Here is a 72,089-nt window from a genome sequence, read left to right on the forward strand (position 1 = left end):
CAGATGCCCATTTTTGTGCCCTGAATTCCTAAGACTCCAATATAAAATGCCGGTGCGTTTCAATTAGAACTTTAGTTCTACTTTGGCACTTTGACATTTTTTCTGTTCTCTCTTCGAGAAGAAAGGGAGCTTAATATATTAATCAGATTAGTTAAGTGATTAAATTGTTAATCTGCAAGCGAGTCAAATCTCAAACAAGGTGGCAAGTCTTGGAGGGCATTGACCTTGAAGATGCTTATGATATATATATCTTAAGTTCAAGTGAGCATTACTTGCGTTCTATGTAAAAGAATCTTCTAGTAGGGAGTAGCTAGATTTCCGAGGCACACGTGAAATCGTCGAGACAGATCACTCTTATATTTCTATGCACTGACCTTATGCGCTCACCACGTTTCTGATTTGGAAGAAGAAAACTGCAAAAACCACTTGCTATTAGAAGATGAGATGGTGATTATAATGTTTAGACGATTCATGAAGGGGCTCGTAGCCTCCAAAATGCCTCAAAATTTCCTTATAATTACCTAGTTTGGCGGCTAATCACAACCGAAAAGTACTATATGTCTCAGTTCAGCTTTGCGCTCACATTGGAATTTCTGAAAATGTGAAGTATGGGGCCATGGTATTTCAAAAGCGTCCGGCAAAAAAAGGCAGCAGTTTCAGAGAACTTGCTCGGCGTCCAACTAGTGAGCTCCATACTATGTTAAGACCACAGGTACATAGACACAGTAGAGTTTTTCACTTTTGAGATAGCATGTCATGTATGTGCACGTATACACAATTCCTTCAAAAAAATCATGTCGCACTTGCAACCATGTGAAAGGCCGTATCAGATGCCTGAAGATTCTTCACATGGTCGCAATCCTATCTGATCAGTAAAGAATTCAAGTGAAAACCTTGACATCAGCTGTGTGTGCCGAATTTTCGTTTGTTCAGTAATCAGGTGGGCTGGTAGCATGGCAATCGAACAACATCCGGTAGGGTTGCACTAGTTTCAGTGATAAAAATAGCGGCACCAACAAGGAAATAAACCTATTCAGCCCCCTGCACATGATGCCTTGGATCATGAATACTTAAAGGCTTACAGCACCAGTGAAGATGCTTGAGTCACTGTTTGGTAGGAAACCAAGCTGCCAGTTTATAGCAAAATTGGGTAACATTACTCGAACAAAGGGCTGACGATTTCGGCACCTTTGTTCTCCATTTCTCAGGGAACAGCAAGCGAATCCATGATACTTGAGCACTAAAAAAGTCAGTATTTTGTATTTTCTAGTGGGTATCTCACCTGAGAGGCATGGACCTATTTTGTCTCACAAGTCAAAATTTCAAAACTTCGTTCTATTACATAACATCCCAGCATGACATCATCAAGCGCTTCTGATAATTATGCTTTGCAGATTCTGATGAATGATCCTTCCAAAATGGGTCACCCGTATCACAGTATGCTATTTCAGAAAATATCGTTGGTAGCACGTCAAGCAGAATTCTCCAGGTTCTCTCCAGCCACATTTGACACGGATATAATCATGTTGCCGCTGCTTCTACCTGTGTCTCTGGCACTGGGATCCTGTGGAAGCAAGCAAGAAACTCCGTGTTCCCTTCTGCGCCCTTTAATGGAGATTCAATCCAGCCCTTATTGCAGAATCCAAACTCTTCCACGCCTGAAATTATTCTATCCAGTACCTGGAATGAATAAACCAGCATAGGGTCCCAGTCACCACTCAGTGGGAAAATAAAATTTGAAGTAAAAGTAGGAAACAAAACAAACACCACAAACATGTGATGGCTTTTTATTGTTGGAATGTATACAGAAATATATGGCTAGATTTCCAGAAGTAAATAGGCAACCTATTGCAAGGAACCACATATCCATAGACAGCCATGGATAATGAAAAATAATGAGAAATGGCAAACATCAATGAAAAGCTTAGTGATATTACCACAGGAATAAGATTGAAAGCAAAACAGTGAACCATTACCTCCTTATGAACCAGAGGATCTCGAACAATCCCACCACCTCCAACCTGAGGAGGATCAAATAAGATTTATTTGAGTGACTTGTTTATCTCTATTACTGTATGCTTAACAAGTAGGCTAAACTCCAACTAAGCAAAATCACTCTTCCCATCCAATCTCACCTGTGACCTACGAGCTTCAAATTGAGGCTTGATAAGTGTTATCAATATAGAGTCCGTCTTCATTACTTTAATCACAGCAGGCATAACCTAGATATCACAGATGACAAAACTGAATGCTGGGAAGCATGTATGATTGCCATTACTTCTGAAACATGCCTGGTGAAGATTGAATGAAATGAAAAACTGCAGACTTGAATAGTTGCATCACATATTCACATAGGGGTGAATGCATTCAGATTTCTTACTGCATGTTTTTAAGTCTCTTGCTTCAGTGAAGCTGATCCCATGTCTAAGAACTGTTGGAAGTTGGTGGTGGTCATCTGTGCAGTTGTTCGGTTGCTTTACAGTATATAACAAAGGCAGTTTCACAAGAACTTAGTTTTTGAAGCCCATTAACCATTTAAATCACACTAACTATACCAAGAGAGCGTTACCACACAAAAAAGGGAATTTTGTGGCACAGAAGAGCCAAATAAGGAACAGACAAGAAAAGACAAACAAACTAGTGCACTCATCCAATAACTAAGGGAAAATGCATAATTCACTTTGTTAACAACTTAATATATTGTGACATATGATACAAGCTTTGATAAAAAATGTTAACAAGGTGGATATGTTTGTGGCAGCTAAACATGTATCATAATAAAAGAGGACACTACATCATACCAAGAGAATGGAGATAAATGATAGGTCCAGCGTCACCAAGTCAACCGGTTGTGGCAGTTGAGAAAGATGTCTTAAATTTGTACGTTCGATCACCGAAACACGTTCATGTGTACGGATTTTTTCAGCCACCTGAAATAAAGTAGAGCACATAGAGATTTAAACTTACACTTCTGCAGTCGATTAGCAACTACCTGCAACTAACAGATAAGAGAGGTAGAAGCTAGATACTATCAAGGAAGTAATGAAACCTGTCCATAGCCAACATCTACACCGTAAACATATGATGCCCCATGCTGAAGTAAACAATCAGTAAAACCGCCTGTGGATAATCCTGAATCAAGGGCTATCTTTCCATCACAATCAACAGCAAATTCTTTGATAGCTGCCTCAAGCTTATGTCCTGCTCTGTATTTCATTTTTTCAAAAAAGAAAATGTATGACTATAAGCTTCAAAAATAGTGGTTTTGTTTCTTAAATCGCACAATAAATTTTTAAGTCAATTAATTAGAGCATCACCTACATACATATTTTGGGATTTCAGCCTTGATTTCGATGACTGACTTGTCAGATACTTGTGTTCCAGATTTACTTACAACTCTTCCATCCACATGGACTTTACCTACAGAAACATTAAGTTTTAATAAAGAAAGGATAGTTTATGAAGTATGGCCAATTATGAAAGGCTCAAAATCGTAAATGTCTAAATAATTTTGGAAACTGCCTATACATATCAAATGGGGCAGTAGCATGAGAAATACAAACAAGCATGCGACTTATCATGGTAGGAAGTCATGCGAATTTGCAGAAGATAACAAAGTAATCTAAGCACTATCCCCCATATAAACATATTTGCAGGTGACAGAAAAAAAAATAATGCCAAAAAAGGATTTTTAAGAAACCTAAGTAATTATTAGCTCTAGTACTAAGTAGCAAGCAGAACCAGCAGCATTGCAAGAGCACAAGTGATAAGGGGTTAATTGCTATATATTTTTCTTATTCTATTCATGACCTTGCAGTCAACTTACTGGATTTGGGTAGAATATAAAGAATATAAGATACCGTTTCTTTTTTAGGCAGTATCACACTGATAAACAAAATTTAGATGGGGTTCTTGGCGACATATTAAGCAACTTATGACAGGGTTTAGGTATGGAACAGCATGGTGGACAATACTGATTTGTGTGTAATGAAACACATAGGTTGGACACAGGACTTCAGATAATTATTATATTTGAGCATAGACAAAAAAATTGTTATATCGGAATATAGATAGATAAATGACAACAGTAAACTCGCAGTGCCACAAGTATGCCATGAATCTTTCTTTGAAAAGTGCCGTAAATATAGCTTTCTTTGAAAAGTACACCCTTGCTTTGGATGCTGACTAATCCAATTTCTTCAATCTATGACTGGGAGCTGCAGCCATTATCGTAAAGACAAATTATTTCCTAAATTCAAATAATCATCACAGGATCACCGCATGCAGTAACTTTTAGCTTAGGCGGCTAGCTTTCTGGAGCAAAGGTTCTTAAATGTAAAGTACCTAACCAATCTATGCAAAGTATGTAGGTTATGAAGACCCAAACATATGGAAGATGGAACTATCACAAGAACGAACTAACCTTGAAGAATCCATGACTGGATGTATGTTCTGCTATATTGTTGAAACCTTTCAAGGCACACTTCATCCAATCGCCTTTTTCTATGTGAGAAGATAAAAGTGAGACACAATATTAGTGGAACAAAATATCTCAAGATAGCAAAGAAATGCTCATCCTATGAGCACTCTTTTTTTACCTATCTTTTAACTGACGTCATGTCATTTTGTCAACAAAAAGGAATAGCCAAAATTTAATTAAGAAACAAATAATCAAGTTGGTTCAAATAACAATATAACAAAAAGGTAGCAAAAACCATCCAGGAGCTGACATTCACATGTCCTCTCATACTAAATAAACATCTTCAAGTTTAGCATATATCTGTCACTACAATTACAAGCTTGTTCATGTTCCAAGTACACTGCCACCACAACTATCCTAGAGGGAAACACAGATATTGACCATAAATGAGGTAGATACCATACATACTTCCAATGCTATTACAATCATAATGGTATATGTGCTATGTGACAAAAGAATTCAGGATATCTTTATCACCCAATGACCTAACTTACTAATTCCCACTCTATTTGCGAATCAGGAATTTCCTAGGTCACCACATCAATCAACTTAATTTTACTGGCTTAATCCATTCAGCAGTACCCACAAAGTAAGAGGCACTTTTTTGCAAGCATACAAATCAGAAAAGAGCAAGCAAAGATAGAGTAGGATTGAGAACTCTCACTTCTTGGGGAGCTGATTGTTTTGGGCTCTCACCGCCGCAAACGCCCGGGATGGAGGACAGCAGCTTGGCCGGATTCCAACCAGCCTAACTATGAAAGCAAACAACAAATAGACCGAATTAATCCTATCTCTTCTGAAAAGAAACAAATAGCAAGGGACCAAACAACGCAATCACCCCAGTTCGTCAGGCCTATTTCTAAATCCCATGGATTCAGTATAAATTAGAACTGAATCCTAGAAATTTCTAAAGCAATCCCCCTTCTTGAAACCGGAAAGCCCAATAATTTCATGGACACATACAAATCAAGGAAAGAGAAGGGGGAAAAGACTACTTTCAGGGTGGAAGTGTGAGAAAAAAGACCACTTTTTTAGAGAGAGGGGGGGGGGGGGGGGGAGGGGGTTGGGAGTATTTCCTTTAGCAACCTATACAAGCTAGTCCATTCCAATTTCTCAACATCTCCGCTACCGCTAGCTACGGGGACAAGGCCTCACTGTTCCCCTCCACATTGGAGGTTCGGTCTCGCGGTTCATGGAACATCAAGAAGAACTGAAGAAGAGAGGGGAAAGAGAGACTAGAGGAGCTCTTACACTTACAGTGGAACCGGAGCCTGGACGCCATCATCGCCTCCCTCCCTCGTTGTTGCTCCTGCTCTGCTTCCCTGGGAGGAAGAGATAAACCCTATCTGCGATATCGCTCAAAATAAGAAATCGCTCGGTTACCAATCCTGACAAGTAGGACCCGCGTGTCAGTTGCCACGCTGGCCAGCCGGAGCGCCACGTATGCGCTGCCTTCCAGATGGACCAGATCTTGATTCTGCAAGCAGAGGTATTCCAAGATGTTGGCTGGAAGGACTAAGAATCATCGAATATTTCACAAGATGGATCAGAATCTGGGACTGATGAGTGGATTGCTGCCTCTGTTTCTCCATTTCAATAGGTACGCTAGCAGGAATGCTGAAGTTCGACGCAGCCATGACCCATGGATACAGTAGCAGCAATGAACAGAGCAAGGTAAACACACGCATCTCCACAGACAGTTTTGTGTGCAATATGATGTTGCAGCTGGCAAAAAGCTTCGACGGGCTGTTGAATTCTCTAAATTGCATCAACGAGCCTGCTTCTTGACAATTTACATAACAGATTAACAAGATGATAGCAGCTCGTTTCACAAACCAGAACCCCATATTTTCGCAGACTGAGCTATGAACAAAGACAAACAATTCTGCTGTCTGATGCTCTGAATTGTGGCCACTGGATTAAAATGAACCGTAAGTGGTCATTCCAGAAATAAATCTATCTACCAACATAATTTACATGTGACCGGCAAAAAGAAAAGAAAGGGAACTTCATATGCTGAAAATAGTACAGGGCTGGAGCTAACACACACTCCAATGTTCGCAATGGTTCTCGCAGTACAAAGGGCACACAACATCTGAACAATGAACCCCACTGCAGTTCAGAGTTCAAGCATCTCATGTTTCAAACAAGTCGTTCTTGTAGAAGAGAGTCCAATCAGAATCATCGGATGAGACGAGCTCGAATCCTTCCGCTCTCATGGACTCAGCAACCGGAATGGGGTTCGGAGAAGCCTTGCTGTCATTATTCAGTTCATCACCGATGCAACTGAACTCAACAGATCCGAAACCACATGCTGCCGGGTGGTCGCCACCCCCCTGTAGGCAAGAACCGCTGCTTGCCTCATACATGGTGCCAGGTAAAGCCTCTTCATTGTGTGAAAGCAGCGGTGCATCCTCATCGTCAGACAACCATTTGCAGCAATCCAAGTCACCGATATCAAACATTCTGCTAACAAGCCCTTCTCGCCAAGAGATCCGAGTCTCTGCCATGACCGGTTTCTGAAAACTAGACTCCTTCCCCTTCAATTCTACGCCATGAGGAGACCTCTTAAAAGAGGTCAAGTCTATGGATTCCAGAGGGGTCGGAGCTCCTGCGAATTGGAAACTGAGCTCAGGCAATGGTGCAGGCAGAGCGTAATTTCCACGGTAATCATCATCCCCAGGCTTTGGGGACAAACTCATCATCTCAAGACATTCCACCACTGGATCCATCATCTTCATTGGACGACTGCCTGTCCTTGTCAACCCTGAGCGTGTGCCATTACTGACACTTTCAGGCCATGACTCACCAGAAATTGGCGTCGGATCCGCTGCCGAGCCATAACGGTAGCTGCTGCCCAGTCCCTGTTGGGCACACAAAGATCGTAGTCTAGAGGACTCCGATGCCCTCTTGACAATAAGTGAGAAGGGACTAATGCTATCACCACTGCTCGGCGTCTTCTGCACCGGAAGAAATCCCGATGACGGCGTCGTCCCGGACATCTCTGATGCCGGTGTGCCAAAGTCCAGCAGACCGCCTAGCAGCGGCGAGCCTAATAGCCCCGTGCAGTCCGGGGAGAACCGCCAAAACGCGTCCTCCAAGGAGCATCTCTGCACGAAGATATCGTCCTCGAGCAAGTCCACTCCGCCTTCCTCGCGCGGAGACACCAGCCAGTTCACGGACGCCACCTCGTTTCCGCATTTCGTCGAACACGTCCCGGCCGCCTGCTCCGACGGCGAGGACAGCCAGTGCATGGACGCCCTGGACGGCTCGGCGTCGTCGAGGTCCTCGCTCGCCATTCCCTCTCCGGCGATGGCCAGGATGCCCCTCGGCCGGCACTTGCGCCGGTCCCCGACGCCCAGCAGGACGTGGTGCCCGGCCGCGAAGCATGCCGGCGTCGCGGACCCGCACGCCGCCACCTCCGGCGAGATCGACGCGTGGACCGGTGGCGTCGCGCCTGACGCAGACTCCGGCGTGGCCCCCGAGTCTGCCTTCTTCTCCGGCGTCAGGGCCTCGAACTGCTCCTTCCCCCTCGCAGGCCACTGCTGCTTGCCGGTCGGCTCCTGCCTCCTGATCTGCCCACCGATCGGCTCCGGCCCCCTCCTCCTCGGTTCTTGGCCGGGGCATCGCTGGGCCCTGGTTCTTGATTCCTGATCCGGGAGCCGGTCCCGCCTCCTGGCCCCCGGCCGGGGCTTGGGGTCGGGGGGCGTGGGGGTCCTCGGGGTGGACGCGGACCTCGACCTGGACCCCGAGGTGGCGGTGGAAAGGAGGAAGCGGAAGCACCCGGGGCGCGCGTCGCCGGAGTTGAGGTCGGAGAGGGGGCTGCGGCGGCGGCTGGAGCCTGCTACGTTCTTGGGCTTGGGCGCCGTCGCGGGGGAAGGGGACCTGGACGGGGAGGGCTTCCTGGGCCTGGATGCGGAGGCTGTCTTGGATGACGGCCTGGCCATGGGTGCGGCGGTGGAGGAGGGCATGGTGGTGAGGGGAGAAGGGGTTGTGGAGGGTAGCCGTTGGGGGAAGGGGTTTGAAAGAGGGTAGTAAACCGGTGGTGGTATTGAGATCTGTGCGTGCGTCAAACATATGGGCCATTCAAAGGGCTGATCTTCTGTAACGGCAATTACGCTCACAGCAACGGAATCACGGGAGACCTAGATCATTCGAACGGGGTGTGTTTGATTGTCAGAATTTACATTAATTTTATTCGGTGAATATCTTATTAAGTGAATATGTATAATATGTATCTGTTTATATAAATAGATTTATTTGTCAGAATCACAAAATCATTTTTATATGAGCAACTATTGTATGCACTCAGACAATATTGGATTCGGTCAATAAAATAGAAATTTAACTTAAGCTGTCTAAACATATGTAACCATCATTTTTTTTCAACAAAAAAATATAACTCTGTTTAGACTATTTCCTCTCAATCTTCATATACATTTATACCATCAAGACTCCGTGATGGAACAACCATACACACCCATGGAGAATTGGACATATCAAATTATTATTATTATTAGCACTATCTAAGTGTCGTAGACACAGGCTATGGAAAATCTGGGATTGGGAAAATTTGCAGCGGCAGGTAAGGATTTATCCCATCAATAGAGCATTGTCCCCCATTTTCCTTCAATGACTTATTCATGGAAAATCTAGCTTCTCTCGTGAAAATAGTACAAACATAGAAATTAGCAGGCTCAGACTCTCACGGTAATGAAAGATGACCAGCACACCAACAAACATCATCAAAATTTTACAAGGGTCCTCCTTTTCCTTTTTAATAAGAGTATTTCACTTCTCTGTCTTACAGCCAAAACTGCGAAAAGGACAAAAGTGAAATTACAAAATGGCCGCAATCGTACTAGTCACAAACCAGTATTCTGCTAGTTTCAAAGTACACACAGCACATGCAAACTTGTATGGTCCATAAATTAGAAAGCAACCTACGAGGAGACTTCTAAAAGGCAGTCTCTCACCATACCTATCAACATGAGAAACAGTAATCGATGTGTCTCGTCTCCCCATTTGCGTGATTCGAATTCAAGGTTCAGGTTCGCTAGCGGATACACTGGGTGATGTTTGCGGCTTCCCTCTGCCCATGGTGAATCCACGTGTGCCATCTGGCATGCGCGGCCCTGTAGGCTGTTTGTTAGCCGCTGTGAGTGCCTGTGGCTGCGGTTGTGCCTGCTGCTCCTGCTGCTGCTCAATCTTCATTGGGTGGCCAGATGGTGTGGTTACAACCGGAATGGCGCCACTACGGCTGTTACCGTGGTGGTTGCTGTTTTGGTGCTGCTGCTGATGGTGGTTGTTGTGATGTTGATTGTTGTTATGGTGGTGATAACCACGCCCTCGGCCTCTGCCACCACGGCCACGGCCTCTGCCATGTCCTCGTCCCATATCTCCAGTGCCATCCTCAGTCTGTACAAAATCAAACTATGTGACAAATGAGCTCCCTTTAGCAAACTTGGGAGGTACACAACTGGACACTTTTAAATTAAATCGATCATGAACTTTCTAATGAAAATCCACAAATAAGTGAAACCTTGTGCAAGGAAATATTGCTGATACCACACCCAAGCCTAGGTTATCGAGAGTAAAAGGAAGTAGTACCACGTGTTCTCCATGTGCATCTGACAATTGAGATGTTTCTTCTAGATGTTTATCATTTGGTTGGTAAGAAGTGGAGACATTCTCCTCATCACCATATCCATCAGCTTCTGGCCCACCCTTTTTCCCTCTTCCTCCCTTTGTCTATACCGCAAAGAGCAGTCAATAACAAATTAGAAGTAGAAACAATTGGTGCAAACATTTTTTAAAAAAAATTATCATGGACATGATTGTTCTGCAATACAAACAAATTTAAAATAGCATATCATACACAAAAATTTGATTGATTTCAATTTTAAATAGTAGTTCACAAATGCTTCCTAATAGATCAGAATTCAAACAGATACTTCCTACTCTGTTCATCCATTTGTGTGTTTTAGTGTCGGGATTTATTTTTTCACATGTTAGTACTAAGTTAAGCTTATAGCAAAGTTCAAATACATCAATCTAATAAATTATATTGATGCCAGAATTTCATAGATGCATTGCTTAATACAATGCCACAGGAGAGGCTTATCCAACATAAAGTGGAGCAATGGTTGTGGTCATGCTTAACATTGCCATGAATTCCGTTCTATTAAAAATGAATGACTAAAAATAGATAAATTCAAGAATAAATCAATGCCGATCTTCCTAGAGCATGTCGTGCTAAAAAAAATTCAAATTCCTAGAATTAAAAAATCTATTTCATGGATAGTACAGGTCAGAAGTTCAGTTTGAAGCACTTCAAATTTGTTCATGGTGGAACCCCTTGAGCTCCCTCATTTCCTACTAAAGTCTCTCAAGCCCTTACTACATTTCACTTCCTATCGTATGATGCTTAGCTTGACATAGATAATTCTGTCACTTAGGGACTGTTTGTTTCAGCTGTGGATTCTGAAAAGTAGGTTTTGAATTCTGGATTGTGGAAAGTTGAGGGTTGTTTGGCAACCTAAATTCTAGTGGGTTGGATTGCTACTTTGTGCATGTCAAAAGTCTGAAATACCCTCAAAAGCTGGATTACCACGTCACCTCCGGGCCCACAAGTCGGTGACCTGGTACAGGGGAGAGCCCGGCCGTGGCTCGCACGACCTCGCCACGGTGAGCGGCGCTCCGGCTTGCTCGGGCGGTGGCCTAGGCGGCTACAGGGGACCCTAACGGTCCTCCTAGGTGCTTGCGCCGGGGCACGAGGTGTTCGGTGCGGCTTGGCGACGTGCTGGCGGCGGTAGTGGCCATGGCGCCCGGTGCGGTGGTTGGCCGGCGGCAGAAAAGGAAAAAGGGGCACGGCTCGAGCATTTGTGGGGTAAAGGGTGCTCACCGAGTTTCCGGTTGAGGAAGAGGGGGTTCGAGGAGTCCCGGCCATGGTGATGTGCTTTGGCGGAAATGGCGCAACGGTGGCGGCAGTTCTCCAGCGATGGATTCCTGAGATTGACCGAGGGGATAGGTTTTAGGGGTGAGGGAGATGGTGTAGGCGCGAAGGATTGGCTGAAGCCGGTGAAGATGACACGCTCGGTCTTCGTTGAGGCAGCGGTGGCTGCCCATTCTTGCTTGGCTTGGTCTAGTCAGCGGTGGGCTGGAGCGTGCCGGCGTTGGTGAAGAACAGAGCGCGGAGCTCGGCGGGTTCGCGGTGGAAGGACCTCGCCAACGGCGATTCCGGCGGTAGCTTGACCAACAATTCTGGAGGCACGTCAGCGGGGATGCGTCTCCGGCGGAGAGAGACGAGTCGGGGAGAGAGACGAGGAAAAAACGGTTCGCTGTTGAGATTGCAATGGCACTGGTGAGTAAATACATCAAAAATTCATGCCCACGTTGGTTTGCTCAGATTCCACAATCTGTAAAAGCTGCTCTCCACCGGATTGTGAGATTGTGACAATCTAGCAAGCGGATTGTGGAATCCGGACCCCAAAAGCTATATCCCATTATTGACTTTCCCCATATTACGAGATAAATGCAACTAACTGGTAGTTTCATTATCAGTGCATCATGGTCCTCATAGTGATGTATTAAAGATATATAAAAGGTTGGAATCAAGATAAGTGGTGGTGGCAGTGGGTGGGTGTCTATCTGTAGTTAAATCAGCCTCTAAACATAAAAATGTCTTCATAACCATAGCATAGTCAGTAGGGAAAGAAAAAGAGTGATAGGATAAGTCCTTGTGCAGTCTTTGTGGGGCTGCCACATGGTGGTCTTGCTGCCCATATGCTTTAGGACAGCATCTAGGACACTAGGACAGCATCTTAGACTAGAGGACAGCATCTAGGACAGCATCTTAGACTAGAGGACAGCATCTAGGACAGCATCTAGGACAACATCTTAGACTAGAGGACAGCATCTAGGACAGCATCTTAGACTAGCATCTTAGACTAGCATCTTGGCATATGCTTGGCTGGCCATGGGCCTATAAATATGTATTCCCAACCCCTCAGGTTGGTATGGCATTTGTGTGAGAAATAGAAAAAATTGCCCCAACTCCTAGTGTCATCCTCTCTCGATGAGAGTAAGAATTCTTCTACTACCAAGAATAAGAATTCAGCGACTAACAAATGGTATCAGAGCCTGTTTATCCTGTAGCCTGAGCATCTCCTGCTCATCTCCCCCCTCAGCTTCACAGCAGCCCCAGCTAAGAGCAGCAGCATCCCCGGTTGCTCCTGCTCACCCCTCTCCCTCTGCGCAGAGCAGCAGTAGCTCGTCTGAAGCAGCCCTCTCCCCACGCAGCAGCCCTTCCCCGGTAGCGCGTCATGTCCGCAGGGCAGTCTCAGCGCTCGGTCGCCTCGAGCACGCGGCGCCGGCAGGAGGCCGAACTTGCCGCGGCAGAGGAACGCGAGCGAGCGGCGGCAGAGACCGCTGCGGCGGCGGCAAGGGCGTCGAGGCTGGCAGCGGCGGAGCTAGCAGCAGCCAGAGCGGAGGCAGAAGCAGCGGCGGCGGCGGTTGCAGCGCGTGCGGCGGCAGCGGAGGTCGAGGCTCTGCGCGGCAGCACCGGCAGCTCCATTTCTGCTGACGACAGCGCCGACGCGGACCTCGAGCTGCCGGAGGCAGAGGCAGCGCGAGAGCGGGCGGCACAGTGGGCAGCGGCGCACGCCCACGAGCGGGGCGGCAGCCCAGACAGGCGCGGACGCGCCGGCGGCGCTCCTGGAGGAGGCGCGCACGCCGGCGGCGCTCCTGGAGGAGGCGCGCACGGCAACGGTGGCGGACGGGTCGATGGAGAGCGCGGCCTTTACAGGCGGCGTGGCTCTCTCTCCCCGGATCGGTACCATGGTCACCACGGGTTCCAGGCTGTTGTCAGGGACGTCGGCCCCGGCGGTGGGTGGCCTACCCTCACTAAGACCAACTACGTCGAGTGGGCTGCGGTGATGAGGGTAAAGCTCCAGGTGCGGCACATGTGGGAGGCAGTCCGGTACGGCGACGTCGACTACGACCAGGATCGACGGGCGCTGGATGCCCTCATCGCAGCAGTCCCGTCCGAGATGCAGTTCTCGCTTACCAATAAGCGGACTGCCAAGGAGGCTTGGGACGCCATCGCTGCGGCACGCATCGGCAGCGACCGCGCCCGCAAGTCCACACTGCAGGCACTTCGCAAGGAGTGGGAGAACCTGGCCTTCAAGCCAGGTGAGGACGTTGATGACTTTGCTCTCCGTCTCAACACTCTGTTGCAGAAGATGGTGCAGTTCGGCGATGACACCTACGGCGAGGAGAGAGCTGTCGAAAAGCTCTTCCGTTGCGTCCCCGAGAAGTACAAGCAGATGGCTCGCTCGATCGAGTCTCTGCTGGATCTCTCCACGATGTCGATCGAGGAGGCGATAGGTCGCCTCAAAGTTATCGACAGCGATGAGCCACAATCTCTCTCGGGGCCCATCACCACTGGCGGGAAGCTCCTTCTCACTCGGGAGCAGTGGGATGCCTGCCAGGGTGACCGGAGGAAGGGGGAGCCTTCTTCCACGACAGGCGGCCGCAAGCGTGGCAAGCCGCGCAAGGCGCGCAGAGACGCCCAGGCCGGGGCGCGAGGACGTGCCGAGGGTGATGCCCGCGGAGGCGCCCAGGGCGGCACCGCCGGCAAGCACAAGCCGGCACGAGACGACACCTGCCGCAACTGCGGCCGGCTTGGCCATTGGGCCAAGGACTGTCGTCAGCCACGACGCGGCCAGGCCCACGTCGCACAGGCGGAGGAGGAGGAGCCGGCTCTGTTCATGGCTCATGCGAGCATAGAGCTACCTCCAGCGGCACCGGCCGCAGCGGCTCTCCTCCACCTTGACGAGCCAAAAGCACACGCCCTCCTCGGCGACGGCTCCGGCAACGACAAGACTGACGGGTGGTGCCTCGACACCGGCGCCACCCATCACATGACCGGTCGCCGGGAGTTCTTCACCGAGCTTGACTCTAGCGTCCGAGGCTCCGTCAAATTTGGGGATGCCTCCGGCGTGGAGATCAAGGGCGTCGGTTCCATCATCTTCACCGCCGTGTCTGGTGAGCACAGGCTGCTCACCGGAGTCTACTACATTCCCGCGTTGAGGAACTCTATCATCAGCTTGGGACAGCTGGATGAGAACGGTTCGCGCGTGGTTGTTGAGGATGGAGTCATGAGGATTTGGGATCGCCGTCGTCGCCTTCTTGCCAAGGTAACCAGAGGCACAAATCGACTCTACGTCCTTAACGTGCAGGTGGCACAACCCCTCTGTCTCGCCGCTCGTCGGGACGACGAGGCGTGGCAGTGGCACGAGCGCTTCGGACACCTTCACTTCGAGGCCCTGAAGCGGCTCAGTGCCGCAGAGATGGTGCGAGGCCTGCCGTGCCTCGACCATGTGGAGCAGCTCTGCGACGTCTGCGTGTTGACGAAGCAGAGGCGACTCCCCTTTCCCCAGCGGACGAGCTTCCGAGCCAAGGAGAGGCTCGAGCTTGTGCACGGGGACTTGTGTGGCCCGGTGACACCGGCCACACCGGGAGGACGACGCTACTTCCTGCTGCTCGTCGACGACCTCTCCCGCTACATGTGGGTGATGGTCCTCGGCAGCAAGGGAGAGGCTGCGGACGCCATCAGACGCGCGCAGGCTGCTGCGGAGGCGGAGTGCGGCCGCAAGCTGCGCGTGCTGCGCACCGACAACGGCGGCGAATTCACGGCGGCTGAATTCGCGTCGTACTGCGCTGATAAGGGCATTCAGCGCCACTACTCCGCGCCGTACAGCCCGCAGCAGAACGGCGTCGTCGAGCGGCGCAACCAGACGGTTGTGGGGATGGCTCGGGCCCTCCTCAAGCAGAGGGGGATGCCGGCTGTCTTCTGGGGAGAGGCGGTGGTGACGGCCGTCTACATCCTCAACCGCTCGCCTACCAAGGCGCTCGACGGCAGGACGCCGTACGAGGCTTGGCACGGGCGCAAGCCGGCGGTCTCCCACTTGCGGATCTTCGGCTGCCTCGCGTTCGCCAAGGAGCTTGGCCACATCAGCAAGCTCGACGACAGGAGCACTCCGGGAGTGTTCATAGGCTACGCGGAGGGCTCGAAGGCCTACCGCATCCTCGACCCGAAGACACAGCGTGTGCACACGGCGCGCGACGTTGTGTTCAACGAAGGGCGAGGATGGGCGTGGGACAAGGCGATGGACGACAGATCGGCTCCGACGTACGGCGACTTCACTGTCGAGTACGTCCACTTCGAGGGAGCTGGGGGAGTAGGCAGCTCTTCTTCGACGAGCGTGTCTACCCCAGTCCCCGAGCCTCCACCGACCCCGGTGCCTGCTACTTCGACAGCACCACGTTCTCCAGCCAGGACCTCGGCTGCGATGAGTTCTTCGCCGGCTCCACCACAGCCGGCAACGCCACGCACTCCAGCACCGACAGGCACCTCTCCGGGCACGTCTACTCCAACACCAGCTCGTGTCGAGCACAGCCCGGTTGAGCTCGCTACTCCGCTCTCTCACGACGAGGAGCGCATCGACGCGTACCACGACGGCGAGCCGTTGCGGTACCGTACGATGGAGAACCTTCTCGGCGACCAGCCGGTGCCGGGACTGGTGCCTCACGATCTGGAGGCGCAGTTGCACCTTGCGTGTGACGACGGCGAGCCTCGGTCGTTTGCAGAGGCCGAGAGACACGCGGCATGGCGCGCCGCGATGCAGTTGGAGATGGATGCGGTTGAGAAGAACCGCACCTGGGAGCTTGCTGACCTCCCTCGTGGTCACCGAGCGATCACCCTTAAGTGGGTGTTCAAGCTGAAGAGGGATGAAGCCGGCGCCATCGTCAAGCACAAGGCTCGCTTGGTGGCACGAGGTTTCGTGCAGCAGGAGGGGGTAGACTTCGACGACGCCTTCGCTCCCGTGGCACAGATGGAGTCCGTGCGACTCCTCCTTGCGCTAGCTGCCCAGGAGGGCTGGCGTGTTCATCACATGGACGTCAAGTCGGCGTTCCTTAACGGCGACTTGAAGGAGGAGGTCTACGTGCACCAGCCGCCGGGATTTACGATCCCCGGCAAGGAGGGCAAGGTGCTCCGCCTGCGCAAGGCCCTCTATGGCTTGCGGCAGGCACCGAGGGCGTGGAATGCCAAGTTGGATTCCACGCTAAAAGGGATGGGCTTCGAGCAAAGCCCGCACGAGGCGGCCATCTACCGACGGGGCAGTGGAGGAACTGCTCTGCTGGTGGGTGTCTACGTCGACGACTTGTTGATCACCGGCATCAAGGATGCGGAGGTGGCGGCATTCAAGGAAGAGATGAAGGCCACCTTCAAGATGAGTGACCTGGGACCTCTCTCCTTCTACCTGGGGATCGAGATGCACCAGGATGACTCCGGGATCACGCTTCGACAGACCGCCTACGCCAAGCGCGTCGTTGAGCTAGCTGGGCTCACTGACTGCAACCCAGCTCTCACTCCGATGGAGGAGAGGCTGAAGCTGAGCCGCGACAGCACGACGGAGGAGGTGGACGCTACGCAGTACCGGCGTCTTGTGGGGAGCCTTCGCTACCTCGCCCACACACGGCCGGACTTGGCATTCTCCGTCGGCTACGTTAGTCGGTTCATGCAGCGACCGACGACGGAGCACCAGCAGGCTGTGAAGAGGATCATCCGCTACGTTGCGGGGACTCTCGACCACGGCCTCTACTACCCTAGGTGCCCTGGGGCGGCACACTTCGTCGGGTACAGCGACAGCGACCACGCCGGCGACATCGACACCAGCAAGAGCACGAGCGGGATCCTCTTCTTCCTCGGCAAGTGCCTCGTTAGCTGGCAGTCGGTCAAGCAGCAGGTGGTGGCTCTGTCCAGCTGCGAGGCCGAGTACATAGCGGCCTCCACCGCTTCAACTCAGGCGCTCTGGCTCGCTCGACTGCTTGGTGATCTCCTCGGCAGAGACACTAGAGCGGTGGAGCTCAGGGTGGACAGCAAGTCCGCTCTAGCCCTGGCAAAGAACCCCGTTTTCCATGAACGGAGCAAGCACATCCGGGTGAGGTACCACTTCATCCGAGGCTGTTTGGAGGAAGGGAGCATCACGGCGAGCTACATCAACACCAAGGATCAGCTTGCGGACCTGCTCACCAAGCCTCTTGGGAGGCTCAAGTTCCTTGAGCTCTGCTTCAGGACCGGGATGGTTCAATCTTCCCACAAGACGACGCACAAGACTTAGGGGGAGAATGATAGGATAAGTCCTTGTGCAGTCTTTGTGGGGCTGCCACATGGTGGTCTTGCTGCCCATATGCTTTAGGACAGCATCTAGGACACTAGGACAGCATCTTAGACTAGAGGACAGCATCTATGACAGCATCTTAGACTAGAGGACAGCATCTAGGACAGCATCTTAGACTAGAGGATAGCATCTAGGACAGCATCTAGGACAGCATCTTAGACTAGAGGACAGCATCTAGGACAGCATCTTAGACTAGCATCTTAGACTAGCATTTTGGCATATGCTTGGCTGGCCATGGGCCTATAAATATGTATCCCCAACCCCTCAGGTTGGTATGGCATTTGTGTGAGAAATAGAAAAAATTGCCCCAACTCCTAGTGTCATCCTCTCTCGATGAGAGTAAGAATTCTTCTACTACCAAGAATAAGAATTCAGCGACTAACAAAGAGGACCATGATACATATACAAAAAGCATGACAATCAACTCCATTATTTGAATTCATTTCACTCAACTATATTAATAAAAAAGGATTCCTCCTAAAAAGCACTGTGCAGTAGATTCCAGTAAGTACGTAGGTAAGATCAGTAATAAGAAATCAAAACAACTGTGTTATCTATGGCTTTATGCATCCTCTTAAGATGTAAACACAAAGGAGCACACACTAGATTTGCAAAACAAAGGAAAATTGTTCTATAATGCTTTATACATTGATTTCAAACACGATTATCATGGCGACACAACAAAAATATCTATCATGAATACTGGGAGCTGCTGCTAAGATTATCCTATGTCACAATTTTATTCAAAATGTTAACTATCTTGATTTTTACTGCAATATCTAATTTTGAAATTTCAGTTTAGATAGTAACCTGATAAAATTTGTAACATTAAGATTAAAATTTGTAAATTCAGAAGTAAATCTCAAAGCTAAAACTCAAATGGATTTCGGATTAAAATGTTTGCAATAATGAAGTTTGACTCATATGGAAAAACAAGTTTGAAATTTATAAATTCACAATAAATTTTTCAAGATTTTAAAATTTGGTTGCATTGTTCGACATTAAAACTCAACTGATCTAAACTAAAGTTCATATGTTTCTAATTTCTTAAATAAAAGATCTATTTCTTTCAGTGTTAATGAATATTTTCAATAGAAAAAAATCTATATAAATCAAACTTCATAATGGGCACAGGAAGCAACAGTTTTCAAATCCCTGTGTCAAAACTACTTTAAGTTGACCCAAAACCTAAACATAACACAGAAGCGTGTTGAACATATTCTAAAAAAGTCAAAAGATTGCTTATGTGGAATAGTGACCACAATTTCCACTATCACTGACCCGCTATACCACCACACTTTCCACTCGATTGTACTAGTAATAGCTGAGATTTGGCATGTAGGCCCTGTTCGAGGGAGCTTTTTTTTTTCTTTCCAAAAGCAGCTTTTCGAGTCTGGTTGTACTTTTGGCTTTTAGTTGAAGAGTGACTTCCGCTCCACAAAATCCATATTCAAAAGCAACCTGTTTCAGGGAGATTTGTCCGGGGCTTCAAAAGCGCTATACTATACGTATGTTCCATTTGTAATATGCCATATTGAGGTACTATGACAAGTTCTGCCATCATGATGTTTGTATAAGCAGTTAAACATCAATACAACTGTAAACCATCTCATGTGCAATTGATAAAGCCCAACGCATAGTTACCATGCAAGTGTTCAGCAATCGAACTCTGAGCCCACTTCTCCAGTTCCTCTCATCATTAAGTTCCACAATCTGTACCGCATGAAGCAATTTAATATGATGCATGTACAAAACAAATGTGTTTTTAAAATATCATATAAAGATGCATACCGCTTTCGTAGCATCTTCAATAGTATCATACTCAACAAAAGCATGCAGCTGCCATGAAGGAAAAACAAATATTATTTTGGCAAGAAATCAATTAGCAAAAAGGTGTGCCATCATATGAAAAGAGTGTGATGAAAAATGAGAATGTGAGATAAAGAAATAATTTGTCCGTCGCATAACAGATAATGATTCATTTGAACCAAGTTGCATATCTTATCTTATTATTCGATATATTTAGCCATTTGAAGCTAAGTTGCATACTTTCTTAGCAATGTTTCAATATAGTTGCATAACTAATTTTGATTCAATGGATCCAATCAGAAATACTTAGTTACAAAAGGTACTCTAATTCAAGTCTTAAGAACAATATGATTTGAAGAGATAGAAACAGAAAAGGTAATTACTTTGTTGGCAAAAAGCATATCTAGCTTGGAAGATCTGTTAGTAACTGGACCAGTGCCATTTGGGGTCTGAGGATAGCATGTTCGAATTGTCCTGACACTGAAACATAGAAAACAAAAATAAAATTAGAAACGTAGTGTATGATTTTTTCTCAATTTTTATGACTGAAAAGGATGTGGTGCCACTTTACATTGACCAACATTAACGTTTACCTGCCAACAGCTGAAAAGAGCCTCATTAGATTCGGGTAAGAATGATCATCTGGAAGGTTTTCTGCAACAACAATTCGGGCCTACAAGACAGGAGTTTTCCTTGTCTGACAGTCTAGCATATATTTTATCCCTAGAAAATACTATATAATTGTTTTGGTAGTGCCATTCAATGTATAAAGAGTTTGTAATCACCTGGAGTTCTTCTAAATCTGATTCTGTAAATGGCCTCTCACGTTTTACTCTTGTTCCATCATCACTAATGACCTATAGATATGTCCAAATAATGTTATTGAGGAGATAAGTAACATGAATTTGCAGAGGAAAGACATAAGCAAAATTGAATGCATGTTGCCGCTAATCTTATACCTATGACCTATTAAGGATAGAGCGAACTAAGAAACTTCAGAATAAAATAATGCATTTTAATATCAGGCTCCAACTTATAATCGGATTATCATGGAACTTACAAGCTTTGATGACGTCCGAAGAGCTGAAGCAAGCATGGAATTACTTGGCACCAAAGCCTTAATTTTCTTAAAGCTAGCAACAACTGATATTGGCACTGCATTGAGTACCAAAGTTAGGTTAATCTTCTTCACATTAAGCACAAAGAATTTTCACAAAAGATATAATTGAATAAACAGAACTATAATACTGAAGTCATGGTCAGAAGATCTTTCTTCTAAGACAACTCATTTCTGTAACATAAGGAGAGGAGGAGATTATTCAGATAAATAAGGTAACCATTTTTCTGTTATAAATTTCAGTAAAAGAGAATATATAATAGCTCACTCTTAGAAAAAGTGAGCTATATGTAATACTTGTGGGAATCATCGATTCCAAATCTATCATAAAATGTAAAAAAGAAAAATCTATTTTCAATTAAAAACAGTTTGCTTCATGAATCAAATCTTTGAGTAGACTGGATCAATCTTACCCTGATTGAGATGCATCCAACAGAAAATGTCTCTATCAGAAAATGAGCCAAGTATGATGATGTCACAAATCTAATCTAGGAAAGTAACTGAACAGTAGCCTGCATGCATATAAATATAGAACCTCCAGCATATGTCAATATTCACTTTGGAAGCCTATTTTGATTCTGACCACCACCTTACAGCAGCAAGACTTTAAGCATGATTTGATTTCCAATGATGGAAAGAAAGCTATAAATGTTACTTACTGATAACAGATTCCTTTCAAGAAACAACCGTAAATTCAACACCAGGAATCAATATGGTAACTTTCTAACTTGACATCTCAAGGCAATAGCTTCCGAAGCAAGCATAGAACTCACCGTATCCTTCAGGATCCCTAGTAATAAACCTCATCAAATGTTCAGTAGTGGCCAGGTTTATATCACTGAAATAATACTCCACCTACAAGGTCAATACTTTATGAAATGAGAAACTACAGAAACAAAAAAGGATGCTCTTTACAGCACACGCTAAAAGACACCAAGTTTGCATTCGCCTGGATTTTCTAGATCACTACCAGCCACAAGGCTATAGACGTCATATCGAACTAATTAAAAATCAGCAATCTCAAAACTAAAACAATAAAATGAAGCGCCGATAGACGGACGGGAACTAGAGAGCACAAATGATAGTTCATAACCAACAGAATATACCAACTTGTCTTAATTATCGACAACGGAAAAATACCAACTTAACTTAATTATAGCTTAACCAATAAGCAATAAGAAATTGAAACTATATTATCGACATGATTGTGTCTAAGAAACACCAAGTGTAATTACATGACAGCTCAAAGAACAATATCTGCACGAGTAAGCATGTCCATAATTTCTTTCCAACTTCAAGCAGACAAGGCGATAGACTGCTATAACGTTTTTGCAGCAGAATTAGAGCATCAGAAGAGCAGTTGTTGCTTATAAGAAATGCTACAATAAAAAAGATAAAGTACAATAAGACACAAACTGATGTAACCAGCTGGATATAATGTTAATTAAATCTAACTTCTTAACCCATCAAAACATGATCCATCCTGACAAATAACACATTTGAGAAATTAGATTGCTTGCAGCTCAATCCCTTCTGGGGTTCGTATAGTCCTCTCGACTAAACAACACTTGTATTGTACCTAAGACTACAAAGCTCCGACAGTAATCTTACTACAACTAAAAGCAGACAGCTCAAGCTGAGCGATATTTGCCTTTTCATGGAATACAAACACCCCGTGGTAATTTGACACCTGGAGCCTTGAGTAGTCGAACGTCACAAATACTCTGTGCTTGTAAATGTTCCTAGAATGACGTCAGTTAAGACATCACCACCACATCACACATCTACCTCTCAACGGCATTGGATGCATCAGGTTTAAATGGGAGTTAATGACGTAAGTATAGAGCAGAATCTAAAACCAGGGTGTAACCTTGTCTCTTGATTCCAAAACATGATTAAAAGTAATGTCTGTCCGCAGGACAAGTCAGAAATCAATCAATTAGCTTAAACTAGAAAATCACCCTGAACTTTCTGTATCATCATTACTTAAGAGACGACCAATTATATCCAACCGCTTAACCTATCAAACATGATCCATCCTGACAGATACTACACGTGCACAAATAGCAAAATACCACAATTAGACAAGTTACTAGATTGCTAGTAGCTCCATTCCGCCTCTATTAAATAACATGTGCACTACGCAGCTCCTACATCATGGTTGCTGCAACTAAGAGCAGACAGCTCAATTTGAACTATGTTTGTCTTCTTATTCAATCCAAATGTATCTAAAATGGCCTGAGGAACAGATGGCCTTTTCACGATCTATGTAGGAGTAATAACGGCTCTATCTTCTTGAGACTAAAAGATGTAGCAAATTAAGCAAATTTCATTCCTGATCTAACTGCGCCTATCGAATCGGGCAGCACAACGAAACGACAGAGAGGAGCACCCACCAACCTGCTTTATGATCTTGTGCACCGCGTCGTCAAAGATCTCGTCCCTCGCCGGCTGCTGCGCCTGCGCCGGTTGCTCAGCCTCGACCGGCTGCTCCGCCGCGGCGGCGGCACGGAACCCGGCACCACCGGCGCCAACCGCCGCGTAGTACCCGAACGGCGGCGGCGGCGGCGGCCCCGCAACGAAGAACGCCGCGGAGCGCGGTGGCGGCGGGAACAGACGGACCACCGTCTGCGCCGGCGGCGGGGGTGGGGGTGCCGCCGCCGCGGCCCGCGGCACGAACTCCGGCGCCTGCGCGTTGAGGCGGCTGGCGGAGCCGCTCCGCGGGAGCCCCCCCGGCCGCTCCTCCGCCCCCGCCGCCGGCGGGTCCGCAGCCTCCTGCTGCGACATTAGTGCCAGGGCTAGGGTTTCCGTGCCACAACCACCACAAGCAGCAGTAGCAGAGCAAAGCAGCGGAGGTAGCAGTGAGTGATCAGCAAGGTTGCGAGAGAACCGCAACTAATTAGAGCAAGGCGCAGCGGAGAAGGAGGGTTTCTCGAAGGTCGCGAGCGCCGGCGAGGTCGGGTATTTATAGGGGCAGGCTTCCCCCGGGGGATCGGTCTCGGTCGGCGCCGCGGCCACGCTCCGCCTCCTCCGATCGGAGCGGGAGGTGGCTAGTTGGGATGTTCTTGTGTGCGTGGACCCGGTGTATAGTCTGGTGGGTTTGTAGGACGTTGAATGGACATCGAGATTGGAATTTGAGTGTCGCGGTGTATGGGCGCGGTGTATGGAGTGGGGGAGGCGACAGGATTGGATCGAGGCGGACCGCACCCGTGGCTGTCGTCTCCGTACGATGTAAGGGTGGCAAGTCGGGACTGGATGGAACTGTTGACAAACTATTGTTATTGGATGTAGTCCAAGATCTTTAAAACAATAATGATAAAAGAGATAATATAGAGGGAAAATGTTTATTTTTTATTTATCTATATTTATAATAAGAGATTCTACTTCGTATATATTATGTTGAAACCTCTAAAAGATAGAATCAAATATTTCAATTGATCGAGACAGAGCCATATGCGGTTGCAAACTTCTTTACTAATACTTTCTTTTGTGCACTTTTTGCGAAATGCATACATCTCATTAAAACTCCCCAAAAATCTAGTGAGAAAAATTGGAAGAAAAAATATATAGCTCTCGACATGATCATATAAATTGTCTCATTAAAAATCTTAACATGAGAAATTCCAGGACTCATCTAAGGGAAAAAAGTATAATCCACCAAAAATGCTTCATATAATCTTTATGATTAATTTTTAGATACTTAATCTTCTTGACTAAGATTTAATTCTTGATATCGGTATTACGTGAAAATTCTCCTCCTGAAATGTACAACTCTTAAAGTCTCATCATCCCAATATCATGAGCACATTTTTCAAAACTAGATGCATGGAGAGACTTAGTGAATAAATCTATAAGATTCTCACATAACTTGGTATGCATTACCTTTATTTTATTCATCTTATGCAATTCATGAGCATAAAAGAACTTGAGGTTGATATGCTTCGCTAAGTTGCTTTTCACATATCTCGATTGCACTTGTGCAACAAATGCAATATTATTTTCATAGATAATGGTAGGGATGTTATTAATTTAAACCACGTGACTACTAGATATGACTGATCACTCTTCTAAGTCATGTATATTCTCATGCGACTTCATATAAAGTTATTATTTTCGAGTGGTTCGTCGAAATAGATACAAAACTTTACTTTCACAATTTCTAGGAAATTGCAGATCACCACATAGGAAAACATAGCTAGTCTGCGATTTCATTGTATGCAGGTCTGACAGATACCCAGTATCTGCGTATCCAACCCGACTTACGTCTTAATTCTTTCTATAGAACAGACAAATATCTTTGCTACCTTGCAAGTAACGCAGAATATCCTTCAAACTCTTCCAATGTCTTTTAGTAGGCTCTGCACTATATCATACAAGTAGGTTTACTGCAAATGATATGTCTGACTTAGTGCAATTGGCTAGATATATCAGCGCACCTATTGCATTTAAGTATAAGAATTCCGATCATAATACTTCATCCCCCTATTCTTTAGGTCTATAGGGATCTTGATTTGCTTGCAATAACCTTCCGACCATGGGGATTTTAGCGGGAAATAATTTTTTCAAAACCAAACCACTCCAACGTCTTATGAGTGTAGTTTGACTGATGTACAAAGATTCCATCTGCCACATGCTCTAGCTGCAGGGCTCAGCAAAACTTGATTTTACCTAAATCTTTCATTTCAAATTCAGACTTCAAATATATGATTGCTTCTTCTATTTCTTCTTCTGTACCAATGGTATTCAAATAATCTACATATGAAAAATCCATCATGGGATCTGACTGTTTCAACCCATATAGCGACTTCTTCAATTATATGTTATAAAGATATCTATTTCTTCTATCCTAATTCAGCAATGGTATTCCTTTAGGTACCTTCATATAAATGTCCGAATTAAAGCTTCTATAAAAATATGGAGTCACAACATCCATCAATTTCATTTTCAACTCTAGATTGACTGTCGTCAAGATTAAATATCTAAAGGTAATACCACTCATCACCAAGGATCGGGTAATAGGTTTCTTCATAATCAACGCCTAGTCGTTGAGTGAAACCATGTGCCACTAGTCGTGCTTTGTATCTCACAATTTCATTCCTTTCATTCCTATTACGAACAAAAATCCACTTGTATTCTACTAGTTTGATGCGGGAGGTGTGCGGTATACTAGTCCAAAAATCTCTCTTTTGCCCAGGGATAACTGTACATGTGTTATTGCCCTCTCATAGTCTTCCCAATCTGATCTCATTCTATACTCAATGAGCGATGCAGGCTTAGGGTCATGATATATAACTATGGTAATTTTATTTGCGAAGTAGATGTCAACTATTGTAGTTGCTCTATTCCAAGATTTCCCTGAATTCAGATAATTCATTGTTATTTTATCATGGGTTGCACTTTCAGGTGCTTCTTCATTTTTGCTCTTCATTATTTCTTTTAGGTGCAATTTCAGGTGCTTCTTCATTATTTTTTACTATGAGAATAAGGTCCTTTAATTTACCATCGTTGATTTTAGTGCGCGCATTTTCGTTGGTTTCTTCTTGCATGGAAAGCCGGTATGCCTACTTCCTGAGATCACATACTATCGCCAGGTCTCAACTAGTTCCCCTTCTTCCTTTGGGGGCATTTTTGTGATCGGCTATGGTGGCTCTCATTTTCCACTTTCGCCAGATGTCTCCGACTACTTGGGACTTGAGGAACCAAATTTCTTGTCATTTTATTATTTTTTTGGAGCTCCTAGGATAAAATGAGGGGTATCTTGTTTTTGTACTTCCACCCTCTCCGGTGCATTGCGTGCAGGCACATGCGACTTAGTCACACTCTTTAAATCATAAAAATGATCATGTGGATCGTTTGCCAATTTCTACAAAACTATAATTTTCTGTACTTCATCATTTGATTCACTAATGCGAGGATCATGTGTTGTAATTTCTTCGGCTTGCCATATAATTTCTCGATATTTTTCATCTAAGAGTATATTTCCTCCCCCTAATGATGAAAAATTATTTTAATCAAATATGCAGTCAGCGAAGTGAGCCATATGCAAGGTCTCATAGTGGTTCGTTGTGACGGTGGTATTGATACATAAACCATACATCCAAATTTGCGTAAATGGAAAATCTTCGGAATTACCCCTTGCACTAGTTGCATAGGTGAATGGATGTTATAGGAGGATGATCCATAATTAATGAGAGCCGTCGCATATAAGACTGCATGTCCTCAATATGTAGCAGACAAATTACAGTGCTGCAACAAAGGTCTAGCAATAAATTTTATTCTTTTTATCAGTGCTTCGGCTAGTCCATTCTGAGTGTGGATGTGCGGTATAGAATGTTCAACTTTAGTTCCCAAACCATTGCAATAATCATCGAATGCTTTAGAAGTAAATTCTCCAGCTGATTTGTATGATCTGCAAGAACAACCTTGCAAATACATGGTTGCGAATAGATAATAAACATATATGGGACCACATCGAGGATGCGTCTATCAATATCATAAAGTATTGGAATGGGCAAGAAAATGGCTAAATAGAACCACAAATATCCCCCTTGATTCGGTTTAGAAATGTAGGAATTTCATCTTTTACCTTGAAGGTAGACGATCTTATTATTAATTTCTCCATAGCACATGCAGGACATACAAAATCTTCATGATTCGGGAAATTCTTTATATTTATGCCATGACCTTGTGAGTTAGTAATTTGTTTCTCATCATTCTATGACCAGGGTGACCTAATCTATCATGCCATAAGGAGAATAATCCTGCACTACAAAACATAGTCTTTAAGGTTGTGAACACTTCATGTTTTTAATGCGAGTGTAGTACAAACTACTGCTTATGAAGGAAAGTTGTTCTAGTATTCTCTATCACGTTTAGTGATGAGTAGGTGCTCCATACCATTTTCTTCACTAGTTTCTACATGAAAACCGTTAGCACGAATATCGTTAAAACTTAAGAGATTTCTTGTAGATTCAGAGTACAATAATGCTTCTTTAATGTGCAAAGTAGTTCCCATCGGTAGTATGATTATGGCTCTTTCAGAACCTACTATGCATTTATCACTACAAGTGATAGTCATTATTTTTCCAAAGCTATTTCTAATAGACTGAAAATATACATTTTCTTTTAAGATGGTGTTTGTGGTTCCACTATCCACAAAACAGATTTTCTCCATATGGACGCCACACATATTCTATAAATACCAAAAAATGCTGTTTGCAGCTAAGCTTGCTCTTCTCGAGCTTATATTTATTTATTCAATCCTTCCAAATTCAGCAACTGAATAAATGACTAATCACTCTAATTCTAGATAGAGTCTGCGAAATATCCGACCACTTCTTCTTTAATAGCCTTCTTTTCCTCTTCATCCTTCATGGTATCTTCTATAGTAATGGAGGAGAGGCCTCTGCATTCTGCATCGGGAGGTCTTTTACTACCAGTGTGGAAACATCATCAACTTCCATGTGAGATGCTTCCGTTTCAATTGTGGCTATTTTTTCCACCTCCATCCCCACTGCAATAGTGAGGTGTGCTTCTGGCTGCTCCTTCTTCTTTTTCTAGTATGCTTCCACAACATGCTTTGGTGTTTTACAGATTCTGATTTTACTCACCATATGGCTTGACTTTTTCTTTGTCTTGCCATTATCATCACCAGACTTGACCTTATCTGCCACCACTTTCCTTTCTCCCTTCCCCCGCTTCTTATTGTGGTTCTTGCATGCTTTGAAAGAGCTGTGATTGAATTCTAGGCCACTGCTCAGAAAGTTCTTGTTTATGACTTCGTCATGAACTTCATGAAGCTGCAACACATCAGTCCGTTCAGAATACTTATTGTATTTTGATTGATGGTGATTGCGTGTGAACTCTACCGCATTCGGGTGGAAAGTGTAGAGAGTCTTCTCAATTTTCTCCTCTTCGGTGATCTCTTTTCCACATAGATATAGGGGTGTGCAAATACGGTGCAGAACGGAGTTATACTCTCTGACATGCTTGTAGTCACAAAAATAGAGCCAAACTCATTCTTGCTCTGCAAGAAGCTTAATGGTGTACTTAAGGCACTTAAAACGCTCATACATTGCCATGTACTCATTCTTTATAGTGGGAGAGAGATCATGACGGAGAAAATGAAGTGCTTGATTGTTCTCATCCTCTATGGGAACCATTGCACGACCAGTTCCTAGGCCAATGGTCATGCGAAGCTGTCACACCCGGTTTTAACGAACAAAATCAGATGCGGCTTATGGAGGACAACGAGGGGCATGTTTTGGTAAAAGTTCTCGATGATTGGTGCCCTGGTTCACCAGGAACAACGAAGCCAAACGGCGGCCATGCAGCTGGCCAGGAGAACGACGGCCGCGGCAGCACAACGTTGCAAAGAGGAGGCGTGGCTGGGGTGTAAGGAGGGCTAGGGGCACCTGGGGTCTTCTATATATAGGGAGGAAGGAGTGAGGAAGAGATAAGGGTGGCCAGAGTCTGGCTAAGGCACGACAGAGAGTCCGAGTTGGATTCCGGGTCGGTTACGATTGCCTTTCTCGCAACCCTATATTTCGAGGACAATATCTGCACCATCCTAACTCCAAATTGGACTTTTTTGGACTCGATATTGTAGTACTCAAAAATATCTACAACTTTGGTATTAATTGGAACTTCTGAAAACACAATCTTGATTTCCAAAAATGCATCACAAGATAAACAGTTTAAACTCAGATTTATCTGTGCAACACTAATTTCAGGGGCCATAACTCCTAGCTCTATTATCCAAAAGGGGGCTTCCATAGGTGCAAACTGAAGCACTTGACAATACCTACAACTTTGGTATTGTCAAGATTTGCATTAGAGGTTGTCTTGAACTCTGAAACTGCATGGGAAGACGATGCTGTCTAGGACTCCGCGAATATTTATAGATTTCATGGATCCTTTTGTTTGGGCTTCTAGAAGACTTGTGTGCTGGCCAAGAGGTTGGGTCTTAGGTAGGATTTGGGCCCAAAGGCATATCTAGGGTTTCAGGAAAGAAACTTTTATATATAAATTTGAATAAGGTTGAATTTGAATTTAGATTTGGATAGGATTTGAATTGAGCTAGAAAAAAAATCAGGTATGATCAAGGATGGAATAGATGATGAATTCAAGAATTTTGAATTCCAACCATTAAGATCCTTAACCTACCCACTATTGAATTTTGTAAAAACATTTTCAAAACCTTTTTCACTCCAAAACACCAAAGAGAAGAAAAAGAAAAGAAACTCTAATGCATTTATCTAGCTCCTATCAAAACTCAGCATGCAATGCATAAGAAATAATAACCTAGGTTGCTTGGTTGTTTATGAAAATAGGTTTTAAACTACTCTACTGGTGAAGCTACTCACTAAAGTTGGAAAATTTTAAAAAGTTGTAAAATCTTGGAATGTAGGGTGTTACAAAAGCTTTTCTCGCTCCTAGTACAATCAAGATATCTGATGCCCAAGTGAGATAGTTGCGGCTATCCGCACTCAGCTCAGTGAACACCTTGTTCGTGATGCCAGTCATTTACATATTCAAATGACGCAAGTATTGCTACTAGTAAAGTTGCATCGTGTTGCTAAGTATGATTGCTGTAAATTTTTCGATATTTTCTATACTATTATATGAAATATTATAGAATTTAAACGCATAACAAGCAATTTAAACCGTAACAATAACATAGAAATAAATACTTCATAAATTGCTAAAAATAGATGCAACATTCAAATTCTAGGGGTACTTTCATGCAGGAAAAACAGATACAACATTCAAATTCTAGGGGTACTTTCATGCAGGAAAAAGTATTTTTGGGGTTTTCTGCAAAGTCCATGCGTTTATGTGCAAAATTCTAGGGTTTGTGTAATTTCTAGAAACCACAAGGTTTAATATGCAAAATCAGAAACTCTGGATAATTTTCAAAACTACCAGGGGCTTAAATGCAAAAAATACAGGGTTGTGCTCAAATAAATGAAAATCTAGGGTGCTAAATGTAATTTTTTGGTTTCTTCTTATTTTCCATCGGATTTCTTCCTGATGGGCCGACCTGGCCCATTTGGCCCGTCTGCCTGATCTAAATAGGGGGGGGGGCTATGGTTTGGTGCCCGTGCGACTCAAACCGGTGGCCGGTGGCGCTCGGTGCTTGTGCGGGGGCGTCATCGACCTGGCTCGTGGGGCTTGCGGTGGCCGGTGCTGGTAGGACTCTAGGCATGATGCACTAAGGGGGCTGCATTGGCACACGGTTCGGGCGGCGCGTGCTTCAAGCGGTGCTACAATACAATGACGCTTCTTCAGGTGGTGCGTGCGGCTCAGCGGCGTGCGATTCGGTTGGCGGTGCGGTCCTCGGCCATTCAGACTCTGTAGCGTGCCGACCAGCCGGTGGCAGCTCGGCCACTTGCGAGCGGCGCGATGGCAATCGGCTGCTGCATGGTGTCCTGGCGCGGTTGCGCTTTCGGCGTGGCCCCCCGATGGCGGCGGTCGGCCGATGGCAGCTCGACCACTTGTGGGTGGCCTGTTGTCTCGGCTTTGGGTGGTGACGAGCGGCGGTCAGGTTGCTTGTGGGCGGCGGGCGGTCAAACAGGGGCTGCTGCAGCGTGGTAGCGCCACTTCGAGTGGCGCGCCAGAGCTACTAGGCTGCCAACTTCCATGTCTACGGTATGCCTCCCTTTTTCTTTTTTCTGATCTGTGGTGGTGGCCATCGAGCCACCACGTACTGTGCAGGAGGACGACCATCGGTGTGCCGGCCGGCGACGTGGTGGTGGCTTCGGGCCTCGGCAATCTTGCTATGCCATATTCATGTGTCTGTTCTATGAAGAGATGGCGGCCACCGGTTCTGGCCGTTGGCATGGTGGTGCACATCTACTGTTTATGCTATTTGCTACTATTCGTGCATATGATGCTACTGTTCATGCATACGATGCTACTGTCCATGTGATCATTGCTATTCATGCGATGCGATTCCAGATATGTTTTGATGCAAAAAATAGTTGTAGCAAGACTACATATGGAATCGATTGCACCTTTTAATTCTTGCGAATAGATTCGTGCCATGTAGGGCATATAGGCTAGGTCATGACCTTCTCACTTGACAACGATATTGATGCAATGCGGATCAATCGAATGCATATTCATTCTACTAGCTTGGTCTCTAGCAGAGCTTTATGCTGATAACATGTTGAGAAACCGCTGCTACCGGGTATAGTCCATCGGTCCCTCTAGAGAACAATTGCAAAGGAGACACAATGTAGAGGAAAAACTGTTCATTCTTTATTCATCTATATTTAGAATGAGGGGTTCTTCTGAAGGTGATATGCCTTAGAGGCAATTATAGAGATGATTGTATCACACGTCTATGTTCATGTACTACCGAATAATGTGTTATTCCAAGAATGACTATCGTTTACATTGATTGGCAAGTATGTGACTTGTTCATGAAACTCTTTGTTTATATCATGACATTATTCTTAGTCGATCCTTGGTCGCATATTATTGTGATGATACATAAGACCAGCACATGTATTGATTAATGATCACATTTTATGGATCAAAGGTATAGAGATACCAAGTCAATAATGTGGACATTTATGTTAGAGAACATGATGTTGGATAGACCCACCTTGAGATACTGTTGGGATTGTTATTTATAATGTGCCATCAGTTGTTTTCTCAAATGGTGTACCTGCAGGATCCTTAGACCAGAGATCGTCATTGATTTTCAGAATGTGTAGTGGTATACTTTGAGGCTGCCAAACACTTTTCGTAATTGGATAGTCATAAAGGTAGTTTTCGGGTTTGTCATGAAACATGTCGTGGGGTGTGAACGATCAAGATGTAATTTTCCACTCCTTGATAACGGGAGAGATATCTATGGGCCTCTTGAGGTAGTTGGATTGAGAAAGTGCATGGCCATGCCAATATGATTAAAGAGTTAATCATAGTGAATCCACTACTTGATCGAGTGAATGGTCGAGCTATCACAAGGGTGGCACGTATCTCGCCTTGAGCTTGACTAGTATCATGAGGCGAAGGGGTCGGTGCATGAGTATATCAAGGTTCAGTCGATATGATCTTTTATGTATACTCAGGAGTCAACATGTCTTGCTAGGGACCGCTATTGATTTCGGTTTGGAAAGGGTTTCCGAGTCGTAGCGTTTTGCACATGAACCTAGGGTCACACATTTAATGGATTGGAACAAAACATGCGAATTGGATTCGTATATGGGTTTTGATTGGATTGTGATCCATGAGAAGTTAGAGTCCTAAAGGGCTTCCAACGTGGGAGCCCATTGGTGAGCTCTATATAAGGAGAGGTGTGGGTAAGGTGTGCCGAGGTAGAGCCACTCCGAACCCTAGCCACAACTTTCCACACGATCTCCCAAAACCCTAGCTGCGCGTACGGTGCTAGCACATCGGCAGTCGAAGTTTCTGCCCAGCACGTGTGGATACCGTAGAGGCACTGCTGCTATTGCAGTGTTGATCTTCTCGGCGAGTTGAACACGACGTGTTCGGGACTAGTCGCTATCTGCTCGGAGTTGGTCGAGGAGCATGACCACCTACGCGGGGCTAGTCGCGGATCTGATCGAGAAGCTGCTCGAGGAGTTTGACGCGCACGATGTTGGATCGTTCTACTCCAACTCTTCTTCCGCTGCACTGCGCGTCGAGCGGTAATGATCTACAATCTCCTACTAGCATGATTTCCTAGGTGAATGCAGAAGAATTTTTTTTTTAGGCTAGCGTAGCCTGCCCGTTCCCTTACATCTTCCCCGTATATATAGTGCCAAAAACCCAAGAGATAGAATCAAATTTTTGAAGAGATCAAGACAGGCCCACATCTGCTTGCAAACTTCATGTTTCCTAATAGGAGCCATAAAGCTCTGATTCAAAATCTGAGACATCAAATTTAACCTAGTCTTGAAATTCTTATCATATGCAAAATTACCTCTAACTTCGATGAGGACCTGAAACCTGATGGTGGTGCGGGCCACTAGCTATCGAGGAGGGGGAGATGCCGCACAAGGGAGGGGAGGAGTGGCCACCCCGAACCAGATCCAAATTGGGGCTTGTGAGGCACCCGCAGGCGCAAATTAAGTCTTAGCCCCGGACCCAACTTGATAGTCCTACGAGACAATTTTTACATCTGAACTCATCCTCGTCGGGTCTGAAACTTGCAGGGCCTCAACCTGACCTGACACACTGTTTGAGGGAGGAACACCAAGCTTAGAGAGGTTCAGTTTCTCAGTGACCAGTCAGCGCGACGCGCGGTGGAGCCACAGAGCAAGGTGGTTGGTGAACATGGAGACCAGGCCATCCTCGTATACAATTGTTGAGTTACTATCTCGATATTTCTAATTTGTTCTGTTCCAAATGGCATACTGAAGATACGTTTTAATTCGTTCTAGTCAACAAGCACGTGAAAATCAACTAATTCCATGTTACTAGAAAAAAGTGTTGATAAAAATATAATTGAGAAACTAAGTTGAAATATGCCTTGGTTTATATGCGATGAGTGATTGGCAATGTTTTGATTTTGGTTTGATGATTTTTGGATTGCATAAACTTGTCTATGTGTTACAGTTATGATCTTGACTCACTAAAGATGCAGGAAAATGGAGTTGATAGTTTTGTTGGTGAGCCTAGAAAAATTGTGCATGCCAGATGATCTAGTGTCGAAGATTTTGTATACGTCGGATGGTCCAGCGTTTAGAAGAGTTTCATGCCGGAGGGTTTCAACTCAAAAGCAAAAGTTGAAGTACACGCCGGATAATCCGACGATGGGCAGTAGTGCATGCCAGAGTATTTATTCCAGAGAGGTTGCAAGTCAACTTTGGTGAAGTTACACTCGCTGGATGGTCCGGCGCTCAAAGGAGTGAACACCAGATGCAATGCCAGAGTATTTATTCCAGAGAAATTGCAAAATAGTTGTCTGGTAGAGATGCACATACCGGATGGTCTGGAGATGAGATGATGAACACTCTGGAGCATTTCTTGCATAAAGGTTGCAAGATGGCCGGTCTGCTGGATTGAACAAGTCAGATGATTTGGCGTTGAGGAGATGACAACGCTGGAACATCCGACGTTCATGTTTTCTGCGTGATTTCTCTTTCAACAGAGATTTCGATTTCTTCTAACTAGAGATGGAGTTGGAGATATGTGTTTTCTTGTTTTGTGTTGTGCAGGTAATGGATGCACTTTGGCGGCTGACGGTGGGATAATTGGGGCCAAGCAGGGTGCTTGGTGCCAGATGATCGCGGAGGCCGAGTGGAGTCAAGGGTGGTCCTAAGTTGTGCACATGAAGATCAAGCAAAGCATGAGAATATGGATGGAGATGGTGTGTTGACAAAGTCAAGAGAAGGGGATGACAATGCAAGTGACAAGTTGGCTCGAGGGATCAGGAGCAGAAGAGACTTGCTGGTGGTCAATATCGCAAGACAGAGTACACACGTCGACATCGGATTTCTTGCTTAAGGTGTAAACAAGTGGCGGTGAGTCACGCTTTGAGAAGCGTGTAAGGTGGTTTCTCGTTTTGGCCTCAAAACCGTGGCAAGATGGGGTGCATATGGTCTTATCGCGAAGCTAGTGTCGAGACAAAACTAAGTCATGAAGAAGCCACGATCATTTGAGGAACAGAGAAAAAAAAGACCAAAATGCTCCCGTGGTAGGTAGGAGGTCATTGGAAGGGAGGGGTATTTTAGAAATAACTTAAGGGCTAAGCTATCTCCCTAAGCTATAAATAGAGAGGTAAGGCTGTGTGGGAGGCTCGAACAAGCCATTTGAGTTTTTATGCTAGGGTTTTACAAAAAAGGAGAGAAGAGAGATTAGCCTTTGTAATAAGTGATAGTTTTTTTTTTGTGAGGAAAATATCTTATAATCTGCCGAAAAGAAGGCTGATCTTTGCAAGAAATGAAGTGCATGTTTTCTCCGATGTTTGTGTTCTATCATTCTAGTTTCCTTCTATTGACTGCCTTGCTTTGTTGCAAGTTTTTTGTTGTTGTGATTTTCGTTTGGTGGATGAGATGAGATTTTCCCACCTTGGGAAGCTTTTCTTCTTGTTGCTAGAGGCATCAAATTCACATTCAGAGTTAGTCTTGATTTCCATTGCCTCTAGATTATCAACTTGAAGAATTTCTTCCTCCAGAGATCTTTTCGATTGGTTCAAAGGTTTCTTCCTTTTAGTTGCTATCTTTTGTTGCGATGACATGTGAGATGAGTTTCAATGAAACCTAGGGTTCTTGTACAGCCATAAGAGCCATGTCTTTCCCTGAAAATTTTCATACAATTTGTCTCTTTCTAGTTTTTGGTGCTGCTCTTGGTTTTGAGGTGCGTTGGGTGACCAAAATAGGAGAAGACCATCTGTTTCGAAAGAAATTGGTGAGAAGCCTATTCACCCTCCTCTAGTCACCATTCTCGGTCCTACAATAATATTGAATTCTTGCCCTCATCGCTCACAATCACACGCAGCTAAACACAAGAATGCATTACACACAGATGTATAAGAAGACGTTGCTCTACTGCTTTCTATAACTATTACAACGAAGGTGAACTTGCATTGACCTAATGAAAATGGAGAAAGAGAAGTAAGCACCATCAAGGAGAGCAGCAAAAAGAAAAATATAACCATATTCGGACACCCCAGGGTTCTACGTAATTCTCAAGGAATATCTCTATCTTCGGGGAAAGGATCCTTGGATGAAAGAAAACTACCTGTATAAACCCAGTGTATCATGTAAACATGGAAGTTTATCTCTAAGAATGGGAAGGAAGGCTCTAGAGCCTAACACCCTTGCGGAGGACAAGTTAGACAAGTTACACAAGCTAGAAGACACCACAAGTCAAGCAAAATTTACCAACTAGCATAGATTCATCTAGGCTAGCCACACACCCTCTTGTAACAGGTTCATATCAATACAAGACATAGGACGTAGGATTATTATCCTAAGAGGTATAAACCTACCTAAAAACCCCTTTGTAAGTTCCCTTGATTCATTAGCTCAAGGCATCCCCAATCTATTCTACAAATTTGTAAGATCAGCAACTCACCAATCGTCGACAGCTGGCGCCGACCATAGGGATCATGATAACAAGCATTGAAGATTCTACATAGAACATGCCTTTGACTTCACCAAGCCTGCATCGATGACCATTTTCTTGGATGAGGGGTTCTAAGATAACTTTACCCTTCTCACCGACAAATCGGCGATCGATTGGGTGAATTTTGACAAAGATCTTTCTTGCGACGATTCTAGTGATGAGGTATGTTGTTTTATGGATCAATGAGCCAAGGATTACGGTATCAAGATTGAACCACTCAGTTGCTAAGACAACCATGAATGCCCAATTCACCACAAAATGTGATCTTCCCATAATAACTTCCAACAACATGGATTGTCAAGACACCTATATGGAGCAGTTTGATGAAAAATCCATGATGGATCTGGACACTTCCTCTAGTGTGTTTTTACCACTGAGAAGTCTTCGTTATCAGAGACAGGCTGACGGTCTGGGCCATCGTAATGACAATCCTGCAAACGTGCAGGTCCCTCCCGCTCCGGGTCCGGGTGACAGCCAGCAACAATTGAACACGTCATCCCAGATCCTAAACCCTAATAAGGCGCAGGGTTTACAATCTCCCGATCATCAGCAAGGGGATCAACACCTTATATTTAAGAATGCTCAGAGGCTCCTCCTTCTACATGAGGCCCTCATGCTTCCTCCGACTACAGATCTGACGACCCCAGCTGGTAAGGGCTATATGAACTCGATGATCGACATGACGAAAGAAGTTCTCATTCAAGCTGAGAATTTTCATCAAGCCTTAGCTGAGAACAGATCTAATCAGGGGAAATCATGTAATGCCCCGTCACGAGAAGGATCAAACTCAGAGAGGCGTAATCCCCGGAATAAGGCATCCTGGGATGGTAATCGGGCAGCTAACCTCCATAGGACCTCACTAGACAAAAGTCATCATATCAACAACTTGCGCCAGGTTATCGGAGAGTGGAGACACCCAAGGAAACCCGAGGTGTCAACATCCGCCCCTTGACGATCGGATAGGGGAACTTCTCGGCATCGTTCAAGTCGGGGCCGATCTTCGACCCCCTTGGGTAAAACATCCGATGCCATTGGAACCGAGCAAGGCACCATCAATAGATGACTGGCCTTTTATCTAGATCTACGAAACACAAAATGGTCGGCTAGGTTCTATCCTTAGTTGATTGAGAAGTACAACGAGAGCACGTATCCTGTTGAATTCCTCCAGATCTATACCACGGCCATCTAAGCAGCTGGTAGGGACGAGAAGGTAATGGCAAATTACCTCATCATAGCCCTTAAAGGGTAGCCAGGACATGCTTGACCAATCTATCATGAGAGACAATCTACTCATGAGAGCAGCTTTGTGACATGTTCCTAACTAACTTCTAAGGTACGGACGTTCGCTCCAACATGAAAAATGATATCTATCATTGTGAGCACATGGAGAACGAAACCTTGTGCGAGTTTATACGCCGCTTCATCAACACCCAGAATACCATCCCTAAGATCAGTGACTACGATGTCATCCAAGTGTTCACTCAGGGGGTTAAGAGCCAGAGATGCGTTGAAGACATCGCCAGAAAAGAGCTCGAGATAGTCCAAGAACTCATGAGGATTGTCGATCTGTTCGCTAAGGCCAAAACACGCCCCTCTTCATCAAGGAGAAGCCCCAGGTTATCAAGTGTCCTCAACCCCAGGATCGACGGCGACAAAGTCAAGAGCAAGTGCAAGAAGAACACCAATGGAGCTAAGGGTAAGGAAGTTAAATCTGATTAAGTTTTTGTAGATCTACCCAATATCCTCCTTGACAAATGCTCTAGTCCTTCCCTAGGCAAGAGCTTCACACTAGGCTCTGATAAACATGACGGTATGCCTTGGTGCGTTCTCCACCAGACCGATACCCATAGCCTCTATGAGTGCCGCCTCTAGAAGAAGATGGTTAAAGCGGAGGTCAATAAAGCGACCAAACGAAACTCTAGCAGTAGTGAGGATGACATAGACCCGATTTATTTCTAGCCGGATGAGAGGACGGTCGACCGCATGTTCGGTGGTTCCACTAACTATGAGTCGAAGAGGCAGCACAAGACAGTGGCCTAAGAAGTCTTAGCTGCCATCCCCAAGAGTCGCCAGGCTGTTAAATGGTCCAATGTTGAGATCTCCTACGACCAAGACGATTGCCCTAAGAACTTCATCTGGCCAGACCGCTTTTCGATAGTTTTTGAGCCTACAATCAACAACTGTAAGGTCACCCGAGTGTTTATCGATGGAGGAAGTTCCCTGGACATCCTCTTCGTAGGTGCACTCGAAGGGATGCAGATCTCCTAATCTACCATCAAGCTAGTTACTCAAGCCTTACACGGTATAGTATCTGGATCTTCGGCCACTCCCGTCGACCAGCTATTGCTCCCTGTTACGTTCGGGAAGTATGACAACTTCAAGATGGAGAAAATTCCATTTGATGTGATCGACTTTGAGACGACGTATGATGCCATCTTGGTATGACCAACCTTGGCAAAGTTCATGGCTGCCGCGCATTATGCTTACCAATGCGTGAAAATCGCTGGACCCGAAGGGGTCATCACCATCCAAGGTTGCCCCAAGATAGGTCTCCGTTGCGATAAGTGGAGTCTCGACATACCAGCTCAACATAAACCAAGAAAGGAACCCAAGAGCTCAAGTATCAAGGTGAACAAGAAGCCTCAGTTGTCATCGCAATTACAGTGCCTCGATACGCAAATCTAGAAACCCGGGGGTTTGGTTGCACAACCAGTCCGGAACTCATGTAATAGCGCATATGCTACCCCTAAAGTAATAAGGGTCACTGCTTATTGGTTTAATCTAGTTTGTGTCATTTAGGTTTAATATAATATGTCTACAATAGCTCGTGGGCCGTCAATAATCTCTGTAAGTCCCAAGTGTAAGTGCTACGAGTACATTTCGTAATAATAAAGATCATATTCCCTAGGAAGTCGCCTAAATTCTTTTTTTAGTTTACTTGTCTTTCTGCGCATCCTCATGCCTGACAAACAGGGTAAGCCGCTTCTCAAGTTCTTCATCCCAAATGCGCACCTGGGGCAGTGAAAAGCTTTTCTTGACCCAAAGGCATATGAGCTATATTTGCTTTATTACATTTTTTCTATTTAGACTGCCTACCCAGAAACTTTTCTGAGCATGCAATTGGGGGCTTAACAAGTACTAGGTGCTAGAAACTAAAAGCAACATATTTTGTACCCTCTGAAAGCAAATTTCAATGAGAAGGGAAGTATCATTACATTGCAAACTCGAGGTTGCAAAAAGGCTTCTTATCACGTTCCACGAGTAACCGGGGGTTTGAAAGAACAATGGTGTCGCCTAGAGGGGGGGTGAATATGCGATTTTTAAAAACTTCATCCCCTTTTTATATTGGGGCTAAACTTGCAGTGGAAATAAACTAATATTTTTTCACAAGTGAAAAATGTAAATATGATAGGCTCAACTAGTGCGTAATCACCCTAAACAAATGTGAAGGTTACAATTCTAAGGTGACAAAGATTATTCAATTGTAGCAAGATATGCAAAAATTTCTAATCGGAAGATCCGATACTATTCATCGAATGTTCTGATACTGTTCACCAGATGTTCCGATGCAGGTAAAAACAGCTATATTGAATATCATGAATTTAACTCAATGTACATACATATAAGCATAGAAGAAGGAATATCAAAGTAATGCACAAGAATAAGGAAATACAAAGACAAATGATTTGTTACCAAAGTTCGGATATCCACCGATATCATACATCTCCGTTGATGAAGCTCGATCATACTTGAGCCGGATCTCTTTCAACCATTTTCCTCACGAGATTGCACACGTGCACTCCTCGTTTCCACTATAGCCAACTCTTCTTTAACTCCGAAGATGGTGAGTTCCACTACCATTTCCGGACCTCCTCACAATCTTCACTTGAGCAGATCACCAGTAATCCACCACCGAGCCATTAGGAGATGGTGGTCTCCAAGAGTAACAAACTTCCGAACTCGCTCATTGTTAATGCCAAGTGCTCAAACACATGCAACTAATGCGCCAATCGTGGGCTACCAAAACACCACACCTCTCTCTCTACTCACTAAGCCACAAAAGCCTTGGATATCACAAAACAATCCTAGGGAGAGACAGGGAGCACTCAAAGGTGGAACACCAAGTTCGAACACCTCTTAAGGTTTTGCAAGCACTAGAAAAATAACTTCAAACCCCTCCAAAGACTTTCCCCAAGCAAGGAGGAAAAGGGGTATTTGTACCCCACTCTGAAGAACTAGTAGTTGGACAGAATCTGCACAAATTGGAACTTCCAATCCTTGGAATCCCAATGGTTAGATTTGGTAAAAATAACACATCAGAACATCCAATGTATAGATCAGAACATCCAATCCTAAAACCAACTCAAATTCGAGAACCCCATGTTTTTGAAAATTAGACATCTGAAGTCAGGATCGTAACATCTGATCAACACAGCTGACACTTAGAAAAATAGTGATAATTTTTAACCACGATGTCCAATTTCAGTGATCTTAGACTCTACAGAAAGCTTATTTAGAGGGTGTCACGTCCCAAATTCATAATTGCATGATTAAGTCTAATTATGAGTCATTAGAATCATAATTAGTTTTGTGGCAATTTATTTTGGAACTCTAGTGCAGTTCGTTTAAAGTCAATCAGGCCAGAGAAAGAATTTCGGGAGAAAAAAGAATGGAATTCGTAGTTAAAATGGACCATTTTTCTAACACGTGGGCTCACCTGGCTGGCCCCACCACCTTTCCCTTGAGTTGGGCAGCACCCACCTGCTCCCCCTCTCTCTCCCTCACTCCACTCCCGTGCTCCCTCTCTCCTTAACTGGCTAAGCCAAGGAGCAAGAGCTCTCCCTCCCTCTCAAGCTCCCTCTCCCCTTCTCCCCCAAAATCCCACCTCAAGAGAAGGAATCAAGGTATGCATGTAGTCACATGATCATGAGCTCATGAGCTATCCATCCATCCAATTCATTTTTGTTTTCCTAAAGAATTTGAGCCGGTTTTGATGTCTTTTGGTGTTCTTGGTTGAAGCACAAGGAGCACCAGCGTCCTTCCTCTTTCCTAGCTTTTTCTCCTTTAACTGATGATCCCCAAGCTCAACGAATCATCTTGGGTGAGTCTCCTAGTCTCCCATGGCATAGATGCATATTTTGGTTGGATGAATCACGAGTTTGAAGCTTTAGTTGCAAAGTTCTTGAGTTCTTGAGCTTTGGAGCTAAAATGAGGATTTGGGTGAGTTTTGAGTTAGGAATCATGTTACTAGGTTGGTGAGTGAGTTCTAGACTCTATAAACTCTCTCAAATATGTTTCCCTTTGGTTTTGAGAAGCTCGCAAATTAAATCGACCAAGATTTCTCCCTTGAAGTAGCCTCTCTAGACAACCCAGATAGTCCGGATTGACTCGGATACTCTGGATAAACCTGGAGAAACCCCATTGAATTGTCCTCGAGAACTATGACAATTTAGGATGCAATTTGAGTCTAGAACCCTTTGTATAGTGTATATCCATGTTTTGGTGGAATAGATTTAGCATGCGAGTTTAATCGAATGGGGAAAACACTTTAGAACTCAACTCGGCCAGAACCTGGATAGTTCGGATCAACCTGGAGTGTCCGGCCCAATCCGGAATATCCAGAATCAACTTGGAGGTTTTGAGTAAATAGCCGAGAGCCCCACTCAGAGCCTTGCCCGGAGTGCCCGGCCCAATCCAGAGTATCCGGACTCACCCGGAGGTTTCGGGTTATTTCAAAAATGGCTAACCAAGAGCCCTCACCCAGAGGTTTCACAACCCAGATACTCCGAGTTCAACCTAGAGTCTCCGACCTCGTGTTACTTTTCTGGCATTGTTTAGATCTCAAGTTTCGTTATTCCTCCGTATGTCTTACACCATTAGCTTGTTGTTATGCATATTGTAGCATACATTGTGCATTTCATTCATGCTCATTATTGCAACCGTTCTTCTTTAGTGAACAAAGAACCGGAACGTGTCGCAACCATGGTTGAAGATGACGCTAGTCTACTGGAGTTTTGCGAGTGTTGCATTGGTAGCATAAGGCAAACACCTGAGCAACAAGGCAAGCATCTAAGCATACTTCTCTCATTAATTTGGATCATATGTGATAAATTACTTTATGTATGTTATGCATGAGTTCGAGCTGATGTCGAGTTTATGATGGGTAGAACCTATGTTGATGCACTAATTCTCCTATCTTGAATAATTGTTGACCCATATCCTTCTAGCCTAGGTTCAATATGATGTTGTCTAATTTAAAATGTTATTCGTGATGCTTAGCAAGTGCTTAGTTTCTCGGTAGAAGTCGAGCGGTGAAATGTTACATCATTCGCGAGCATAGACTTTAATTACTTGCACAATGATCGTAATGACGGGCTGATGGTGTCGGTTGGATGAGTGGGGTGTATGAGGCGAGATGTGGGCGGTGTTAGGGGTGTTTGTCCTGCCCGGATGTGGAGTTCCCCTGGGTAGGTTGGGAGAGGGACCCGAACACCGTAGACCGTTTGCATCATTTAAGCACCAATCATTGTTGGAGTTGGCTTTAGCACTTTTCGTGTTTACTACATGTCATATATGGGAACGATAAGTCGATTTCCTTTGTAGCTGTGGATTTTTGGCATGCAGGTCGATGGTGTCGGGTATGAGGCCAGTTGGGGTATTCAGTTTGCTTTGAGAGTAGTTCTGGATGACCCCCGCACCTATTGGCGTATGATCAAATGATCAGAGCTTATTGGAAAAGGTTGACATGAGTACCCCCTTATATGGACCTGTGTGGTCATGCAAGCCGTATGGTCCTCAAGTCGTTTAGGTAAAGGAGTACTCCCTTGCAGGGTGTAAAAATATTTCAAAATATCACGCTCTCGGTCATGAGCATGCTTTTGTCCATTTGTAGCAGTCGTAGAGTATGAATGCGGTTTGGTAAGGTTGAGATGTTGAGATGGTTCGTTATAGATGTTACTACTATGGTTCCTTTTACATTATGTTCAATTGATGTTTATGTGTTAGTTTGTTACTTTGGTCAAGTATAGATGCTCACACATGTTTATGTCAAATTTGCTTTCGCATATGAATTTAATTAATCATGTGGCCGTATTCTTGCTAACCCCTATTGCATCATCCTTGGAGTCGGGCTATTTATAAGTGCCTATTATGGATTAAGTCTTGCAAGTACCTTCGTACTCAGCTACTCTACAGGTTTTGCAGGGGAGGAGGAGTTGGTTTTTGCCTACTTCATGCCCGCCGATGCGAGTGGCGGGACTAAGTAGTGCATTCTACTGTTGGAGGTCGCGCATTTGGGGTGGAGCCTAAAGGCATATGGCTTCACCCATCTTTTATTGTCTTTAGCTTTTGTTTCCACTGCATAGTTTCTTTTGTTGGTTAGGAGTTGAGCAGGTTTTAGTCTCCTCCTAGCTCTCTTTTGCTGTAAACTGTATTAACTTAGTGCATGCTTAAGAACATGTAATATAATGTTATTTACTCGCTCTTTTTTAAGATTTGTTATGATGTTCCATGTTGAAAAGACATATGTTTAGATCTTGGACACAAAACACGTGCTGAGACTACCGGAGCGGTATTCTGATTAATCATTGAAGTCGTGATTAAAAAAATGATCAACTTAATGATTAATTAGAATATTGTTTGGACGGTTCCTCACAGCTTGGTATCAGAGCTTGGTTTAATAAAGTAGCCTAAAAATAGTTAGAGTGTTGTTTAGTAAGTGTGTCAAACCCACTAAGCAACCCACTAAAGTTTCCTTTATTCCTCCTCATGATTAATATGTATGAACTTGTTATAATATTCCCCTAAGTGTAACGTATGCTTGAGTGATGCACTTGAATTGTTTGTTTATGCATTGTGTTGTTTTCTCATTGTGATGCATTTGTTGATTATGTTGCATTGATGTATCCCGATAGCGGCAAATATCGGGAGCTCAACCAGTATGAGGTAGGGGCCTAGTGTGTTCTGTACGATGATGGTACGGAAAATAAATATGTTAGCGATAACGTTTGAACATCCACCATACGATGGTAGATATGGTCGTCTACTCATGTGGCGTTTACATGAGGTGTCCTGTAACACGAAGGTACAGTAAGTGAATACGTGGGCAACCACGTATGAAACTTCACTTGTGCGGCGAGTCACACAAGCACCATTCATGCGAATACTTATTCTCTTCGTGCAAAAGGTGATATATGTGTTTGTGATGATTGTTTGGGGAGGGATGCATTCGGGAAAGAAACATGAAGATAAGGATCGAGCATAGATTCATGTTCCATTGTTCATTTCGCACCATAACTTTGAACATGCATTTTCCTTGATATATGATGCCTTAGTATGCATCACTTGATTGAATCCGACAGAGCAAAGATAGCATTGATCCATGTCGGAATTTGACTTTTTCGCCTCTCTTTTGTCTTATTGCCATAATAGGATGAGGACTCGTCAAAATCTCAGAGATCGTCCAGAGGGTTCCACTGAGAATAACCCTGTGCCAACCCCACCACCGAGCGTGGTGGATGTGTTGATGCAGATAGAGCAAAATGGCCAAGCTCAAACTGCTCTCCTCGAGGCCCTCGTGCGCAACACGACTCCTCATGGAGGAGGTGGGGCCAGACACTGAGATGACTTCATGGATTTCCTCCGGACTCAGCCGCCCACCATCACACGGGTTGAGGATCCTCTAGATGCTGACCACTGACTCCAGACTATCGAGCAGAAGCTCACTCTCCTCAGGTGCGAGGACCACGAGAAGGCGCTCTTCATGGCCTATCAGCTTTAGGGTGCGGCGGGTGCGTGGTGGTCCAACTTTCTGGCCGTGCACCCCACCAATCACCAGGTGTCTTGTGTGGAGTTCCGCTAGGCATTTTGTGATTTCCATATTCCTAAGTGCCTTATGGATATCAAGAGGTGGGAGTTTATGAACCTCAAGCAAGGAGGCAGATCGATGATGGAGTATGTGTAGGTGTTCAATCATCTTGCATAGTATGCTTAGGATGAGGTCAACACCGATGAGCGGAAGTAATACCGCTTTGTTAACAGCCTCAACTCCAAGATGCAAGACCAGCTATCGGTGCATGAGTTCACCAACTTCAACAAGCTAGTGAGCACCATTCTTATGGTGGAGTTCAAGTTGAAGAACAACCAGAAGAAGAACAAGCGCAAGAGGGTCCCGTCACCCTCCATAGGCGGGGGTTCTCAACGCACGCAGATAAAGAGTCAGCCTCCTCCATCTCACATGTCGGTCTCGACTGCTCCACGACCAATGTGGATGGTGCGCCACCCATCTTTCTCCGCTCCTCAAGGCCTGGTTCTCAAGTGAGTGTGACGGGTGGCCCCGGTGGCCCGTGTTATAACTATGGGTGTGTCGGGTACTTCACTCGTGATTGCCCTTACCCGAAGCCAGGAACTATGATGACTGTTCCAAAGCCATCACCCGCTCAATCCACTCCACAGTCCTCCTGGGCTACACACTTCCCCAAGCGTGTCCAAGTGTGCCACACCACCGCCGAGAGTGCTCGAGAGGACAACAACATACTCGTCGGTACGTTATTTGTGAATGCCCACATCGTAGTTGTTCTTTTCGATTTGGGGGGATCTCACTGTTTCATCAGGGATAGTTATGTTTTGAGTCATAAGTTGGCTGCCGAGACCCTGCCTTCTGCCTATATCATTAATGGACCCGGAACTAAGTTAAGGACCGACCGAGTTGTTCCGAAAGGCCAAAGTTCTTATTGAGGGAGTTTAGTTTCCTGCAAACCTGATTCTCCTTGACACTAGAGGAGTAGATGCTATATTAGGGATGAATTGGCTAACCAAATATGGCGCTCAGCTTGATTGTGTTAAGAGAGTCGTTTCTCTCAAAGGTCCTAAGGGTGATCGAGTTTCTCTTCGCCTTGGAGAGGGTGGCCTACACTTGTATGCCCTTAAAATGGTTGCAACCACGGATCTCCTGGATATTCAAGTCATCTATGAATTTCCTGATGTCTTCCTAGAAGAATTGACAGGAATACCACCCGACCGAACCGTGGAGTTCTCCATTGAGCTATTGCCCGGTACGGTCCCGATTTCAAAGAGGTCCTATCGGATGCCACCGAACGACTTAACAGGATTGAAGAAGCAAATTCAGGAATTGCTTGCGAAGGGTTTCATTTGTTCGAGCTCCTCACCTTGGGGATGCCCGGTACGGTCCCGATTTCAAAGAGGTCCTATCGGATGCTGCCGAACGAGTTAGCGGGATTAAAGAAGCAAATTCAGGAATTGCTTGTAAAGGGTTTCATTCGTCCGAGCTCCTCACCTTAGGGATGCCCGGCACTCTTTGTTAACAAGAAGGATGGTACTCTGCAGATGTGTGTTGATTACCGCCCGTTGAATGCCATCACAATCAAGAACAAGTGTCCAATCCCTCGGATTGTTATCCTGTTCGATCAATTGACAGGTGCTCAGGTTTTCTCTAAGATAACTTGAGGCTGGGTTACAACCAAATCAAGATCCGACCGGAGGATATTCCAAAGACGACTTTCTCTACCCGTTATGGGATTTATGAGCTCACTGTCATGTCTTTCGGCTTGACAAATGCACCGGCATTCTTCATGTATATGCTGAACACAGTCTTCATGTATGAACTTGACAAGTTTGTCATGGTGTTCATCAATGATATTCTGATCTACTCCAAGACTGAACAAGAACATTCTAAGAATCTCCGTGTTGTTCTTGGTCACCTTCGAGATCACCAACTCTATGCCAAGTTTAGCAAATGTGAGTTCTGGCTTAAAGAGGTTGCCTTTCTAGGTCATGTCTTGTTAGAAAACGGGGTTGTAGTTGACCCGAGAAAGGTGTAGGATGTGCTCAGTTGGGTGCAACCTAGAAGTGTCACTGTCATCCGGAGTTTTCTTGGACTCGTGGGTTCTTACCGCCGGTTCATCGAGAATTTCTCCAAGATTGCTAAGCTCATGACCGAATTGTTGAAGAAGAATGCCAAGTTCAAATGGTCCGAGGAGTGTGAAGTGGCTTTCTAGACTTTGAAGTCTTGTCTCACCACAGCACCAATTCTAGCACAACCGGACGTTCACAAGAGCTTCGATGTCTATTGCGATGCCTCTCGCTTTGGTCTCGATTGTGTTCTCATGCAAGAAAGATGCGTGATTGCCTATGCTTCACGCCAACTAAAGCCACATGAGGAAAATTATTCCACTTATGATTTAGAGCTTGCAACAGTTGTGCACGCTCTGAAGATTTGACGTTATTACCTATTCGGTAACCCTTGCCGTATTTACACGGATCACAAGAGCCTCAAATACATTTTCACTTAGGATGATCTGAACATGAGACATCGAAGATGGCTCGAGCTGATCAAAGATTATGAACTGGAAGTCCATTATCATCCTAACAAGGCGAACGTTGTCACCGATGCACTGAGTCGAATGGCTCGATGCAATTATCTCTCACTCCAGCCTAGAGTCACCATGCTTTGTGATGATTTTAGGAGGTTTGGACTCGAGATGGTTTCAGAGGGATCTCTTGCCAACTTGAAGATCAAATCCTCCCTCTTCGACCAAATTAAGGATGCTCAGAAGACAGACAAGGGCATGGAGAAGATCCGTGACAAGGTCAAGGAGGGGAAAGCCAAATGTTTTGCCCTGGATGATGAATGTGTCTTGTTGTTCGAGAAAAGGCTACCCAAAATTCCAGAGTTAAGGAAGAAGATTCTGGATGAAGCTCATGATTCGCTATTGTCCATCCATCCTGGGAGTACAAAAATGTACTAGGACCTTAGGTCCAGATTCTGGTGGACCCGCATGAAGCGAGAAATCGCTCGATATGTTGCCGAGTGTGATGTTTGCTGAAGGGTGAAGGTCGAGCACCTTAAGCTGGCTGGTACGCTCCAGCCTTTACCCATTCTCTCCTGGAAGTTGGAGGAGATCAGTATGGACTTCATTACTAGATTGCCTAAAATGTCCCACGAGTACGACTCGATTTGGGTCATTATGGACTAGTTAACAAAGTCAGATCATTTCTTACCCGCCAAGACCACATACCGAGTCAAGAAATATGTGAAGTTGTGTCTCATTTGGATTGTTTGCCTTCATGGAATTCCAAAGAAGATCATCTCCGATCGAGACACTCAGTTCACTTGTAATTTCTGGAGGAGCCTTCATGAAGCCATGGGAATCGAGCTCTTTCATAGCACCGCATATCACCCCCAAAATTACGGTCAAATTGAGAGAGTAAATCAAATCCTCGAAGATATGATGTGGGCTTGTGTTCTCACGTATGAAAAAAAGTGGGGGATCTACTTGCCATTTGCAAAATTCTCCTACAACGACAGTTATTAGTCGAGCATTAAGATGTTGCCATTTGAAGCTCTATATGGCAGAAGATACCAAACACCTTTGAATTGGTCCGAGTCCAGTAAAAGAGCTTTTCTAGACCCAGATTTGGTCAAAGAGGTAGAAGAGCGTGTCCTAACCATTCGTCAGAAAAGCTATGCCGATCATCGTCGGTGTGAGTTGGAGCTCAAAATTGGAGATTTTATCTATCTTAAGGTCTCTCCTCTCAGAGGAACGCAATATTTTTAGATGAAGGGAAAGTTAGCACCCCGTTATGTTGGCCCTTTCTGGATTATTGGCTGACGTGGTGAGGTGGCTTATCAGCTGGAGTTACCTCTATCCTTCTCTGCTATACACGATGTCTTCCACATCTCGCAAATGAAGAAATGCCTTCGAGTCCCAACCAAAGTCATTGAGGTCACAACCCAAGAATTTCAACCGGATCTTTCTTATTGTGAGCATCCAATTCGCATTCTTGATGAAGCCGAACGGAAGACGCGACACAAGTCCATTAAGTTCCTCAAGGTTCAATGGAGTAATCACTCCGAAGATGAAGCGATGTGGGAACTTGAAGATCAACTTCGTGCCGATTATCCTGAGTTCTTCGGTGACTTGTGAGTGTTGCAGTCGTTTCAATTGCTATCAGCATGCTCACAGTGTGGTTTTCCTCACAACATGGTTCCTAGATTCACCGTACTCTCCCCGACTCATACCGAATCTCGAGGCGAGATTCTTTTAAGGGGGAGGTTTGTCACGTCCTAAATTCATAATTGCATGATTAAGTCTAATTTTGTGTCATTAGAATCATGATTAGTTTTGAAGCAATATATTTTAGAACGCTAGTGCAATTCGTTTAAAGTCAATCGGGCGAGAGAAAGAATTTCAAGAGAGAAAAGAATGGAATTTGCAGTTAAAATGGACCCTTTTCTCTAACACGTGGGCCCACCTGGTTGGCCCCACCACCTCTCCCTTCACTTGGCTACCACTCACCTGCTCCCCCTCTCACACCCTCACTCCACTCTTTGGCTCCCTCTCTCCTCAACCAGCCAAGCCAAGGAGCAAGGGCTCCCCCTCCCTCTCAAGCTCCCTCTCCCCGTCTCCCCCAAAATCTCATATCAAGAGAAGGAATCGAGGCATGCATTTGGTAGTCACGCGATCACGAGATCATGAGCTATCCATCCATCCAATTCATTTTCGTTTTCCTGAAGGATTCGAACCAGTTTTGATGTCTTTTGGTGTTCTTAGTTGAAGCACAAGGAGCACCAGCGTTCTTCCTCTTTCTGAGCTTTTTCTCCTCAAGCTTGGTGAATCATCTTGTGTGGGTCTCCTAGGCTACCATGGCATAGATGCACATTTTGATTGGATGAATCCCGAGTTTGAAGCTTCGGTTGCAAAGTTCTTGAGTTCTTGAGCTTTGGAGCTAAAATGAGGATTTAGGTAAGTTTTGAGTTACAAATCGTATTGCTAGGTTGGTGAGTGAATTCTAGACTCTATAAACTCTCTCAAACCTGTTTCCCTTTGGTTTGGAGAAGCTCGCAAATCAAATCGGCCAAGATTTCCCCCTTGAAGAAGCCTCTCTGGACAACCTAGATAATCCGGATTGACCTGAATACTCCGGGTAAACTTGGAGAAACCCTATTGAATTGTCCTCGGGAACTATGGAAATTTAGGGTGAAATTTGAGTCTAGAACCCTTTGTATAGTGTATATCCATGTTTTGGTGGAATAGATTCAGCATGCAAGTTGAATCAGCCGGGGAAAACACTTTAGAACTCAACTCAGCAAGAACCCGAATAGTCCGGATCAACCCGGAGTGTCTGGCCCAATAGAGAGTATCCGGACTCGACCTGGAGGGTCCGGGTAAATAGCCGAGAGCCCCTCTTAGAGCCTCAATCAGAGTGTCTGGCCCAATCCAGAGTATCCGGACTCACCCGGAGGTTCTGGGTTATTTCAAAAATGGTTAACCGAGAGCCCTCACCCGAAGGTTCCGGAACCCGGATACTTCGAGTTCTATCCAGAGTCTCAGGCTAGGTGGAGTATCCAGTTTTCTTCAGGAATAATTCTAGATGACCCTCACACCTATCGGCACATGATTAAACAGTTGGGGCTTATTGGAAAAGGTTGACATGAGTACGTCCTTGTATGGACCCGTGTGGTCATGTAAGCCGTATGATCCTCAAGTCATGTAGGTAAAGGAGTACTCCCCTGCAGGGTGTCAAAATATTTCAAAATGCTGTGCTCTTGGTCATGAGAGTGCTCTTGTCCATTTGTAGTAGTCGTAGAGTTACGAAAGTGGTTTGGTATGGTTAAGATGTTGAGATGGTTCATTATAGATGTTACTACTATGGTTCCTTTTACATTATATTCTGTTGATGTTTGTGGGCTAGTTTGTTACTTTGGTCAAGTATAGATGCTCACACATGTTTATGTCAAATTTGCTTTCACATATGAATTTACTTAACCATGTGGCTGTATTCTTGCTAACGTTCCAATGCATCATCCTTGGAGTCGAGCTATTTATAAGTGCCCATTATGGATTACGTCTTGCGAGTACCTTCGTACTCAGCTGCTCTACAGGTTTTCTAGGGGAGAAGGAGTTAGTTTTTGGCTATTTCTTGCCCACCGATGCGAGTAGCGGGAATGAGTAGTGCATCCTACTATTGGAGGTCACGTGTTTGGGGTGAAGCCTAAGGGCATATGGCTTCACCCATCTTTTGTTGTCTTTAGCTTTTGTTTCCGTTGCGTAGTTTTTTTGTTGGTTAGGAGTTGAGTAGGTTTTAGTCTACTCCTAACTCTCTTTTGATGTAAACTGTATTAACTTGGTGCATGCTTAAGAACTTGTACTATAATGTTAATTACTCGCTCTTTCTTAAGCTTTGTTATGATGTTCCATGTTGGAAAGGCATGTTTTCCAATCTTGGGCATAAAACACATGCTGGGACTACCAGAGCGGTATTCTTATTAATCGTTGAAGTTGTGATTAAGAAAATGATTGACTTTATGATTAATTAGAATACTGTTTGGATGGTTCTCACAGAGGGCTACATATTCTACTGAATTCGTGATCTCAACATCAATGGATCAAAACTAGGAACACTCTGAAAGCTGATTCGAGCACTTCCACCCATTGTAAAAAACTTAATCCCCCAAGATTAAAATAGGTACCACATGCATGCCAAACACCACTAAGGCTTGTCTACAACCACTTTTCATCACTAGGATCGACAACAGTAAAATGTTAAATCTAAAACACATTTTAGATACCCCGAACTCGTAAAACGAACTCTCAACACAAACCAATAATGTACTAAATACATGATTTGAGCACTCGACACAACAATCGAGCAAGAATTTTGGTAGCCCTTCTTGATAGTACGGTTATCGATCCTATAACCCGATCTCCCACAAGACTCCTTGAGACCAACAAAACTAGAAAACATATTCTAGTTATACATTTGCCTTGAGAAATCCCATCATACTTAACGAACACATCATCGAAGCCCCGACGCTTCTCATAGCTCTTCAAGGATCATCATCAACTCTTCGTCTCTTGATGACAATGATCATCCTCGCTTCCATCTTGATCTTCACTCAATCTTTGGAAGCCAAATGAAGCTCTCTTGATAGCTTCCCACACACCAAGCATAGGGGACTTCACTCTTCGCATCATCTTTATTTGGTTCATCACCAAGGCATGAACTGCAAGCATCAAGCACATGAATTATCCACTATGCATATTGAATATCTCAATTCAACTCATGCCTTCTTATAGAACTGTCACACCAAATGTAAACTCTATGTATACCAAGGCCAGTTTACACATACATATAGCGATGTCATTAGTGGATGACAGACACAATGCTCATTGCAACCTTATCTATTACAAAATGACCACATGTGTCTAAAGAAAATTACATAGTAACTAAAAAGAAACACAGCGTAGTGCCCACTTCTCAGGCAGTCAACCGGAAGCTCCACAAGCCTAGAACTTTGCACCATCTTCAGGGTATTCTTCATAAGTTTCTCCTTCTGAAAAGCAAGCGTGAGTGTTTCCAATACTCAGCAAGTGGGGGAAAGTATGACATGAAGGATTAAAACAAGATTTCCAATCCTTTAGGGTTTAATTTGCATAAAGGACAATTTTTGCCTAAAGCTACAGAAAATAGTTTTATTTTAAAAAGGAAAGAAACACAACATATCTCCTTAACCTCCAAGAATTCAACCATTTTTTAACCATGGAAAACTTCCACCGACTAATCATGTGAGGGTCCATGCCGCTTATAACCGTGAGCACGACTGAATGTTCAGTTTGACACTCTGTAGAGGTTGCACACTTTACTCACGAGTCATGACCAACTCATTTGCCGGTACCCATCTGTATCTTACACACTTTCAAGGTGTGTGCCAAGAGATCACTATGTGGCTTTTCCAAAGAGTCTCCCAGTGTGCACTTGCTCACTGAGGTTTCACCGCCATACATAAGTGGAGTAACCCTCCACCCCAGAAACCTCCTCTTGTACCAGGTAGAATCGAGAAGTATCCCTTCCTTCTCTACACATCTAACTGGCTCATACATCACTAGGAGAGCATCTAATTCTTTAGTCAAGCCATACCATATAGGTCTTGTGGTTGTACTGTTGTCATGGGTGGTTGCTTAATGAACCAATCCTTATTATGGTCTGGGCAAGACCACCAGCTAACCAATCAAGGGTAAACACCAATCATATACATTCAAGATAACCATGCCTGGAATAAATCAACATACACACACAAACATACTTTTCTTGCCCAAATCCTAGATTCCTTGTTGCTAACCCTTAACAAAAACAATTATCAAAACATACTTTCTCTCTCAACTTTTAGTTTCATAGCTCATGATTCATCACCTACATACTACATGTTCAGCTAAAAGCATGGCTAAGCATAAATATGATATTACTTGTGAATTAAACATCTACAAGAGTAAAACTTGTACATAAAGCTAGTGTTTGCTATACTACCCATTTCACCACAAAAACATCTTGCATATTTTGTAAAAACTATCTTTATATTAAAACATGGCTCACAACATGGTCAAGACACTTGCCATCGTCAAGGTGATGCACGATTCCTTCAAAGTTTTCTTCTTGGAAATTCCCGAACTGCTCTTGAACTGAATCATCTACACGAGCACAAAATCAAACATAAGAACAGTACACCAGATAGTACTAAAACTTGATAAAAACCCTATAAAAAGATTCTACATGTTGCTTCAAGAATATGAGCGCAAAGGTCGCCTAAATTGGAGCTACGAGCAAAAAGTTATAAGCATTTGAAGTTCTAGGGACCTACATGGAAAATTTACTTAGTTTCAGAGAATAAACCGATTAATTTTATACTAAAAGGCTTGTTTATTGCGCATGTTGACATCATAAATCAAGAAATGAATTATTTTTGTGATGGAAAACCCGTGTGGACCAAGTCCACCGAGCGGTGAACCAAGAGAAGCTCCTCGGTCCACGGTCCACCGTGGACCAGAAGTTCTGGAGAGGCTCGACATGGTGGCAGGCAGCCAAAGTGGCTAGAGGATGGTTGGAACTAGGCGCTGGGGGCAGGGAGGCTCTGGGAGCAGCAGAAAATGGTGAGGAAGCATCGGCGAACTCACCCTGAGCAAAATGGAGGCTGGAGTGGAGTCGGGGTGGCCGAGCGACGGTGAGGGCAGAGGTGGATGTCGGTGTGGCGGCGATGGAGGTGCTCTGGCTGCCAAACGTCAACAAAAAACCCCCGGGATCAACTTCGGATGAACCTGCGCATCCAAGGGAGTGGTTAGCTCAATTGGAGGCGGCGCGGAGACGTGGAAATGATGGCAGCGGAGCTTCTCATTGGAACCAAGGAAGAAGCGGGTGGCGACAGCGTTCTGAGCGAGAAAATGGGGTGGGAGTGGTTGAAGGAGTTGCAGAACCTCGCCATGAAGAAGGAGGGTGGCTATAATAGAGGAAAGAGCGAGCAGAGTGGCCGGAATCCGAAGGTGAAGGGGCGGCGGCCATGGCCTTAACGGCCAGTGGTTTTCTGCCTTGATTGCGAATAGAGAGGGATTAAGGAGGGGGAAATGGTGGGAGGCTCTTGATGGGGAGTTAGAGCTTTGAATCCAGCTGTTACTGTTAGAGGAGAGGGCGTGGGTAGGAGAAACGGCAGCGGCAGAGGGAGTTCGGGCGCGGGTCAGAGGAGGAAGAAAGGAGTCGGCTCGGCTCAGCTGCAGCGCGGCTTGAGCTAGGACCGCTGGTCAGTGAAGCCGGCGGGAGGGAGAGGTTAGCTCGGGCACAGGAAGAGGCCGGCTCGGCCGGTGGCTTGGCCGGAGAGAAAGAGAGGGAGGCGGGAGAAAGAGATGGGCCTTGGCTTAGCGGAGAAAGAGAGGAGGACGGCTCGGGCTAGGCCAAGAGGAGAGGAAAAGGAGGTTTGGACCGGATTTTGGAAAGGAAAACGGCTCGAGGGATTTGGGAATTAGGAAAAAGCTTTTCCATTTACCTTTGAACCATTTTTGCAAAGGGTTTTTTTAAACGAGCTCCTTCTAGCGAATATTTGCATACATTTTTCACCATAAAAACCTATTGCAAACTACAACATCATGAATGCATCAAGCATGATTATAACCAATGGAAAATTAAATTTATAAATTAATTTCTTTCTATTTGAACAAAAATCTATAGCCCTATTTAATTCTAACAAAATTTTAACTATGAGAAAATTTGAAAGTGTGGGTGTTACAAGAACTTAACCCCAACTCACTCTCAAGCACAAAACACATAGGTTAGTCTATAAAACCAAATTGACAACTTTATACCTTAAGTTAGTTGATCTTCATAAGTAACTTGATCTTCACTTTTATTGTCAATCTTCCTATAGAGCCTAACCCCACTCACTCTCAAGCACATATCACATGAGTTAGTACATAAAACTCAATTGGCAATCTCATACCGTTAGTCACTTGATCTCCACAAGTGACTTAGCCTTCACGATTATCATCAATCTTCTTGAGCTTCTCCTTTATCTCATGAGCATCACCTAGAGCTCAATGACACTGATGTATTTCTTTGATCTTATGGAATTTCTCAATGAATCCATGATTTATCACTTATGAATCTCCTATGAAATAACCTACTAACAATCATCAACATAATTGTTAGTCCATAATTAGTGTCACCACTTACCCGAGCATCTCCTAGAGTTCATTCATCTTGATGCATATCTCCGGATCACATGGTATTCCTCAATGAATCCATATGCAATCCTTCATGCATCACTTATAGAACAACCTACTAATAGTTCTCAACATAATTATTAGTCCATATGTGTTATCATTAATTACAAAAACCGCACTTAGGGCTAGATAAACCTTCAGGGCCACGATGCCTCCCACTTAAGTGGACTTAAAGCTAGTCATAATAAGCGCTTTGACTAGTGATTAATGCGTCCCGAACTAATTGAAGCAAAAATTCAATAAGGAGATCATGATATGATGTCAAAAGCATCAAGCATGAAGTACACCCAACAAATGCGAAAAGCATGTAAATTCCTAATAGTCTAACAAAATCTACCAAGTGTTTACTACAGACTTTAGGGTAAAGAAAAAATCTACGGTAAGGGCCCAAGTCCGAAGTCCATGGCGTTCACAAAGGCCTTGGCTGGCCCGGTTACCTCCTCCACCTTCTACGCTAACAACTCATACGACTCCTCCCTGAAGCCATCTTCGACAACATCGGGGTCGATGTTTGGGTAGTGGTTCTTCAGGATGACCAGCGCTAGGGTGAGTGCTTGCTTCGTACTCTATTTGGCTTGGCTAGAGAGGTGCTTGCCCACCTTTCCTTCGAGTCCCCCGTATGCCTTAGCGAGCTCGATCGTCTGGGTGGCCAGCCCAATGGCATCATCACCACCGACGACCTCCTCCTGGATCCTGACCCCAACAAGCGCCTTGGAAGATGTTGAGGGCCATAACGAGTTGTTGTCGGCAGCTGTCATCTGGGCCTCCTCCTGGGCCATGGCTTCTCGAGCTACGGATAGTTCTATAAAGCATTGTGTTAAAGCAACAAGGTGAAGATGAGCCACATTAGGGATACCAAAAACTTACCCTTCGTCTATCCCTCCAGCTCGGTGTCTGCCTTCTCCTTCTCGGTGGTCACCTGAGAGAGTTGTTGGCATAGCTCAGCGGCCTCCCCCTCGAGTGTGCTCACTCGAGCGGTCGCTCACTGGGCCTCCTTGCTGACACTCTGCTGCTGCACTGAGTACACCTACAAGATCTTAGGTTAGTACCTATCATTTCATCGACTAACTGGTTGTTTTGCAAGAAAACTCTTACTGTGTAGAAGGATAAGAAAACATTATTCAGATTGGGACTAGGAGGACCTTAAACAATTTTCTTCCAAGTCAGATTCCTGGGCAACCCGTGCACCAAGCTCAAGGGAAGAGCTTGGGAAGTCAAAAGTTCCTCTCCCTGGTTGTTGGCAACAAGATCTGAGGCCTAGCTGGGCCTGTTCCCGTCTTCCTCGGAGGAGGTCACGACTAGATCCTGTGGAAGCCAAGGCTTGGGGACTGCAGGTGGCACTTCGAGTAGCCTGTAAAAGAAAGACTCAAACAATGTGCTCCTACCAACATAGGAAAGACATTATGTAGGATCGAGAGTGGCAACTAGAGGGGGGGGGGGGGTGGATAGGTGCCTCAACAAATTTCTTGCAAAATTGATGGCCTTTTCCTATTTAATCACTCAACACACCTCTACAAGAGAATCATAACAGAACACAACATACATACACAGTAGAAAAACTACACCTACCCAGAAAGTACAGAGACTCTAGAGAAAGATCAAAAACCAAACTTGAAGGTTCCACAACAAATCAATCCATGACTCATCCCCACACAAAGGTTGAATTTTGAGAAAAGATCACTCAAGGATCAAGATATGAACACCGGGTAAAGAGGATCTCCAAGATGATGGTCTAAAGGCATGAGAATTCAAGACCCTATCACATATGCATGTGTATGTAAATTTTATGCCTTTAGCATAAAGAAGAATAGCCTCCCAAGGTGTTAAAATTTTAGCTCAAAAAGAAAAACAAAAATCAACACTGAAGGAGAAAAACTTGTACACAAGTCAAGAAAACCAATAGAGGAAAACTAAAATAAGGGGAATTCTTAGCATATGTAACAAAATAAACTTCATTACTCAAAGAGGTCAGCCCTATTTTAGGCGAATTATAAAGATTTTCCTCTCAAAACTCTCACCTATTACATAGGCTAAGCACCAATCCTCCTCTCCTCTAAAACCCTAGCATAATACTCTCATATGGGTGGCACAAGGGGCTCAAATGGCTGGTTCATCCTCTCCTATAGCCCTACCCCTCTATTTATAGGCCTAGTAAACTTGACCCTCAAGTTTCCTAACTTTTTCCCAAAATACCACTCTCTTGTACTACACTCCTATCTACCATCGAGGGTATTTTGGTCCATTTTCTTCTCCATTCATCGGACGGCCTCGGCGCCTTCACGACTTGGCTTTGCCTCGATACAAGCTTTACGATGATACCACGTACTCCTCCAATCCTTCCACAGTTTTGAGGCCAAACCATGAAACCCTAGCATACTTCTCAAAGCGTGACTAGCCACCACTTGCTTCCACCTGAAGCAAGAGCTCTAATGATGATGTGTGTCCTCCATCTTGCAATTTTGACTGTCAGCAAGTATCTCCCGCTTCTAATCCCTCGGGTCGCCTTGTCACTTGCACCAGCATCCTCTTCGCTTGACTTTGCCAACACGCTGTCTTCATCCTTTGTTTTATGCTTTGCTTGACCTTCATGTGTATAGCTAGGGTCACCTTTGACTCCACTCGGCCCTCCTTGATCGTCCGGCACCAAGCATCCGCTTAGCACAAAATCAAAAACTTCAACTCAGAGCACATCCTGCAGAAAACGTGAACACCAGGTGTTCCGGTGTTTTCTGCTCCTGAACACCGGACCATCCGGTGAGTGTAACACTATCTATTCTAGGAAAATTTTGCTCTCTGTAAGAAAAGGTCCGGTGAATGCTTCCGGTGATCTCATATCCATCACAGGATAATCCGGCATGTGCCAATCCACCGATCGACCCTTTTGCAATCTCTCTGTAACAAAAGGTCCGCGTATTCTCCGGTGTTCACAAACTCATCACAGGACTATCCGGCGTACATAATCAAACTTGGCGCCAAAAATCTCCTCTTCGTAGAAAATACTCCAACGCTCTCTAAGTCCATCACCAGACCATCCGGTGTTTACTTCTATTTCTGCTTCAACACTGAAAATACTTTGGTGCTCACTTCATTGTAACACCGGACTATCCGATGTGGTTAAAAACCCACACATTGAATGTTCCGGTAAGGCATAATTTCCTAGACTCTGAAACAGTATGCTCCAATTCAAACTTTGATTAGTCATAAACAAGATCACAAATAAACAAGCTCATGCCAACCAAAATCATTTCAAATCCAACATTGTCAATGACTCATCACATGCAAACCAAGGCACATTTCAACTTGGTTTCTAAATCTCCCCATTGATGAGTGCGTTGACAACCCTCAAAATACAAGGATTTGGGTTTGAAGAATTGAAGGACGTCCAAGTGACCAAAACTCGAGAAAGAGCAAGAACCATGTCACTTGGCATAAGAAAGATTGCAAAAGACCGAAGAGAGGCAAAGACAAACCACAAACCTCAAAAGAGCAAGAAAAACTCAAGGACTCAAAAACAAATACCCCCTTGATGAATGCACATTTTTCATTTTTCTTTGAGGTTTGTTGCAAATATTCTCATCTTTGTGCATATGCTCTCCCCTTTTGGCAATACAAACATCAAGGATAAAATATTATGAACATGCAGTCCTAAATGAACTTTTACAAGTATACCACAAAGTATTTGCGAGAGCTAGAAATGTCAAAGGGCTTTGGAAGGTAGAGAGTAGAGCTCACAATCGCATAGAGGCTAAAAAAGAGACAGTGACACAAGAGCATGAAGCTTGAGAAGCTAAATCCGAAGAATTGGTTGGCACATTTAATTTCACATAGCCGAATCATTTCCAAAGTGACCACCACATAAATATTCACTCGTGCTAAGGCAATACAAGCATTAAGAAGTAGCCAATTTCAACCTTAAACTAGGCAAACAAGTGTTCATGATAGTAGGCTTTGCAAACGCTCACATATGAAACTAAGACTTAGGTTGAGTAAGTGATTAAAAAGAATTTAATAGTTAGACATATTTCTTTGAATTTCATTTTATCCTCAAGTTGCCTCTTATCCAATCAAAGTGTCGCGTGACTGGGTATGACAAACACCTTGAGGCTTCAAGACAACCGTATTATCACATTTTAGCACAAGAGACTTAATTTTTTATGATTATTCAATTTGCACAAGTTATCAAGATGGTCGCAAGATCAAGTTAAGTAGTGTCTTTACAACACAAGGAACACATGTTCTCCCAAGGTTCTATCATGAGCTAAACATTTAACAAAGACTGAAAATATAGTGCAATATTCCCCAATCCACTGTCTTGAACCAAGAAGACCTAGAGCAAGATATTTATCAAACTAACCTGAACACAAGCATTGACTAAGCCTAAGCAATTATGAACATGGTGATTAAGAATGTAGCATTTCATAGTTTACATGATTCATAAAATTGCAAAATTTTATCTTAAGGAAAGCAAGCCTACTTGACATATATCATGTCAGTATCAAGAAGAGCCTAAGATTAAAAGATTTCTCCATACAACTACTCAACTTAGGCCAAATTCAAGTCTAGCAATCGAAAATGCTAAAGACATACAAATCAAAGCTCAACTACTATGATTATCTTACATAATGAAATGTAATGTAAATGCAACAAAAGTAAGATATAGTATGTAAAAACGACAACTCCCCTTCACACAATGCCATAGGGATGACACACACCAAGCTCTCCTCTAAAATAGGCAAATCTTGTAGCATCTAGAGGCTTGGTAAATATATCGGCTAGCTGGTGTTGGGTATCTATATAGCTCAACTCAATGTCTCCTTTCTCATTGTGGTCGCTTAGAAAGTGAAATCTCACATCTATGTGTTTGGTTTTCAAGTGTTGAACTGAGTTGTTGGCTAAGTTTATAAAACTAGTGTTGTCTCACAAAAGTGGCACACTCCTGAAACTCAACCCCAAATCTCTCAAAGTAGCAACAATCTACAAAATTTGTGAGCAACAGCTAGCATCAGCTACATATTCAGCTTCAGCAGTAGACTGCACAATGTTGGACTGTTTGCGAGAAGTCCAACACACAATAGAAATACCCAAGAAGTGACAAGTACCAAAGATACTTTTCCTATCAATTCTACAACCAAAAAAATCTGTATCCAAAAAACCTCGAAGAGAAAGCGAAAGGAAGTAGAAAACCAAAGCCCATACTCGAGAGTGTGCTTGAGGTACCTCAGAATGCGCCTCACTGCTTGGCGGTGAGACGTCCTCAGTAAATCCTGGAAGCAAGCACACAAGCAAACGACAAAGTGGATATCGGGTCTTGTCACCGTCAAGTACAGGAAAGAGCCGATCCTACTCCTGTACTCCTGCTGGTCCACCTCCTCGCCATCTTCATCTGGATTAAGCACGATCGAGGTAGCCATCAGTGTCGCCAAGGGCTTCCCATTACTCATGTTGAACTTTTTCAGCAAGTCCTTGGTGTACTTCGTCTGATGGACGAATGTACCTTGCTTGTATTTCTTGATTTGCAGCCCAAGGAAGAAGTTGTGCTCACCCATCATCGACATCTCGGCTACAAGTGCATGAGAAGAGCCACCAAAAATAATATCATCCACATATATCTGAACAAGTAAGAAATCATTTCCATATCTAAGAGTGAACAAAGTTTTATCAGCTGATCCCATCACATACCCATGCTCTAGCAAGAAAGACCTAAGCCTATCATTCCAAGCTCTAGATGCCTGCTTAAGCCCATATAAATCCTTTCTAAGCTTGTAAACTCTGTGGGTATTTAGGGTGCTCAAAGCCTGGAGGTTGCCTAACATAGACCTCATCCCGAATGGAACCATTTAGGAAAGCACTCTTGACATCCATTTGATACAACTTGAAATCCTTGGATGCTGTGACTGCAAGAAAGATCCTAATGGCTTCTAGACTAGCTATGGGTGCAAAGGTCTCTCTAAAGTCCGTTCCCTCAACCTGAGTGAAACCCTAAGCCACTAGTCTAGCCTTATTTCTTATTATAGATCCATCCCCCCCCCCCTGTTTATTTTTAAAAACCCATTTGGTTCCTATGGTGAGAACATTAGGGGGTGGCTCTACAAGGAACCAAACTTAGTTTCTATCAAAGTTTTCAAGCTCTTCATGCATGGCATTGACCCAACTCGAATCATATAAAGCATATACAACATCATGGGGCTCAAAAGAAGCAACAAATGCAGAATCAGTAAGATGAGCAAGCAGATTTGGACCTCATTACCCTCTCATTGATGTCACCGATCATCGTCTCTGGAGGATGTCGCCGCTGAATGTGTTGAGGGGCCTCACGCTATGAGTGTACCTCCTCCTCAAACATTGTTGGTGCATACTCGAAAGCAGCTGAAGTGGACGTAGAGGCTGGAGGACCCTCTGCTAGAGTAGAAGAAGCAGGAGCTAGCTCTGGAGCAGGTGCAGTCAAGGGAAGTAGTGGATTATCCTCATCATCACCAAGAGCTAGAAGGTTGCCATCTACAAATATGCTTTCGCTCATCTCCTGATCACTTGCACACTTAAGGACACAACTAGCACAGGGGGTTGACTCATCAAAAGTCACATCACAGAATTTCATGATGGTATTAGTGTCAAGATTATGAACCCTGTAAGCATGACTATAAAGAGAATACCCTAATAAAATGTCATCAGAAGAACGCGACTTGAGCCTGTCAAGATTGCCACACTTTAGGATAAAGCACCAACACCCAAAAATTCTCAGATGCGAAACCTCTGGCTTCCTCCCAAAGCGCAACTTATAAGAAGTCAAATTCAAGATCGAGCACAAGAAAATCCAATTTGAGATGTAGCACGTTGTGCTAATGGCCTCAGCCCAAAACTTTCTTGGAGTCTAATGGTCATCGAGCATTGTCCTAGCCATCTCAACCAAAGTCCTGTTCTTTCTCCCAACCATGCCATTTTGCTAAGGGACGCATGGGCAGAAAATTGTTGCTCAATTCCATGCTTAAGACAGAAAGCATCAAAGAGATAGTTCTTGAACTCGGTGCCATTATAACTGTGAATTACTTTGAATGCACTAGGGAGTTCCTTGAACAATCTCAAAGCTAAGCTCTGACAGTGTGAGAACACTTCATCCTTACTCACAAGAAAGAACACCTAAGAGTAGTGATATAAATCATCAACAATTATAAGAACAAATCACTTTCCACCCGCCGAACGAACCCGAGAAGGACCAACAATGTCCATATGGAGAAGTTCTCCTGGTCATTCAGTTATCACCATATTGACTGATGCGTGGGAGGCAGCAAACATCTTGCCATACTGACAAGGAGCACAAACAAGATTCTTCTCAAACTTGAGCTTGGGCAATCATCGGATCAAGCCTAGATCACTCAATCGAGTAAGCAAATCAAAGCTCATGTGCTCTAGTATCCTATTCCACATCCAAAACTCAGAAGAAGGTTGAGAAATCAAACAATGAGAAGAACCAAGAAACTCGGAAAAATCAACTCCAAAAACTCTCCCAACTTGAGAAATCTTGCAAATCAAAGCGCTAGAAGAATCGTGAACTCAAGTAGTATCGTGTTTGAAATGCACTTCCAAGTCTCCATCCAACAACTGAGATACAGAGAGAAGGTTGTATCCCAGATGCTCCACCAAAGCTACATCCTTGAGAGTGAAACTCTCATTCACCCTTACCATACCTTTAGCTTTCACCTTTCCTTTCTGATTATCCACAAATGTGATGTACTCATGTCGCTTTATGGGGGTGAGGCTGGAGAATCATGATGAATCTCCAGTCATGTGGCACGAACAATCAGAGTCAATGATCCACTTGATCTCCAGGCCTCCACTTGCCACCTACATATGAGAAGAATAATAGGTGGATGACGAAGTACTGGGGTTAGTCAAAAACCTCTTGGGAATCTAGTGCTGGGTCATCCGCCCTAAAGTGGTAAAAGTAGGTATAGGTAAAACATGTCTAGTACGCTGAGGGCGAGTACCACAATGAGAAAAACGTGGTCCGCCAAAGCGCTAGCGCTCAAAGCCTCTTACATGTTGACTAAAGCCATATGAGTCATGGCAAAATCCAGACCGGGCAACACCTCTAAAAAGAGACTGAAAAGCTCTAGGGACTTGTGAACGAAAGTGAGGAAAAGGCTCATGTACACCAACAGAGGGGCAGTACATGTCCCGGGTGCTCCACTCCTACTCATGCTGCTCATCTCCACTATGGCGAAAGAAAAACCCAACCAAATGACCCTCTTTCTAGCAATAGGTGCAATGGTAGCATGTCGCAAGAACTCATCTTTCGGCCCATGGCACCGGAGGAGTTGGAGTAGGAGGGTTTTTGGGGGATTTTGGAGGCGATGGTGCAAGGGGCATGAAGAGGATGATGGAAAGTAAAGGATGACGGTGGGGTGAATGATGAAGTGGGTTCCCACTTTGCTTTAATACAGGGTGATGGCTCTCGGAAACAGCTCTTCAACTAATGTCATGGTACGACTCAAGGCCACGATCTACTACTTTACCATCACTTCGTATTTAATGCCTGATGCATGCGGAGCAGTAACCCGAGGAGCCCAACGCACCACACCACCACACGCGCATGTTTTCTTACCATAATCATGATCTCCTACCAGCTAAAAGATTCTCACCACTACCCAAAATCTCCACTACGATGGTCCAACTTTCGAACCCAACCAGTGACAAGTCTTTTCCTCCCTGTCCTCTCGTGAGGACATGATGATATTTTTGGGCTAATAAAAAAAACCTACTCAGATGGAACACCTTCTTGAGGACCGCTTGAGAACTCAGAGACATTTAGAACCCTGAGTAGATGATCTGAGAACCCAGAGAACCCGCTTTGACCCATTATCCTAATCGGGAACCTGAGTCTTACTCGATGATGTAGTCGAACAAAATGCTTATCTTTGCTAGCCAATTATTTGACTCATCGAAGCCTCATTTCATGTACTGGTGGGGGGCTTGACGATGACTACTGGATAATTATCATGCTTGGACACCCTAGGGTTTCCTGCAATTCTCGGGGAATATCTTTATCTCTAGGAAAGAGATCTATAGATAAAAGGAAACTACTCGTAGGAACCCATGGTATCATGTAAACAGGGAAGTTTATCTCCGAGAATGGAATGTAAGACTCCAAAGGACGTACGCCCCCTGTATATACGGAGCCTAGGGCCCCTGTGAAGGACAAGTTAGAAACATCGCACAAGTTAGAAGACACCACAAGCCAAGCAAGGAAGTCACCGACTAGGATAGATCCATCTAGGCTAGGCACATTTCCCCTTGTAACAGGCTCAGATCAATACAAGACAACATGACGTAGGATTATTATCCTAAGTGAGGCTCGAACCTATCTAAAAACCCCTATATGTGTTTCTTTGATTCCTTTGCTCAAGGTATCCCCATCCATTCTACAAATTCATAACATCGACGGTTCACCAAATGGCGGTAAAGGTAATAGTGACAACCTACTTTTCATGGCACTCATCACTTGCACCCGCCCTCATTTTTTTCTATATAAGCACTACTTTTCTCACAATTTTAGAAAAAAAATTGTTTTCTACATAAACTAGGTCGTTTTGTTTTCATATTGAGCTTTTGACTTGAATCGAGCTCGATTTTTTCGTTTTTGGTATCCAACTAAGTTATATTGGCTTTCAACCAGAAATTTAACGGTTACAAAAAACAAGAAATTCAACAATTTCAATTGAATATGGGAAATTTAACTAGAGTTTCGAAAATTTAACTTAAACTTCAAACTTCAACTAGCAATTTTTACTATAAACCACGTGCTGCAAACTTTTAACTTAGATTTCAAAACATTTAACCTACAATTGAGTTTTCTTAACAATAAATTTCCAAAACAGAATTTTAAAACTAGAAATTTCTAAAACAAAAACACTTTATAACTTCCAACCTGCATGAAAAAAAATTAAATGTAAGGAAAATAAAGTAGCAAACAAGGATGGTTAACAATAAGATGATTAATGCTAATGCAAAGAAGGAAGCATCTAGTGAACTAATAAGAAATATATAGGTCCGGCACCTAGGGTGTTCGGAATCCGGACCATCCAATGCAGCTCCGAGTTTTGAGCCATGGTAGGAGAATAGAATTGTGTCCCATCACGTACAAAGCCATGGTAGTGTATTCCAGCCTAAAACAAGGAGACATCGCTTTCACCTTTTCTCCATGTTATTTTTGTATCCGATGAGTCATATGTTTACTAAACTATGGCACAAAATATCAGTTGAAGGAGCACATCATATATTTTTGCTACAAGAATTCTGAGACTTGAAAATAAATCAATATGATTTTGAACGTGGGACACCCTCAAACAAAAGCAAGTTTAATAGAGCGACACTGCGGGACCAGAATTACAAATACCGGTGCACAAAGTTTCATTCTTGCAAACAAGGATAAAAAAGGCATTATTCTTCAGGGTGTGATTATTTTCACTACAACATATATGGTGTGCAGAGATATTATCTAGAGACATTCTATGTTGTCTATACATAGTCTTAGACACAATTTTTTGAAGTGTTATAGAGGCGCCGCTAAATGCAGTGTCTCTTTGAAATGTTGTCTTTACATAGTCGTAAACATATTTTCTAAAGTGTTATAGAGGTGCCACTACATACAATGTCTCTTTGAACTCATGCAATCACAGGTATATGCATAATCTTTATTAGCTAGCCAACTCAACCTCACATCATTTCTTGCTTAAATATATGGTATAATTGTTATGAGTAGTTCACTACATGCCTCAAACATCAACATAGTGTCTCTTGAATATTAAAAGGAGTGTCTCAAATTATGTCTCTATGACATAATGTCACATTAAAAATGCCTAAAAAATGTTTCTACGTAATTTTGTATTAATATTTTAGAAAATGCCTTAAAAAGATACCTCTATAGATTAAAATGTCTCATGCAGTGTCTCTATACTTGAGGCATCATTTAAAGTGCCATAAGAAATGTCTTTACATGATCATATGTCATATTCATAAGGACACACCACATAAGGTCTTTACAAAAGTATCTCTACACCATGTTTTTGTTGTAGTGTTTCTAACCCCTTGCAAACAAGCTTAATTATTTTTTAATCACCATACTAGCCCCTTGGGTTTAACATATATGTAGTTGGGTGTTGATCTTAGAACCTGATGATCGAAAATAAAAACAGCAAAGCAGATTCGTTATTAAGGCCTTTTTTGTTAAAACTAGAGACTATAAAAAATAGTTTGCAGATTGTGAATTATGAAATACTGGATTGTAAGAAGCTAGATTCTAAAAAGGTGGTAGCTGTTTCGCAACCTGTATTCTGGGGGCTGGATTGTTGCTTTTGAATGTCAATAGTCTGTAATACTCTCAACTATTTGGGTGCCTTATTTATTCTTTTGTGACACGTTTAACATTTGATTGGACCTATAATTCATTTTGAAATACAAGAATCCATAAAAAATTTAAAAGATACATCATTCATACAAACTTGAATATTTGTTTCATGATTTTTAACATTTTCATGAGCACACATATTTTTTTCAGATATATCATGTTAAAATAAAGTCATAAGAACTGGTTTCCTGATTTTTGTATAGTTTAAGATTTAACCATGAATTTAAGAATTTATAACATGCTTAATTAAGCACGAGAAATTCAGTGAACATTTCATACATGCATGTATTTTTAACATATAGGTCCGACTAATACAAAACTAATAAAATTTATTTTACATTTTTCTGAGCTGTAATTACTTTTCTATTATTTTTATAAGATTGTAAACGTGCTAGTTCTAACACTACTACAAAACCGGACTTATATACCAGCCCATCACTACCAGTTCCTTATAGGCTGGCAGTGATGGGATATAACTACCGGTTCGTAGGCCACGCGGGAAGAACCAGCCATAGTGCCTCATGAACCGGCAGTGATATAGGGAATCACTGCTGGCCGATGGCTTGAGTCGGTAGTGACGCCCAGTTGTCTCATCACTACCGGCTTAAGCCACCGACCGGCTATGATTGCTTTACATCACTGACGGTTGGTGGGATGAGCTGGCAGTGATGTGTACAATATAAAACAGTAGCCCTCCCCTAAGCCCGAGCATAGCATCATTCTCAGCGACCTTCATTGCCCTCACAGATGTATCACCGCTTCTAGCCCTCTCTGTCCAATCTCATTGCTCGGTGAGCTAGTAGTATACCCAATCTTTTGCGCATGCTAGTTCGATTATAGCCCGTCATCGGCCTAGTGTTCCGTCGGCCGCCACCGCAAGCTCACCCACCTCACCGACAAACTTCGGGCCGCTAGCCGCCTCTGCCCGAGCCTAACAAATAGTGAGCTTAACCATGGTCCATGGAACCTCACTGCTCCCTTGCTTTTCACTCTCTCCCTTTGCAGCGCGCCACCACTGTCAGCCTAGCTCCGCACCTACCATGGTCGTCACAGGCCATGCTTGTCATTGTACATGCCACCGTCAACCCCTCAAACAAGTTTGCCACAGTGCGTTGAGCATTTTGGTGCCCCTCCCTAGCCAAGCTCTGCCGTCGACAACCGATCAAAGTAGGAAAATACAACGGAATATTAGTTTTATTGATAAATTGACTGAAATAATCTATAATTTATAGAAAAATATCTATAGCTCAGAAAAATATGAAACCAAGTTTGTTAGTTTTTTTTCATTATCTACATGATAAAAATACATTCATGCATGAAATGTCCACTTAAATACCTTTATTTCATTAAAATGTTGTAACTTGTTAATCCATAATTAAATCTTGAAATATCCAAAATTGGTCAATCCAACTTTGTTAATCTTATTTTGTCATTCTTTGTATAAGAAAAATATATTTAAAATATGATATTCTTGTTTAGCACTAATTATTTGTTAATCTTGATTAATCCTTTTAAACTTGATTAATTACTATAGGAATTAATAAAAATCATAAATGTGAAACTATATTTTTAGGTCTTCTATATGTATACCTTACACAGTAAAAATACCTTTTGCCATGTTGAGTACTTCCCTTATGTGAGTTTGTTTAAACTACCTCATATAATTTTAGATTTAAAAACAGCAAGCATGTAATTTGATTAATTAAGTAGGCAAACGAACTCTAATTCATGTGATTCTTCCTCTCATGCATTAATAACATCATGCACTACATCTCTACCATTTTTCATGTTGTTTGGATCAGGTCTTATGAAATTTCATTCATTCTCATTTCGATGCACTTCATCGCTCTTTAGAGAACGACATCGCAAAATGTCATGAGGTTGATCCCGAGGGTGAATGTGCTATTTAATTTTGATAAGTTATCGCTATATGTACATCATGCATGTAAGAGTTGAATAATAAACAAAATTTTTAGGGACGGTATCAACAAAAACTCATCGGACCCAACTAACAAGAAGCGTCACGTGGTTCTTCAAGGAAAAAAAAAAGGATTGTCGGAGTGGAGAATGTCGTTCACGAGGAAGACTACAATCAATACGATGTGCTACATCCTTTCGGAGAGGACGTCGACCTAGCTCCCATGGAAGACACTGACGAACCTCCATATGTACGCCGTGATTATAATGAATGACGAATCGTTAAGACAAAGTAGCTAAATTGTATTAATTACTATGTATGAATTTATTTTAGATGCAATTATACCTCACTTATGTTATGGAAATTTCAATTTGTAGTTTGTGGAAGATGTCTTTATTATTGAGCATATTGATTTTTTATTTTTAATGAATTAGCAATAGCACAAGCACTATTGTTATGCATTACTATTTTTGATTTTTAATGAATTAGCAATAGCAATAGCAATAGCATATTGCTATTTGCATATTACATGATTTACATTAGCTATAGTTATGAGAGTATTTAATTTCAATCTTTAATGATTTAAAATATTTATTGATGAAATTAAGATATATATCAAGCCCCAATATAGAAACTTAGGTATGAACAAATTTATTTTAATTTTTTATTAAAATAGAAAATTGAATAAATTTTTTCCATTAGGATTTTAGATCAACGGAATGTTAACAAACATAGGTAGTACAAACTAATTCGAAAACACTTGAGTAGCGCAACTATTTAATGGTTCTATCTTATTTGGTGCAAGTCATGGGTTTGAGTCTCGATGAGCGCATGTGCACAGCTAAAACAATTTTGTTGCACCACAGACCTATAGTGAAAGGACTTTCACTGCCGGTGAACATATTCGACCGGCGGTGAAAGTTGTTTCACTGCCAGTGGACTTCTTGGGCCGATAGTGAAATAGGTTTCACTGCCAGTTGTCCTATTGAGCCGGCAGTGAAGATCCCCTTTCACTGCCAGTCTTCAGCTTGAGCTGGTAGTGGAAGTCGTACTCTATAAAAGTGCTCGACACATGCACCCTCTGACACTTAGAAATTTTTTCCTCTTCCTAGCTTGTGCCCTCCGCCGAATCGTCTCCCGATGCGGAGGAGCCCGCGCTGCTATGCCCTGCATCATCGTCCACCGCCACGATCGCCGAGGACCACCACCCCGACGTTGAGGAGCTCGCCGCCTCCTTCCTGACACTGAGGAGCCCGTGATGTATTGCACTGCACACTCATCCACCACCGCCGTTACCGAGGACCACCACCCCGACACTGAGGAGCCCACGCTGTCATGCCCTACGCCCTCGTCCATTGTCGGTGTCGCTGTGGACAACCACCCTGATGTTGAGGTAGGCCTCCTGGCTCCCCCTTCGATTCCTAGGGTTTTTGCACAAGTTAGTACTAATTTATGGTCAGCTGCTTGTTTGTTCAAATGATAAGAATAAATGCTTATATGCTGGTCCTTTTACGTGTTAAAATGATAAGAACATATGCTGCTTGTTGTCATTTTGTGTGTTCAAATGATAAGAATAGATATTCTGCCTCGGTCCTTTTGTGTGTTCAAATAATAAGAACATATGCTACTTGTGGTCCTTTTGTGTGTTGAAATGATAAGAACAGATGCTGCTTGTGGTCCTTTTATGTGTTCAAATGATAAGAACAGATATGCTGTCTTAGTCCTTTTGTGTGTTCAAATGATAAGAACAGATGCTGCCTCGGTCCTTTTGTTTGTTCAAATGATGCTTGTGAGTATTTCCCCTCTTCTGTTTTGGATAGTACTGGTACATATTCTCTTTGCTTGATGATGAATTGATACACTGATACTAGGCAATTTACTGAGTAAAATAGTTTAGACATATGATTCTCTAGTTGTTTGATATTTGTTGTAGCCCCTGGTGAGACTTGTTGATGGTTCTTGCTGGTTTGTACTTGTATACCGAGACATATTTCTTGTGTTGTCTCTACAGTGGGCTACCTATTATAATTTGATCACTGGATGGTGTGCTGCTGTAAGTTCAGAGATTGATTAGCATATCAGATTCTGGATAACGAAGTTGATTCATCCTTTTTGTTCTGTCATTACTTGTTTGAATCATGTTGTTCAGTCTCTATTTCTGTTTTGGTAGGAAATTGCTTGTCCTTTTAAGAATCTATGTTCTCTAATTTGGTATAGCAGCACTGTCCATGATGATATTGTGTGATTTTTCAGAATTTGTCTAGGTTCTAATAACTAGATGATAACTTAGTAAATTGTGTAGTCATTGATGTACTCAATAGAACAATTAGGGGGTAGGACCTTGATTGTTTATACATTTACTGTCCAGTTCTAGCTGTACACTAAGGCCATTTTTTTTACTCTTGTTATGTGTTGCATTAACAATTGCATTGTTTTCATACTTATTTTTCTTTTTGCAAATGATGAAATTGG

At 43.8% G+C, this 72,089-nt stretch overlaps 3 protein-coding genes across 5 annotated transcripts; all 3 read right to left on the reverse strand.

The window, feature by feature from the left end:
• Positions 1-1,233: 1,233 nt before the first annotated feature.
• On the reverse strand, positions 1,234-5,858 carry LOC133900557 (uncharacterized). 2 transcript variants are annotated; one of them, XM_062341735.1, is made up of 9 exons: positions 5,738-5,858; positions 5,145-5,232; positions 4,424-4,503; positions 3,318-3,420; positions 3,050-3,206; positions 2,802-2,930; positions 2,136-2,222; positions 1,977-2,021; positions 1,234-1,680 (listed from the first exon to the last, which is right to left on the reverse strand). In XM_062341735.1, the coding sequence occupies exons 1-9, from the start codon at positions 5,763-5,765 to the stop codon at positions 1,522-1,524; spliced, it is 876 nt and encodes a 291-aa protein (XP_062197719.1). In that variant the 5' UTR covers positions 5,766-5,858; the 3' UTR covers positions 1,234-1,521. The 2 variants fall into 2 exon arrangements, with proteins under 2 accessions (XP_062197719.1, XP_062197718.1); XM_062341734.1 differs by having other exon boundaries at positions 5,732-5,858.
• A 438-nt stretch (positions 5,859-6,296) lies between these two features.
• LOC133900744 (uncharacterized) lies at positions 6,297-8,517 on the reverse strand. The gene has a single exon (XM_062341972.1). It carries the CDS (start codon positions 8,449-8,451, stop codon positions 6,616-6,618), a length of 1,836 nt encoding a protein of 611 aa, XP_062197956.1. The 5' UTR covers positions 8,452-8,517; the 3' UTR covers positions 6,297-6,615.
• A 705-nt stretch (positions 8,518-9,222) lies between these two features.
• On the reverse strand, positions 9,223-23,855 carry LOC133900745 (la-related protein 6B-like). Of its 2 annotated transcripts, none has more exons than XM_062341974.1 (10): positions 23,054-23,855; positions 21,427-21,508; positions 20,597-20,691; positions 20,322-20,393; positions 20,130-20,209; positions 19,920-20,016; positions 19,519-19,566; positions 19,372-19,440; positions 10,091-10,231; positions 9,223-9,913 (listed from the first exon to the last, which is right to left on the reverse strand). In XM_062341974.1, exons 1-10 carry the CDS (start codon positions 23,438-23,440, stop codon positions 9,521-9,523), a joined length of 1,464 nt encoding a protein of 487 aa, XP_062197958.1. In that variant the 5' UTR covers positions 23,441-23,855; the 3' UTR covers positions 9,223-9,520. The 2 variants fall into 2 exon arrangements, with proteins under 2 accessions (XP_062197958.1, XP_062197959.1); XM_062341975.1 differs by having other exon boundaries at positions 9,223-9,898; positions 23,054-23,842.
• Positions 23,856-72,089: the final 48,234 nt, after the last annotated feature.

Source organism: Phragmites australis, chromosome 19 (genome assembly GCF_958298935.1).
Source record: "Phragmites australis chromosome 19, lpPhrAust1.1, whole genome shotgun sequence".
In the NCBI taxonomy this organism is placed as follows: domain Eukaryota; kingdom Viridiplantae; phylum Streptophyta; class Magnoliopsida; order Poales; family Poaceae; genus Phragmites; species Phragmites australis.

Excerpts from the sequence above, each read along its gene's own strand:
- LOC133900745 (XM_062341974.1), bottom strand. The coding sequence starts at position 23,440 with ATGTCGCAGCAGGAGGCTGCGGACCCGCCGGCGGCGGGGGCGGAGGAG. Across the intron at positions 20,210-20,321 it reads CAGATTTAGAAGAACTCCAG|GCCCGAATTGTTGTTGCAGA; the intron begins GTGATTACAAAC and ends CCTGTCTTGTAG. Across the intron at positions 19,567-19,919 it reads ATATGCTTTTTGCCAACAAA|CTGCATGCTTTTGTTGAGTA; the intron begins GTAATTACCTTT and ends CCTTCATGGCAG.
- LOC133900557 (XM_062341734.1), bottom strand. The coding sequence starts at position 5,765 with ATGATGGCGTCCAGGCTCCGGTTCCACTGTAAGT. Across the intron at positions 2,931-3,049 it reads TAGATGTTGGCTATGGACAG|GTGGCTGAAAAAATCCGTAC; the intron begins GTTTCATTACTT and ends ACTTTATTTCAG. Across the intron at positions 2,022-2,135 it reads TTGAAGCTCGTAGGTCACAG|GTTGGAGGTGGTGGGATTGT; the intron begins GTGAGATTGGAT and ends GATCCTCCTCAG.
- LOC133900744 (XM_062341972.1), bottom strand. The coding sequence starts at position 8,451 with ATGCCCTCCTCCACCGCCGCACCCATGGCCAGGCCGTCATCCAAGACA.